Raw genomic sequence first — 66,517 nt, 5'->3', positions numbered from 1 at the left:
AGCATTTTCCGGTAGGGCCACGGCTCTGGCCACAGCTCCCACGCCCGAAGAGCCAGGAGGGAAAGCCGTGCCTCGTTGGAAAGCTCTTTGGCAGCCGCTTGCGTGGCCCCACAGCCCGTGGGGCTGCGGGCTTTGCGGCGGCCGTCAGCCTCGGCGCCACCGGAGCTCACCTGGCGCGGCCGCGCCAGCCTGCGAAGCATTTTCCGGTAGGGCCGCGGCTCTAGCCACAGCTCCCACGCCCGAAGAGCCAGGAGAGAAAGCCGTGCCTCGTTGAAAAGCTATTTGGCAGCCGCTCGCGTGGCCCCACAGCCCGTGGGGCTGCGGGCTTTGCGGCGGCCGTCAGCCTCGGCGCCACCGGCGCCCACCTGGCGCCGCTGTGCCAGCCTGCGAAGCATTTTCCGGTAGGGCCACGGCTCTGGCCACAGCTCCCACGCCCGAAGAGCCAGGAGGGAAAGCCGTGCCTCGTTGCAAAGCTCTTTGGCAGCTGCTCGCGTGGCCCCACAGCCCGTGGGGCTGCGGGCTTTGCGGCGGCCGTCAGCCTCGGGGCCACCGGCGCCCTCGTGGCGCGGCCGCGCCAGCCCGCGAAGCATTTTCCGGTAGGGCCGCGGCTCTGGCCACAGCTTCCACGCCCGAAGAGCCAGGAGGGAAAGCCGTGCCTCGTTGGAAAGCTCTTTGGCAGCCGCTCGCGTGGCCCCACAGCCCGTGGGGCTGCGGGCTTTGCGGCGGCCTTCAGCCTCGGCGCCACCGGAGCCCACCTGGCGCGGCCGCGCCAGCCTGCGAAGCATTTTCAGTAGTGCCGCGGCTCTGGCCACAGCTCCCACGCCCGAAGAGCCAGGAGGGAAAGCCGTGCCTCGTTGGAAAGCTCTTTGGCAGCCGCTCGCGTGGCCCCACAGCCCGTGGGGCTGCGGGCTTTGCGGCGGCCGTCAGCCTCGGCGCCACCGGCGCCCTCGTGGCGCGGCCGCGCCAGCCCGCGAAGCATTTTCCGGTAGGGCCGCTACTCTGGCCACAGCTCCCACGCCCGAAGAGCCAGGAGGGAAAGCCGTGCCTCCTTGGAAAGCTCTTTGGCAGCCTCTTGTGTGGCCCCACAGCCCGTGAGGCTGCGGGCTTTGCGGCGGCCGTCAGCCTCGGCGCCACCGGCGCCCACCTGGCGCAGCCGCGCCAGCCTGCGAAGCATTTTCCGGTAGGGCCGCGGCTCTGGCCACAGCTCTCATGCCCGAAGAGCCAGGAGGGAAAGCCGTGCCTCGTTGGAAAGCTCTTTGGCAGCTGCTCGCGTGGCCCCACAGCCCGTGGGGCTGCGGGCTTTGCGGCGGCCTTCAGCCTCGGCGCCACCGGAGCCCACCTGGCGCGGCTGCGCCAGCCTGCGAAGCATTTTCCGGTAGGGCCGCGGCTCTGGCCACAGCTCCCACGCCCGAAGAGCCAGGAGGGAAAGCCGTGCCTCGTTGGAAAACTCTTTGGCAGCCGCCCGCGTGGCCCCACAGCCCGTGGGGCTGCGGGCTTTGCGGCGGCCGTCAGCCTCGGCGCCACCGGCGCCCTCGTGGCGGGCCGCGCCAGCCCGCGAAGCATTTTCCGGTAGGGCCGCGGCTCTGGCCACAGCTTCCACGCCCGAAGAGCCAGGAGGGAAAGCCGTGCCTCGTTGGAAAGCTCTTTGGCAGCTGCTCGCGTGGCCCCACAGCCCGTGGGGCTGCGGGCTTTGCGGCGGCCGTCAGCCTCGGCGCCACCGGCGCCCACCTGGCGCGGCCGCGCCAGCCCGCGAAGCATTTTCCGGTAGGGCCGCGGCTCTGGCCACAGCTCCCACGCCCGAAGAGCCAGGAGGGAAAGCCGTGCCTCGTTGGAAAGCTCTTTGGCAGCTGCTCGCGTTGCCCCACAGCCCGTGGGGCTGCGGGCTTTGCGGCGGCCGTCAGCCTCGGTGCCACCGGTGCCCACCTGGCGCGGCCGCGCCAGCCTGCGAAGCATTTTCCGGTAGGGCCGCGGCTCTGGCCACAGCTCCCACGCCCGAAGAGCCAGGAGGGAAAGCCGTGCCTCGTTGCAAAGCTCTTTGGCAGCTGCTCGCGTGGCCCCACAGCCCGTGGGGCTGCGGGCTTTGCGGCGGCCATCAGCCTCGGTGCCACCGGTGCCCACCTGGTGCGGCCGCGCCAGCCTGCGAAGCATTTTCCGGTAGGGCCGCTACTCTGGCCACAGCTCCCACGCCCGTAGAGCCAGGAGGGAAAGCCTGCCTCGTTGGAAAGCTCTTTGGCAGCCTCTTGCGTGGCCCCACAGCCCGTAGGGCTGCGGGCTTTGCGGCGGCCGTCAGCCTCGGCGCCACCGGAGCCCACCTGGCGCGGCCGCGCCAGCCTGCGAAGCATTTTCCGGTAGGGCCGCGGCTCTGGCCACAGCTCCCACGCCCAAAGAGCCAGGAGGGAAAGCCGTGCCTCGTTGGAAAGCTCTTTGGCAGCCGCCCGCGTGGCCCCACAGCCCGTGGGGCTGCGGGCTTTGCGGCGGCCGTCAGCCTCGGCGCCACCGGCGCCCTCGTGGCGGGCCGCGCCAGCCCGCGAAGCATTTTCCGGTAGGGCCGCGGCTCTGGCCACAGCTTCCACGCCCGAAGAGCCAGGAGGGAAAGCCGTGCCTCGTTGGAATGCTCTTTGGCAGCTGCTCGCGTTGCCCCACAGCCCGTGGGGCTGCGGGCTTTGCGGCGGCCGTCAGCCTCGGCGCCTCCGGCGCCCACCTGGCGCGGCCGCGCCAGCCTGCGAAGCATTTTCCGGTAGGGCCGCGGCTCTGGCCACAGCTTCCACGCCCGAAGAGCCAGGAGGGAAAGCCGTGCCTCGTTGGAAAGCTCTTTGGCAGCCGCTCGCATGGCCCCACAGATCGTGGGGCTGCGGGCTTTGCAGCGGCCGTCGGCCTCGGCACCACCGGCGCCCACCTGGCGCGGCCGCGCCAGCCTGCGAAGCATTTTCCAGTAGGGCCACGGCTCTGGCCACAGCTCCCACGCCCGAAGAGCCAGGAGGGAAAGCCGTGCCTCGTTGGAAAGCTCTTTGGCAGCTGCTCGCGTGGCCCCACAGCCCGTGGGGCTGCGGGCTTTGCGGCGGCCGTCAGCCTCGGCACCACCGGCGCCCAACTGGTGCGACCGCGCCAGCCTGCGAAGCATTTTGCGGTACGGCCGCTACTCTGGCCACAGCTGCCACGCCCGAAGAGCCAGGAGGGAAAGCCGTGCCTCGTTGAAAAGCTCTTTGGCAGCCACTTGTGTGGCCCCACAGCCCGTGGGGCTGCGGGCTTTGCGGCGGCCGTCAGCCTCGGCGCCACCGGCGCCCACGTGGCGCCGCCGCGCCAGCCCGCGAAGCATTTTCCGGTAGGGCTGCGGCTCTGGCCACAGCTCTCATGCCCGAAGAGCCAGGAGGGAAAGCCGTGCCTCGTTGGAAAGCTCTTTGGCAGCTGCTCGCGTGGCCCCACAGCCCGTGGGGCTGCGGGCTTTGCGACGGCCGTCAGCCTCGGCGCCACCGGCGCCCACCTGGCGCAGCCGCGCCAGCCTGCGAAGCATTTTCCGGTACGGCCGCTACTCTGGCCACAGCTCCCACGCCCGAAGAGCCAGGAGGGAAAGCCGTGCCTCGTTGGAAAGCTCTTTGGTAGCCTCTTGTGTGGCCCCACAGCCCGTGGGGCTGCGGGCTTTGCGGCGGCCGTCAGCCTCGGCGCCACCGGCGCCCACCTGGCGCAGCCGCGGCAGCCTGCGAAGCATTTTCCGGTAGGGCCGCGGCTCTGGCCACAGCTCTCATGCCCGAAGAGCCAGGAGGGAAAGCCATGCCTCGTTGGAAAGCTCTTTGGCAGCCGCTCGCGTGGCCCCACAGCCCGTGGGGCTGCGGGCTTTGCGGCGGCCGTCAGCCTCGGCGCCACCGGTGCCCACCTGGCGCAGCCGCGCCAGCCTGCGAAGCATTTTCCGGTAGGGCCGCGGCTCTGGCCACAGCTCCCACACCCGAAGAGCCAGGAGGGAAAGCCGTGCCTCGTTGCAAAGCTCTTTGGCAGCTGCTCGCGTGGCCCCACAGCCCGTGGGGCTGCGGGCTTTGCGGCGGCCATCAGCCTCGGCGCCACCGGAGCCCACCTGGCGCGGCCGCGCCAGCCTGCGAAGCATTTTCCGGTAGCGCCGCTACTCTGGCCACAGCTCCCACGCCCGAAGAGCCAGGAGGGAAAGCCGTGCCTCGTTGGAAAGCTCTTTGGCAGCCTCTTGCGTGGCCCCACAGCCCGTAGGGCTGCGGGCTTTGCGGCGGCCGTCAGCCTCGGCGCCACCGGCGCCCACCTGGCGCCTCCGCGCCAGCCCGCGAAGCATTTTCCGGTAGGGCTGCGGCTTTGGCCACAGCTCTCATGCCCGAAGAGCCAGGAGGGAAAGCCGTGCCTCGTTGGAAAGCTCTTTGGCAGCTGCTCGCGTGGCCCCACAGCCCGTGGGGCTGCGGGCGTTGCGGCGGCCTTCAGCCTCGGCGCCACCGGCGCCCACCTGGCGCGGCCGCGCCAGCCTGCGAAGCATTTTCCGGTACGGCCGCGGCTCTGGCCACAGCTCCCACGCCCTAAGAGCCAGGAGGGAAAGCCGTGCCTCGTTGCAAAGCTCTTTGGCAGCTGCTCGCGTGGCCCCACAGCCCGTGGGGCTGCGGGCTTTGCGGCGGCCATCAGCCTCGGCGCCACCGGCGCCCACCTGGTGCGGCCGCGCCAGCCTGCGAAGCATTTTCCGGTAGGGCCGCTACTCTGGCACAGCTCCCACGCCCGAAGAGCCAGGAGGGAAAGCCGTGCCTCGATGGAAAGCTCTTTGGCAGCCTCTTGCGTGGCCCCACAGCTTGTAGGGCTGCGGGCTTTGCGGCGGCCGTCAGCCTCGGCGCCACCGGCGCCCACCTGGCGCCTCCGCGCCAGCCCGCGAAGCATTTTCTGGTAGGGCTGCGGCTCTGGCCACAGCTCTCATGCCCGAAGAGCCAGGAGGGAAAGCCGTGCCTCGTTGGAAAGCTCTTTGGCAGCTGCTCGCGTGGCCCTACAGCCTGTGGGGCTGCGGGCTTTGCGACGGCCGTCAGCCTCGGCGCCACCGGCGCCCACCTGGCGCAGCCGCGCCAGCCTGCGAAGAAGTTTCCGGTAGGGCCGCGGCTCTGGCCACAGCTCCCACGCCCGAAGAGCCAGGAGGGAAAGCCGTGCCTCGTTGGAAAGCTATTTGGCAGCCGCTCGCGTGGCCCCACAGCCCGTGGGGCTGCGGGCTTTGCGGCGGCCTTCAGACTCGGCGCCACCGGAGCCCACCTGGCGCGGCCACGCCAGCCTGTGAAGCATTTTCCGGTAGGGCCACGGCTCTGGCCACAGCTCCCACGCCCGAAGAGCCAGGAGGGAAAGCCGTGCCTCGTTGGAAAGCTCTTTGGCAGCCGCTCGCGTGGCCCCACAGCCCGTGGGGCTGCGGGCTTTGCGGCGGCCGTCAGCCTCGGCGCCACCGGCGCCCACCTGGCGCGGCCGCGCCAGCCTGCGAAGCATTTTCCGGTAGGGCCGCGGCTCTGGCCACAGCTCCCACGCCCGAAGAGCCAGGAGGGAAAGCCGTGCCTCGTTGGAAAGCTCTTTGGCAGCTGCTCGCGTGGCCCCACAGCCCGTGGGGCTGCGGGCTTTGCGGCGGCCTTCAGCCTCGGCGCCACCGGAGCCCACCTGGCGCGGTCGCGCCAGCCTGCGAAGCATTTTCCGGTAGGGCCGCGGCTCTGGCCACAGCTCCCACGCCCGAAGAGCCAAGAGGGAAAGCCGTGCCTCGTTGGAAATCTCTTTGGCAGCTGCTCGCGTGGCCCCACAGCCCGTGGGGCTGCGGGCTTTGCGACGGCCGTCAGCCTCGGCGCCACCGGCGCCCACCTGGCGCAGCCGCGCCAGCCTGCGAAGCATTTTCCGGTAGGGCCGTGGCTCTGGCCACAGCTTCCACGCCCGAAGAGCCAGGAGGGAAAGCCGTGCCTCGTTGGAAAGCTCTTTGGCAGCCGCTCGCGTGGCCCCACAGCCCGTGGGGCTGCGGGCTTTGCGGCGGCCGTCAGCCTCGGCGCCACCGGAGCCCACCTGGTGCGGCCGTGCCAGCCTGCAAAGCATTTTCCGGTAGGGCCGCGGCTCTGGCCACAGCTCCCACGCCCGAAGAGCCAGGAGGGAAAGCCGTGCCTCGTTGGAAAGCTCTTTGGCAGCTGCTCGCGTGGCCCCACAGCCCTTGGGGCTGCGGGCTTTGCGGCGGCCGTCAGCCTCGGCGCCACCGGCGCCCTCGTGGCGCGGCCGCGCCAGCCCGCGAAGCATTTTCCGGTAGGGCCGCGGCTCTGGCCACAGCTTCCACGCCCGAAGAGCCAGGAGGGAAAGCCGTGCCTCGTTGGAAAGCTCTTTAGCAGCTGCTCGCGTTGCCCCACAGCCCGTGGGACTGCGGGCTTTGCGGCGGCCGTCAGCCTCGGCGCCACCGGCGCCTACCTGGCGCGGCCGCGCCAGCCTGCAAAGCATTTTCCGGTAGGGCCGCGGCTCTGGCCACGGCTTCCACGCCCGAAGAGCCAGGAGGGAAAGCCGTGCCTCGTTGGAAAGCTCTTTGGCAGCCGCTCGCGTGGCCCCACAGATCGTGGGGCTGCGGGCTTTGCGGCGGCCGTCAGCCTCGGCGCCACCGGCGCCCACCTGGCGCGGCCGCGCCAGCCTGCGAAGCATTTTCCGGTAGGGCCGCGGCTCTGGCCACAGCTCCCACGCCCAAAGAGCCAGGAGGGAAAGCCATGCCTCGTTGCAAAGCTCTTTGGCAGCTGCTCGCGTGGCCCCACAGCCCGTGGGGCTGCGGGCTTTGCGGCGGCCGTCAGCCTCGGCGCCTCCGGCGCCCTCGTGGCGCGACCGCGCCAGCCCGCGAAGCATTTTCCGGTAGGGCCGCGGCTCTGGCCACAGCTTCCACGCCCGAAGAGCCAGGAGGGAAAGCCGTGCCTCGTTGGAAATCTCTTTGGCAGCTGCTCGCATTGCCCCACAGCCCGTGGGGCTGCGGGCTTTGCGGCGGCCGTCAGCCTCGGCGCCACCCGCGCCAACCTGGCTCGGCCGCGCCAGCCTGCGAAGCATTTTCCGGTAGGGCCGCGGCTCTGGCCACAGCTTCCACACCCGAAGAGCCAGGAGGGAAAGCCGTGCCTCGTTGGAAAGCTCTTTGGCAGCCGCTCGCGTGGCCCCACAGATTGTGGGGCTGCGGGCTTTGCGGCGGCCGTCAGCCTCGGCGCCACCGGCGCCCACCTGGCGCGGCCGCGCCAGCCTGCAAAGCATTTTCCGGTAGGGCCGCGGCTCTGGCCACAGCTTCCACGCCCGAAGAGCCAGGAGGGAAAGCCGTGCCTCGTTGGAAAGCTCTTTGGCAGCCGCTCGCGTGGCCCCACAGCCCGTGGGGCTGCGGGCTTTGCGGCGGCCGTCAGCCTCGGCGCCACCGGCGCCCACCTGGCGCGGCCACGCCAGCCTGCGAAGCATTTTCCGGTAGGGCCGCGGCTCTGGCCACAGCTCCCACGCCCGAAGAGCCAGGAGGGAAAGCCGTGCCTCGTTGGAAAGCTCTTTGGCAGCTGCTCGCGTGGCCCCACAGCCTGTGGGGCTGCGGGCTTTGCGGCGGCCGTCAGCCTCGGCGCCACCGGCGCCTACCTGGCGCGGCCGCGCCAGCCTGCGAAGCATTTTCCGGTAGGGCCACGGCTCTGGCCACAGCTCCCACGCCCGAAGAGCCAGGAGGGAAAGCCGTGCCTCGTTGGAAAGCTCTTTGGCAGCTGCTCGCGTGGCCCCACAGCCCGTGGGGCTGCGGGCTTTGCGGCGGCCGTCAGCCTCGGCGCCACCGGCGCCCACCTGGCGCGGCCGCGCCAGCCTGCGAAGCATTTTCCGGTAGGGCCGCGGCTCTGGCCACAGCTCCCACGCCCGAAGAGCCAGGAGGGAAAGCCGTGCCTCGTTGGAAAGCTCTTTGGCAGCCGCTCGCGTGGCACCACAGCCCGTGGGGCTGCGGGCTTTGCGGCGGCCGTCAGACTCGGCGCCACCCGCGCCAACCTGGTGCGGCCGCGCCAGCCTGCGAAGCATTTTCCGGTAGGGCCGCGGCTCTGGCCACAGCTTCCACGCCCGAAGAGCCAGGAGGGAAAGCCGTGCCTCGTTGGAAAGCTCTTTGGCAGCCGCTCGCGAGGCCCCACAGATCGTGGGGCTGCGGGCTTTGCGGCGGCCGTCAGCCTCGGCGCCACCGGCGCCCACCTGGCGCGGCCGCGCCAGCCTGCGAAGCATTTCCGGTAGGGCCGCGGCTCTGGACACAGCTCCCACGCCCAAAGAGCCAGGAGGGAAAGCCGTGCCTCGTTGGAAAGCTCTTTGGCAGCTGCTCGCGTGGCCCCACAGCCCGTGGGGCTGCGGGCTTTGCGGCAGCCGTCAGCCTCGGCGCCACCGGCGCCTACCTGGCGCGGCCGCGCCAGCCTGCGAAGCATTTTCCAGTAGGGCCACGGCTCTGGCCACAGCTCCCACGCCCGAAGAGCCAGGAGGGAAAGCCGTGCCTCGTTGGAAAGCTCTTTGGCAGCCGCTTGCGTGGCCCCACAGCCCGTGGGGCTGCGGGCTGTGCGGCGGCCGTCAGCCTCGGCGCCACCTGCGCCCACCTGGCGCGGCCGCGCCAGCCTGCGAAGCATTTTCCGGTAGGGCCGCGGCTCTGGCCACAGCTCCCACGCCCGAAGAGCCAGGAGGGAAAGCCGTGCCTCGTTGGAAAGCTCTTTGGCAGCTGCTCGCGTGGCCCCACAGCCCGTGGGGCTGCGGGCTTTGCGGCGGACGTCAGCCTCGGCGCCACCGGCGCCCTCGTGGCGCGACCGCGCCAGCCCGCGAAGCATTTTCCGGTAGGGCTGCGGCTCTGGCCACAGCTTCCACGCCCGAAGAGCCAGGAGGGAAAGCCGTGCCTCGTTGGAAAGCTCTTTGGCAGCCGCTTGCGTGGCACCACAGCCCGTGGGGCTGCGGGCTTTGCGGCGGCCGTCAGCCTCGGCGCCACCGGCGCCCACCTGGCGCAGCCGCGCCAGCCTGCGAAGCATTTTCCGGTGGGGCCGCGGCTCTGGCCACAGCTGCCACGCCCGAAGAGCCAGGAGGGAAAGCCGTGCCTCGTTGGAAAGCTCTTTGGCAACTGCTCGCGCGGCCCCACAGCCCGTGGGGCTGCGGGCTTTGAGGCGGCCGTCAGCCTCGGCGCCACCGGAGCCCACCTGGCGCGGCCGCGCCAGCCTGCGAAGCATTTTCCGGTAGGGCCGCGGCTCTGGCCACAGCTCCCACGCCCGAAGAGCCAGGAGGGAAAGCCGTGCCTCGTTGGAAATCTCTTTGGCAGCTGCTCGCATTGCCCCACAGCCCGTGGGGCTGCGGGCTTTGCGGCGGCCGTCAGCCTCGGCGCCACCCGCGCCAACCTGGCTCGGCCGCGCCAGCCTGCGAAGCATTTTCCGGTAGGGCCGCGGCTCTGGCCACAGCTCCCACGCCCGAAGAGCCAGGAGGGAAAGCCGTGCCTCGTTGGAAAGCTCTTTGGCAGCCGCTCGCGTGGCCCCACAGATCGTGGGGCTGCGGGCTTTGCAGCGGCCGTCAGCCTCGGCGCCACCGGCGCCCACCTGGCGCGGCCGCGCCAGCCTGCGAAGCATTTTCTGGTAGGGCCGCGGCTCTGGCCACAGATTCCACGCCCGAAGAGCCAGGAGGGAAAGCCGTGCCTCGTTGGAAAGCTCTTTGGCAGCCGCTTGCGTGGCCCCACAGCCCGTGGGGCTGCGGGCTTTGCGGCGGCCGTCAGCCTCGGCGCCACCGGCGCCCACCTGGCGCGGCCACGCCAGCCTGCGAAGCATTTTCCGGTAGGGCCGCGGCTCTGGCCACAGCTCCCACGCCCGAAGAGCCAGGAGGGAAAGCCGTGCCTCGTTGGAAAGCTCTTTGGCAGCTGCTCGCGTGGCCCCACAGCCCGTGGGGCTGCGGGCTTTGCGGCGGCCGTCAGCCTCGGCGCCACCGGTGCCTACCTTGCGCGGCCGCGCCAGCCTGCGAAGCATTTTCCGGTAGGGCCACGGCTCTGGCCACAGCTCCCACGCCCGAAGAGCCAGGAGGGAAAGCCGTGCCTCGTTGGAAAGCTCTTTGGCAGCTGCTCGCGTGGCCCCACAGCCCGTGGGGCTGCGGGCTTTGTGGCGGCCTTCAGCCTCGGCGCCACCGGCGCCCACCTGGCACGGCCGCGCCAGCCTGCGAAGCATTTTCCGGTAGGGCCGCGGCTCTGGCCACAGCTCCCACGGCCGAAGAGCCAGGAGGGAAAGCCGTGCCTCGTTGGAAAGCTCTTTGGCAGCCGTTTGCGTGGCCCCACAGCCCGTGGGGCTGCGGGCTTTGCGGCGGCCGTCAGCCTCGGCGCCACCGGCGCCTACCTGGCGCGGCCGCGCCAGCCTGCGAAGCATTTTCCGGTAGGGCCACGGCTCTGGCCACAGCTCCCACGCCCGAAGAGCCAGGAGGGAAAGCCGTGCCTCGTTGGAAAGCTCTTTGGCAGCTGCTCGCGTGGCCCCACAGCCCGTGGGGCTGCGGGCTTTGCGGCGGCCGTCAGCCTCGGCGCCACCGGCGCCCACCTGGCGCGGCCGCGCCAGCCTGCGAAGCATTTTCCGGTAGGGCCGCGGCTCTGGCCACAGCTCCCACGGCCGAAGAGCCAGGAGGGAAAGCCGTGCCTCGTTGGAAAGCTCTTTGGCAGCCGCTCGCGTGGCCCCACAGCCCGTGGGGCTGCGGGCTTTGCGGCGGCCGTCAGACTCGGTGCCACCCGCGCCAACCTGGTGCGGCCGCGCCAGCCTGCGAAGCATTTTCCGGTAGGGCCGCGGCTCTGGCCACCGCTTCCACGCCCGAAGAGCCAGGAGGGAAAGCCGTGCCTCGTTGGAAAGCTCTTTGGCAGCCGCTCGCGTGGCCCCACAGATCGTGGGGCTGCGGGCTTTGCGGCGGCCGTCAGCCTCGGCGCCACCGGCGCCCACCTGGCGCGGCCGCGCCAGCCTGCGAAGCATTTTCCGGTAGGGCCGCGGCTCTGGCCACAGCTTCCACGCCCGAAGAGCCAGGAGGGAAAGCCGTGCCTCGTTGGAAAGCTCTTTGGCAGCCGCTCGCGTGGCCCCACAGCCCGTGGGGCTGCGGGCTTTGCGGCAGCCGTCAGCCTCGGCGCCACCGGCGCCCACCTGGCGCGGCCGCGCCAGCCTGCGAAGCATTTCCGGTAGGGCCGCGGCTCTGGACACAGCTCCCACGCCCAAAGAGCCAGGAGGGAAAGCCGTGCCTCGTTGGAAAGCTCTTTGGCAGCTGCTCGCGTGGCCCCACAGCCCGTGGGGCTGCGGGCTTTGCGGCGGCCGTCAGCCTCGGCGCCACCGGCGCTTACCTGGCGCGGCCGCGCCAGCCTGCGAAGCATTTTCCAGTAGGGCCACGGCTCTGGCCACAGCTCCCACGCCCGAAGAGCCAGGAGGGAAAGCCGTGCCTCGTTGGAAAGCTCTTTGGCAGCCGCTTGCGTGGCCCCACAGCCCGTGGGGCTGCGGGCTGTGCGGCGGCCGTCAGCCTCGGCGCCACCTGCGCCCACCTGGCGCCGCCGCGCCAGCCTGCGAAGCATTTTCCGGTAGGGCCGCGGCTCTGGCCACAGCTCCCACGCCCGAAGAGCCAGGAGGGAAAGCCGTGCCTCGTTGGAAAGCTCTTTGGCAGCTGCTCGCGTGGCCCCACAGCCCGTGGGGCTGCGGGCTTTGCGGCGGACGTCAGCCTCGGCGCCACCGGCGCCCTCGTGGCGCGACCGCGCCAGCCCGCGAAGCATTTTCCGGTAGGGCTGCGGCTCTGGCCACAGCTTCCACGCCCGAAGAGCCAGGAGGGAAAGCCGTGCCTCGTTGGAAAGCTCTTTGGCAGCCGCTCGCGTGGCCCCACAGCCCGTGGGGCTGCGGGCTTTGCGGCGGCCGTCAGCCTCGGCGCCACCGGCGCCCACCTGGCGCAGCCGCGCCAGCCTGCGAAGCATTTTCCGGTAGGGCCGCGGCTCTGGCCACAGCTGCCACGCCCGAAGAGCCAGGAGGGAAAGCCGTGCCTCGTTGGAAAGCTCTTTGGCAACTGCTCGCGCGGCCCCACAGCCCGTGGGGCTGCGGGCTTTGAGGCAGCCGTCAGCCTCGGCGCCACCGGAGCCCACCTGGCGCGGCCGCGCCAGCCTGCGAAGCATTTTCCGGTAGGGCCGCGGCTCTGGCCACAGCTCCCACGCCCGAAGAGCCAGGAGGGAAAGCCATGCCTCGTTGGAAAGCTCTTTGGCAGCCGCTCGCGTGGCCCCACAGCCCGTGGGGCTGCGGGCTTTGCGGCGGCCGTCAGCCTCGGTGCCACCGGCGCCCACGTCGTGCCGCCGCGCCAGCCTGCGAAGCATTTTCCGGTAGGGCCGCGGCTCTGGCCACAGCTCCCACGCCCGAAGAGCCAGGAGGGAAAGCCGTGCCTCGTTGGAAAGCTCTTTGGCAGCTGCTCGCGTGGCCCCACAGCCCGTGGGGCTGCGGGCTTTGCGGCGGCCGTCAGCCTCGGCGCCTCCGGCGCCCTCGTGGCGCGACCGCGCCAGCCCGCGAAGCATTTTCCGGTAGGGCCGCGGCTCTGGCCACAGCTTCCACGCCCGAAGAGCCAGGAGGGAAAGCCGTGCCTCGTTGGAAATCTCTTTGGCAGCTGCTCGCATTGCCCCACAGCCCGTGGGGCTGCGGGCTTTGCGGCGGTCGTCAGCCTCGGCGCCACCCGCGCCAACCTGGCTCGGCCGCGCCAGCCTGCGAAGCATTTTCCGGTAGGGCCGCGGCTCTGGCCACAGCTCCCACGCCCGAAGAGCCAGGAGGGAAAGCCGTGCCTCGTTGGAAAGCTCTTTGGCAGCCGCTCGCGTGGCCCCACAGATCGTGGGGCTGCGGGCTTTGCAGCGGCCGTCAGCCTCGGCGCCACCGGCGCCCACCTGGCGCGGCCGCGCCAGCCTGCGAAGCATTTTCCGGTAGGGCCGCGGCTCTGGCCACAGCTCCCACGCCCGAAGAGCCAGGAGGGAAAGCCGTGCCTCGTTGGAAAGCTCTTTGGCAGCTGCTCGCGTGGCCCCACAGCCCGTGGGGCTGCGGGCTTTGCGGCGGCCGTCAGCCTCGGCGCCACCGGTGCCTACCTGGCGCGGCCGCGCCAGCCTGCGAAGCATTTTCCGGTAGGGCCACGGCTCTGGCCACAGCTCCCACGCCCGAAGAGCCAGGAGGGAAAGCCGTGCCTCGTTGGAAAGCTCTTTGGCAGCTGCTCGCGTGGCCCCACAGCCCGTGGGGCTGCGGGCTTTGTGGCGGCCTTCAGCCTCGGCGCCACCGGCGCCCACCTGGCACGGCCGCGCCAGCCTGCGAAGCATTTTCCGGTAGGGCCGCGGCTCTGGCCACAGCTCCCACGGCCGAAGAGCCAGGAGGGAAAGCCGTGCCTCGTTGGAAAGCTCTTTGGCAGCCGTTTGCGTGGCCCCACAGCCCGTGGGGCTGCGGGCTTTGCGGCGGCCGTCAGACTCGGCGCCACCCGCGCCAACCTGGTGCGGCCGCGCCAGCCTGCGAAGCATTTTCCGGTAGGGCCGCGGCTCTGGCCACAGCTTCCACGCCCGAAGAGCCAGGAGGGAAAGCCGTGCCTCGTTGGAAAGCTCTTTGGCAGCCGCTTGCGTGGCCCCACAGCCCGTGGGGCTGCGGGCTTTGCGGCGGCCGTCAGCCTCGGCGCCACCGGCGCCCACCTGGCGCGGCCGCGCCAGCCTGCGAAGCATTTTCCGGTAGGGCCGCGGCTCTGGCCACAGCTCCCACGCCCGAAGAGCCAGGAGGGAAAGCCGTGCCTCGTTGCAAAGCTCTTTGGCAGCTGCTCGCGTGGCCCCACAGCCCGTGGGGCTGCGGGCTTTGCGGCGGACGTCAGCCTCGGCGCCACCGGCGCCCTCGTGGCGCGACCGCGCCAGCCTGCGAAGCATTTTCCGGTAGGGCTGCGGCTCTGGCCACAGCTCCCACGCCCGAAGAGCCAGGAGGGAAATCCGTGCCTCATTGGAAAGCTCTTTGGCAGCTGCTCGCGTGGCCCCACAGCCCGTGCGGCTGCGGGCTTTGCGGCGGCCGTCAGCCTCGGCGCCACCGGCGCCCACCTGGCGCGGCCACGCCAGACTGCGAAGCATTTTCCGGTAGGGCCGTGGCTCTGGCCACAGCTCCCACGCCCGAAGAGCCAGGAGGGAAAGCCGTGCCTCGTTGGAAAGCTCTTTGGCAGCCGCTCGCGTGGCCCCACAGCCCGTGGGGCTGCGGGCTTTGTGGCGGCCTTCAGCCTCGGCGCCACCGGCGCCCACCTGGCGCGGCCGCGCCAGCCTGCGAAGCATTTTCCGGTAGGGCCGCGGCTCTGGCCACAGCTTCCACGCCCGAAGAGCCAGGAGGGAAAGCCGTGCCTCGTTGGAAAGCTCTTTGGCAGCCGCTCGCGTGGCCCCACAGATCGTGGGGCTGCGGGCTTTGCGGCGGCCGTCAGCCTCGGCGCCACCGGCGCCCACCTGGCGCGGCCGCGCCAGCCTGCGAAGCATTTTCCGGTAGGGCCGCGGCTCTAGCCACAGCTTCCACGCCCGAAGAGCCAGGAGGGAAAGCCGTGCCTCGTTGGAAAGCTCTTTGGCAGCCGCTTGCGTGGCCCCACAGCCCGTGGGGCTGCGGGCTTTGCGGCAGCCGTCAGCCTCTGCGCCACCGGCGCCAACCTGGCGCGGCCGCGCCAGCCTGCGAAGCATTTCCGGTAGGGCCGCGGCTCTGGCCACAGCTCCCACGCCCAAAGAGCCAGGAGGGAAAGCCGTGCCTCGTTGGAAAGCTCTTTGGCAGCTGCTCGCGTGGCCCCACAGCCCGTGGGGCTGCGGGCTTTGCGGCGGCCGTCAGCCTCGGCGCCACCCGCGCCAACCTGGCTCGGCCGCGCCAGCCTGCGAAGCATTTTCCGGTAGGGCCGCGGCTCTGGCCACAGCTCCCACGCCCGAAGAGCCAGGAGGGAAAGCCGTGCCTCGTTGGAAAGCTCTTTGGCAGCCGCTCGCGTGGCCCCACAGATCGTGGGGCTGCGGGCTTTGCGGCGGCCGTCAGCCTCGGCGCCACCGGCGCCCACCTGGCGCGGCCGCGCCAGCCTGCAAAGCATTTTCCGGTAGGGCCGCGGCTCTGGCCACAGCTTCCACGCCCGAAGAGCCAGGAGGGAAAGCCGTGCCTCGTTGGAAAGCTCTTTGGCAGCCGCTTGCGTGGCCCCACAGCCCGTGGGGCTGCGGGCTTTGCGGCGGCCGTCAGCCTCGGCGCCACCGGCGCCCACCTGGCGCGGCCACGCCAGCCTGCGAAGCATTTTCCGGTAGGGCCGCGGCTCTGGCCACAGCTCCCACGCCCGAAGAGCCAGGAGGGAAAGCCGTGCCTCGTTGGAAAGCTCTTTGGCAGCTGCTCGCGTGGCCGCACAGCCCGTGGGGCTGCGGGCTTTGCGGCGGCCGTCAGCCTCGGCGCCACCGGCGCCTACCTGGCGCGGCCGCGCCAGCCTGCGAAGCATTTTCCGGTAGGGCCACGGCTCTGGCCACAGCTCCCACGCCCGAACAGCCAGGAGGGAAAGCCGTGCCTCGTTGGAAAGCTCTTTGGCAGCTGCTCGCGTGGCCCCACAGCCCATGGGGCTGCGGGCTTTGCGGCGGCCGTCAGCCTCGGCGCCACCGGCGCCCACCTGGCGCGGCCGCGCCAGCCTGCGAAGCATTTTCCGGTAGGGCCGCGGCTCTGGCCACAGCTCCCACGGCCGAAGAGCCAGGAGGGAAAGCCGTGCCTCGTTGGAAAGCTCTTTGGCAGCCGCGTGCGTGGCCCCACAGCCCGTGGGGCTGCGGGCTTTGCGGCGGCCGTCAGACTCGGCGCCACCCGCACCAACCTGGTGCGGCCGCGCCAGTCTGCGAAGCATTTTCCGGTAGGGCCGCGGCTCTGGCCACAGCTTCCACGCCCGAAGAGCCAGGAGGGAAAGCCGTGCCTCGTTGGAAAGCTCTTTGGCAGCCGCTCGCGTGGCCCCACAGATCGTGGGGCTGCGGGCTTTGCGGCGGCCGTCAGCCTCGGCGCCACCGGCGCCCACCTGGCGCGGCCGCGCCAGCCTGCGAAGCATTTTCCGGTAGGGCCGCGGCTCTGGCCACTGCTTCCACGCCCGAAGAGCCAGGAGGGAAAGCCGTGCCTCGTTGGAAAGCTCTTTGGCAGCCGCTTGCGTGGCCCCACAGCCCGTGGGGCTGCGGGCTTTGCGGCGGCCGTCAGCCTCGGCGCCACCGGCGCTTACCTGGCGCGGCCGCGCCAGCCTGCGAAGCATTTTCCAGTAGGGCCACGGCTCTGGCCACAGCTCCCACGCCCGAAGAGCCAGGAGGGAAAGCCGTGCCTCGTTGGAAAGCTCTTTGGCAGCCGCTTGCGTGGCCCCACAGCCCGTGGGGCTGCGGGCTGTGCGGCGGCCGTCAGCCTCGGCGCCACCTGCGCCCACCTGGCGCCGCCGCGCCAGCCTGCGAAGCATTTTCCGGTAGGGCCGCGGCTCTGGCCACAGCTCCCACGCCCGAAGAGCCAGGAGGGAAAGCCGTGCCTCGTTGGAAAGCTCTTTGGCAGCTGCTCGCGTGGCCCCACAGCCCGTGGGGCTGCGGGCTTTGCGGCGGACGTCAGCCTCGGCGCCACCGGCGCCCTCGTGGCGCGACCGCGCCAGCCCGCGAAGCATTTTCCGGTAGGGCTGCGGCTCTGGCCACAGCTTCCACGCCCGAAGAGCCAGGAGGGAAAGCCGTGCCTCGTTGGAAAGCTCTTTGGCAGCCGCTCGCGTGGCCCCACAGCCCGTGGGGCTGCGGGCTTTGCGGCGGCCGTCAGCCTCGGCGCCACCGGCGCCCACCTGGCGCAGCCGCGCCAGCCTGCGAAGCATTTTCCGGTAGGGCCGCGGCTCTGGCCACAGCTGCCACGCCCGAAGAGCCAGGAGGGAAAGCCGTGCCTCGTTGGAAAGCTCTTTGGCAACTGCTCGCGCGGCCCCACAGCCCGTGGGGCTGCGGGCTTTGAGGCAGCCGTCAGCCTCGGCGCCACCGGAGCCCACCTGGCGCGGCCGCGCCAGCCTGCGAAGCATTTTCCGGTAGGGCCGCGGCTCTGGCCACAGCTCCCACGCCCGAAGAGCCAGGAGGGAAAGCCATGCCTCGTTGGAAAGCTCTTTGGCAGCCGCTCGCGTGGCCCCACAGCCCGTGGGGCTGCGGGCTTTGCGGCGGCCGTCAGCCTCGGTGCCACCGGCGCCCACGTCGTGCCGCCGCGCCAGCCTGCGAAGCATTTTCCGGTAGGGCCGCGGCTCTGGCCACAGCTCCCACGCCCGAAGAGCCAGGAGGGAAAGCCGTGCCTCGTTGGAAAGCTCTTTGGCAGCTGCTCGCGTGGCCCCACAGCCCGTGGGGCTGCGGGCTTTGCGGCGGCCGTCAGCCTCGGCGCCTCCGGCGCCCACCTGGCGCCGCTGTGCCAGCCTGCGAAGCATTTTCCGGTAGGGCCACGGCTCTGGCCACAGCTCCCACGCCCGAATACCAAGGAGGGAAAGCCGTGCCTCGTTGGAAAGCTCTTTGGCAGCCGCTCGCGTGGCCCCACAGCCCGTGGGGCTGCGGGCTGTGCGGCGGCCGTCAGCCTCGGCGCCGCCGGCGCCCACGTGGCGCTGCCACGCCAGCCTGCGAAGCATTTTCTGGTAGGGCCGCGGCTCTGGCCACAGCTCCCACGCCCGAAGAGCCAGGAGGGAAAGCCGTGCCTCGTTGGAAAGCTCTTTGGCAGCTGCTCGCGTGGCCCCACAGCCCGTGGGGCTGCGGGCTTTGCGGCGGCCGTCAGCGTCGGCGCCACCGGCGCCTACCTGGCGCGGCCGTGCCAGCCTGCGAAGCATTTTCCGGTAGGGCCGCGGCTCTGGCCACAGCTCCCACGCCCGAAGAGCCAGGAGGGAAAGCCGTGCCTCGTTGGAAAGCTCTTTGGCAGCCGCTCGCGTGGCCCCACAGCCTGTAGGGCTGCGGGCTTTGCGGCGGCCGTCAGCCTCGGCGCCACCGACGCCCACCTGGCGCCGCCGCGCCAGCCTGCGAAGCATTTTCCGGTAGGGCCGCGGCTCTGGCCACAACTCCCACGCCCGAAGAGCCAGGAGGGAAAGCCGTGTCTCGTTGGAAAGCTCTTTGGCAGCCGCTTGCGTGGCCCCACAGCCCGTGGGGCTGCGGGCTTTGCGGCGGCCGTCAGCCTCGGCGCCACCGGCGCCCACCTGGCGCAGCCGCGCCAGCCTGCGAAGCATTTTCCGGTAGGGCCGCGGCTCTGGCCACAGCTCCCACGCCCGAAGAGCCAGGAGGGAAAGCCGTGCCTCGTTGGAAAGCTCTTTGGCAGCTGCTCGCGTGGCCCCACAGCCCGTGGGGCTGCGGGCTTTGCGGCGGCCGTCAGCCTCGGCGCCACCCGCGCCCACCTGGCGCGGCCGCGCCAGCCTGCGAAGCATTTTCCGGTAGGGCCGCGGCTCTGGCCACAGCTCCCACGCCCGAAGAGCCAGGAGGGAAAGCCGTGCCTCGTTGCAAAGCTCTTTGGCAGCTGCTCGCGTGGCCCCACAGCCCGTGGGGCTGCGGGCTTTGCGGCGGCCGTCAGCCTCGGGGCCACCGGCGCCCTCGTGGCGCGGCCGCGCCAGCCCGCGAAGCATTTTCCGGTAGGGCCGCGGCTCTGGCCACAGCTCCCACGCCCGAAGAGCCAGGAGGGAAAGCCGTGCCTCGTTGCAAAGCTCTTTGGCAGCCGCTCGCGTGGCCCCACAGCCCGTGGGGCTGCGGGCTTTGCGGCGGCCGTAAGCCTCGGCGCCACCGGCGCCCACCTGGCGCAGCCGCGCCAGCCTGCGAAGCATTTTCCGGTAGGGCTGCGGCTCTGGCAACAGCTCTCATGCCCGAAGATCCAGGAGGGAAAGCCGTGCCTCGTTGGAAAACTCTTTGGCAGCTGCTCGCGTGGCCCCACAGCCCGTGGGGCTGCGGGCTTTGCGGCGGCCGTCAGCCTCGGCGGCACCGGCGCCCACCTGGCGCAGCCGCGCCAACCTGCGAAGCATTTTCCAGTAGGGCCGCGGCTCTGGCCACAGCTCCCACGCCAGAAGAGCCAGGAGGGAAAGCCGTGCCTCGTTGGAAAGCTCTTTGGCAGCCGCTCGCGTGGCCCCACAGCCTGTGGGGGTGCGGGCTTTGCGGCGGCCTTCAGCCTCGGCGCCACCGGAGCCCACCTGGCGCGGCCGCGCCAGCCTGCGAAGCATTTTCCGGTAGGGCCGCGGCTCTGGCCACAGCTCCCACGCCCGAAGAGCCAGGAGGGAAAGCCGTGCCTCGTTGGAAAGCTCTTTGGCAGCCGCCCGCGTGGCCCCACAGCCCGTGGGGCTGCGGGCTTTGCGGCGGCCGTCAGCCTCGGCGCCACCGGCGCCCTCGTGGCGGGCCGCGCCAGCCCGCGAAGCATTTTCCGGTAGGGCCGCGGCTCTGGCCACAGCTTCCACGCCCGAAGAGCCAGGAGGGAAAGCCGTGCCTCGTTGGAAAGCTCTTTGGCAGCCGCTCGCGTGGCCCCACAGCCCGTGGGGCTGCGGGCTTTGCGGCGGCCGTCAGCCTCGGCGCCACCGGCGCCCACCTGGCGCCTCCGCGCCAGCCTGCGAAGCATTTTCCGGTAGGGCCGCGGCTCTGGCCACAGCTCCCACGCCCGAAGAGCCAGGAGGGAAAGCCGTGCCTCGTTGGAAAGCTCTTTGGCAGCCGCCCGCGTGGCCCCACAGCCCGTGGGGCTGCGGGCTTTGCGGCGGCCGTCAGCCTCGGCGCCACCGGCGCCCTCGTGGCGGGCCGCGCCAGCCCGCGAAGCATTTTCCGGTAGGGCCGCGGCTCTGGCCACAGCTTCCACGCCCGAAGAGCCAGGAGGGAAAGCCGTGCCTCGTTGGAAAGCTCTTTGGCAGCTGCTCGCGTTGCCCCACAGCCCGTGGGGCTGCGGGCTTTGCGGCGGCCGTCAGCCTCGGCGCCACCGGCGCCCACCTGGCGCGGCCGCGCCAGCCTGCGAAGCATTTTCCGGTACGGCCGCGGCTCTGGCCACAGCTCCCACGCCCGAAGAGCCAGGAGGGAAAGCCATGCCTCGTTGGAAAGCTCTTTGGCAGCCGCTCGCGTGGCCCCACAGCCCGTGGGGCTGCGGGCTTTGCGGCGGCCGTCAGCCTCGGCGCCACCGGAGCCCACCTGGCGCGGCCGCGCCAGCCTGCGAAGCATTTTCCGGTAGGGCCGCGGCTCTGGCCACAGCTCCCACGCCCGAAGAGCCAGGAGGGAAAGCCGTGCCTCGTTGGAAAGCTCTTTGGCAGCCGCTCGCGTGGCCCCACAGCCCGTGGGGCTGCGGGCTTTGCGGCGGCCGTCAGCCTCGGCGCCACCGGCACCCTCGTGGCGCGGCCGCGCCAGCCCGCGAAGCATTTTCCGGTAGGGCCGCGGCTCTGGCCACAGCTTCCACGCCCGAAGAGCCAGGAGGGAAAGCCGTGCCTCGTTGGAAAGCTCTTTGGCAGCTGCTCGCGTGGCCCCACAGCCCGTGGGGCTGCGTGCTTTGCGGCGGCCGTCAGCCTCGGCACCACCGGCGCCCACCTGCTGCGGCCGCGCCAGCCTGCCAAGCATTTTCCCGTAGGGCCGCTACTCTGGCGACAGCTCCCACGCCCGAAGAGCCAGGAGGGAAAGCCGTGCCTCGTTGGAAAGCTCTTTGGCAGACGCTCGCGTGGCCCCACAGCCCGTGGGGCTGCGGGCTTTGCGGCGGCCATCAGCCTCGGCGCCACCGGCGCCCACCTGGCGCAGCCGTGCCAGCCTGCGAATCATTTTCCGGTAGGGCCGCGGCTCTGGCCACAGCTCTCATGCCCGAAGAGCCAGGAGGGAAAGCCGTGCCTCGTTGGAAAGCTCTTTGGCAGCCGCTCGCGTGGCCCCAGAGCCCGTGGGGCTGCGGGCGTTGCGGCGGCCGTCAGCCTCGGCGCCAGCGGCGCCCACCTGGCGCGGCCGCGCCAGCTTGCTAAGCATTTTCCGGTAGGGCCGCGGATCTGGCCACAGCTCCCACGCCCGAAGAGCCAGGAGGGAAAGCCGTGCCTCGTTGGAAAGCTCTTTGGCAGCCGCTCGCGTGGCCCCACAGCCCGTGGGGCTGCGGGCTTTGCGGCAGTCGTCAGCCTCGGCGACACTGGCGCCCACGTGGCGCCGCCGCGCCAGCCTTGGAAGCATTTTCCGGTAGGGCCGCAGCTCTGGCCACAGCTCCCACGCTCGAAGAGCCAGGAGGGAAAGCCGTGCCTCGTTGGAAAGCTCTTTGGCAGCCGCTTGCGTGGCCCCACAGCCCGTGGGGCTGCGGGCTTTGCGGCGGCCGTCAGCCTCGGCGCCACCGGCGCCCACCTGGTGCGGCCGCGCCAGCCTGCGAAGCATTTTCTGGTAGGGCCGTTACTCTGGCCACAGCTGCCACGCCCGAAGAGCCAGGAGGGAAAGCCGTGCCTCGTTGGAAAGCTCTTTGGCAGCCTCTTGCGTGGCCCCACAGCCCGTGGGGCTGCGGGCGTTACGGCGGTCGTCAGCCTCAGCGCCACCGGCGCCCACCTGGCGCGGCCGCGACATCCTGCTAAGCATTTTCCGGTAGGGCCGCTACTCTGGCCACAGCTCCCACGCCCGAAGAGCCAGGAGGGAAAGCCGTGCCTCGTTGGAAAGCTCTTTGGCAGCCTCTTGCGTTGCCCCACAGCCCGTAGAGCTGCAGGCTTTGCGGCGGCCGTCAGCCTCGTCGCCACCGGCGCCCACCTGGCGCCTCCGCGCCAGCCCGCGAAGCATTTTCCGGTAGGGCTGCGGCTGTGGCCACAGCTCTCATGCCCGAAGAGCCAAGAGGGAAAGCCGTGCCTCTTTGGAAAGCTCTTTGGCAGCCGCTCACGTGGCCCCACAGCCCGTGGGGCTGCGGGCTTTGCGGCGGCCATCAGCCTCGGCGCCACCGGCGCCCACCTGGCTTCTCCGCGCCAGCCCGCGAAGCATTTTCCGGTAGGGCCGCGGCTCTGGCCACAACTCCCACGCCCGAAGAGCCAGGAGAGAAAGCCGTGCCTCGTTGGAAAGCTCTTTGGCAGCCGCTCGCGTGGCCCCACAGCCCGTGGGGCTGCGGACTATGCGGCGGCCGTCAGCCTCGCCGCCATAGGCGCTGGCGTGGCGCCTCCGCGCCAGCCCGCAAAGCATTTTCCGGTAGGGCCGCGGCTCTGGCCACAGCTCCCACGCCCGAAGAGCCAGGAGGGAAAGCCGTGCCTCGTTGCAAAGCTCTTTGGCAGCTGCTCGCGTGGCCCCACAGCCCGTGGGGCTGCGGGCTTTGCGGCGGCCATCAGCCTCGGCGCCACCGGAGCCCACCTGGCGCGGCCGCGCCAGCCTGCGAAGCATTTTCCGGTAGCGCCGCTACTCTGGCCACAGCTCCCACGCCCGAAGAGCCAGGAGGGAAAGCCGTGCCTCGTTGGAAAGCTCTTTGGCAGCCTCTTGCGTGGCCCCACAGCCCGTAGGGCTGCGGGCTTTGCGGCGGCCGTCAGCCTCGGCGTCACCGGCGCCCACCTGGCGCCTCCGCGCCAGCCCGCGAAGCATTTTCCGGTAGGGCTGCGGCTTTGGCCACAGCTCTCATGCCCGAAGAGCCAGGAGGGAAAGCCGTGCCTCGTTGGAAAGCTGTTTGGCAGGCGCTCGCGTGGCCCCACAGCCCGTGGGGCTGCGGGCTTTGCGACGGCCGTCAGCCTCGGCGCCACCGGAGCCCACCTGGCGCAGCCGCGCCAGCCTGCGAAGCATTTTCCGGTAGGGCCGCGGCTCTGGCCACAGCTCCCACGTCCGAAGAACCAGGAGGGAAAGCCGTGCCTCGTTGGAAAGCTCTTTGGCAGCCGCTCGCGTGGCCCCACAGCCCGTGGGGCTGCGGGCTTTGCGGCGGCCTTCAGCCTCGGCGCCACGGGAGCTCACCTGGCGCGGCCGCGCCAGCCTGCGAAGCATTTTCCGGTAGGGCCGCGGCTCTGGCCACAGCTCCCACGCCCGAAGAGCCAGGAGGGAAAGCCGTGCCTCGTTGGAAAGCTCTTTGGCAGCCGCTCGCGTGGCCCCACAGCCCGTGGGGCTGCGGGCTTTGCGGCGGCCGTCAGCCTCGGCGCCACCGGCGCCCTCGTGGCGGGCCGCGCCAGCCCGCGAAGCATTTTCCGGTAGGGCCGCGGCTCTGGCCACAGCTTCCACGCCCGAAGAGCCAGGAGGGAAAGCCGTGCCTCGTTGGAAAACTCTTTGGCAGCTGCTCGCGTTGCCCCACAGCCCGTGGGGCTGCGGGCTTTGCGGCGGCCGTCAGCCTCGGCGCCACCGGCGCCCACCTGGCGCGGCCGCGCCAGCCTGCGAAGCATTTTCCGGTACGGCCGCGGCTCTGGCCACAGCTCCCACGCCCGAAGAGCCAGGAGGGAAAGCCGTGCCTCGTTGGAAAGCTCTTTGGCAGCCGCTCGCGTGGCCCCACAGCCCGTGGGGCTGCGGGCTTTGCGGAGGCCGTCAGCCTCGGCGCCACCGGAGCCCACCTGGCGCGGCCGCGCCAGCCCGCGAAGCATTTTCCGGTAGGGCCGCGGCTCTGGCCACAGCTTCCACGCCCGAAGAGCCAGGAGGGAAAGCCGTGCCTCGTTGGAAAGCTCTTTGGCAGCTGCTCGCGTGGCCCCACAGCCCGTGGGGCTGCGGGCTTTGCGGCGGCCGTCAGCCTCGGCACCACCGGCGCCCACCTGCTGCGGCCGCGCCAGCCTGCCAAGCATTTTCCCGTAGGGCCGCTACTCTGGCGACAGCTCCCACGCCCGAAGAGCCAGGAGGGAAAGCCGTGCCTCGTTGGAAAGCTCTTTGGCAGCCTCTTGTGTGGCCCCACAGCCCGTGGGGCTGCGGGCTTTGCGGCGGCCATCAGCCTCGGCGCCACCGGCGCCCACCTGGCGCGGCCGCGCCAGCCTGCGAAGCATTTTCCGGTAGGGCCGCGGATCTGGCCACAGCTCTCACGCCCGAAGAGCCAGGAGGGAAAGCCGTGCCTCGTTGGAAAGCTCTTTGGCAGCCGCTCGCGTGGCCCCACAGCCCGTGGGGCTGCGGGCTTTGCGGCGGCCGTCAGCCTCGGCGCCACCGGCGCCCTCGTGGCACGGCCGCGCCAGCCCGCGAAGCATTTTCCGGTAGGGCCGCGGCTCTGGCCACAGCTTCCACGCCCGAAGAGCCAGGAGGGAAAGCCGTGCCTCGTTGGAAAGCTCTTTGGCAGCCGCTTGCGTGGCCCCACAGCCCGTGGGGCTGCTGGCTTTGCGGCGGCCGTCAGCCTCGGCGCCACCGGCGCCCACCTGGTGCGGCCGCGCCAGCCTGCGAAGCATTTTCCGGTAGGGCCGTTACTCTGGCCACAGCTGCCACGCCCGAAGAGCCAGGAGGGAAAGCCGTGCCTTGTTGGAAAGCTGTTTGGCAGCCTCTTGCGTGGCCCCACAGCCCGTGGGGCTGCGGGCGTTGCGGCGGTCGTCAGCCTCAGCGCCACCGGCGCCCACCTGGCGCGGCCGCGCCATCCTGCGAAGCATTTTCCGGTAGGGCCACGGCTCTGGCCACAGCTCCCACGCCCGAAGAGCCAGGAGGGAAAGCCGTGCCTCGTTGGAAAGCTCTTTGGCAGCCGCTCGCGTGGCCCCACAGCCCGTTCGGCTGCGGGCTTTGCGGCGGCCGTCAGCCTCGGCGCCACCAGCGCCCTCGTGGCGCGGCCGCGCCAGCCCGCGAAGCATTTTCCGGTAGGGCCGCGGCTCTGGCCACAGCTCCCACGCCCGAACAGCCAGGAGGGAAAGCCGTGCCTCGTTGGAAAGCTCTTTGGCAGCTGCTCGCGTTGCCCCACAGCCCGTGGGGCTGCGGGCTTTGCGGCGGCCGTCAGCCTCGGCGCCACCGGCGCCCACCTGGCGCGGCCGCGCCAGCCTGCGAAGCATTTTCCGGTAGGGCCGCGGCTCTGGCCACAGCTCCCACGCCCGAAGAGCCAGGAGGGAAAGCCGTGCCTCGTTGCAAAGCTCTTTGGCAGCTGCTCGCGTGGCCCCACAGCCCGTGGGGCTGCGGGCTTTGCGGCGGCCATCAGCCTCGGCGCCACCGGCGCCCACCTGGTGCGGCCGCGCCAGCCTGCGAAGCATTTTCCGGTAGGGCCGCTACTCTGGCCACAGCTCCCACGCCCGAAGAGCCAGGAGGGAAAGCCGTGCCTCGTTGGAAAGCTCTTTGGCAGCCTCTTGCGTTGCCCCACAGCCCGTAGAGCTGCGGGCTTTGCGGCGGCCGTCAGCCTCGTCGCCACCGGCGCCCACCTGGCGCCTCCGCGCCAGCCCGCGAAGCATTTTCCGGTAGGGCTGCGGCTGTGGCCACAGCTCTCATGCCCGAAGAGCCAAGAGGGAAAGCCGTGCCTCTTTGGAAAGCTCTTTGGCAGCCGCTCGCGTGGCCCCACAGCCCGTGGGGCTGCGGGCTTTGCGGCGGCCATCAGCCTCGGCGCCACCGGCGCCCACCTGGCTTCTCCGCGCCAGCCCGCGAAGCATTTTCCGGTAGGGCCGCGGCTCTGGCCACAACTCCCACGCCCGAAGAGCCAGGAGGGAAAGCCGTGCCTCGTTGGAAAGCTCTTTGGCAGCCGCTCGCGTGGCCCCACAGCCCGTGGGGCTGCGGACTATGCGGCGGCCGTCAGCCTCGCCGCCATAGGCGCTGGCGTGGCGCCTCCGCGCCAGCCCGCAAAGCATTTTCCGGTAGGGCCGCGGCTCTGGCCACAGCTCCCACGCCCGAAGAGCCAGGAGAGAAAGCCGTGCCTCGTTGGAAAGCTCTTTGGAAGCCGCTCGCGTGGCCCCACAGCCCGTGGGGCTGCGGGCTTTGTGGTGGCCGTCAGCCTCGGCGCCACCGGCGCCCACCTGGCGCGGCCGCGCCAGCCTGCGAAGCATTTTCCGGTAGGGCCACGGCTCTGGCCACAACTCCCACGCTCGAAGAGCCAGGAGGGAAAGCCGTGCCTCGTTGGAAAGCTCTTTGGCAGCCGCTCGCGTGGCCCCACAGCCCGTGGGGCTGCGGGCTTTGCGGCGGCCGTCAGCCTCGGCGCCACCGACGCCCACCTGGCGCCGCCGCGCCAGCCTGCGAAGCATTTTCCGGTAGGGCCGCGGCTCTGGCCACAGCTCCCACGCCCGAAGAGCCAGGAGGGAAAGCCGTGCCTCGTTGGAAAGCTCTTTGGCAGCCGCTCGCGTGGCCCCACAGCCCGTGGGGCTGCGGGCTTTGCGGCGGCCGTCAGCCTCGGCGCCACCGGCGCCTTCGTGGCGCGACCGCGCCAGCCCGCGAAGCTTTTTCCAGTAGGGCCGCGGCTCTGGCCACAGCTCCCACGGCCGAAGAGCCAGGAGGGAAAGCCGTGCCTCGTTGGAAAGCTCTTTGGCAGCCGCTCGCGTGGCCCCACAGCCCGTGGGGCTGCGGGCTTTGCGGCGGCCGTCAGCCTCGGCGCCACCAGCGCCCACGTGGCGCCGCCGCGCCAGCCTGCGAAGAATTTTCCGGTAGGTCCGCGGCTCTGGCCACAGCTCCCACGCCCGAAGAGCCAGGAGGGAAAGCCGTGCCTCGTTGGAAAGCTCTTTGGCAGCTGCTCGCGTGGCCCCACAACCCGTGGGGCTGCGGGCTTTGCGGCGGCCGTCAGCCTCGGCGCCACCGACGCCCACCTGGCGCCGCCGCGCCAGCCTGCGAAGCATTTTCCGGTAGGGCTGCGGCTCTGGCCACAGCTCCCACGCCCGAAGAGCCAGGAGGGAAAGCCGGGCCTCGTTGGAAAGCTCTTTGGCAGCTGCTCGCGTGGCCCCACAGCCCGTGGGGCTGCGTGCTTTGCGGCGGTCGTCAGCCTCGGCGACTCCGGCGCCCACCTGGCGCGGCCGCGCCAGCCTGCGAAGCATTTTCCGGTAGGGCCGCGGCTCTGGCCACAGCTCCCACGCCCGAAGAGCCAGGACAGAAAGCCGTGCCTCGTTGCAAAGCTCTTTGGCAGCTGCTCGCGTGGCCCCACAGCCCGTGGGGCTGCGGGCTTTGCGGCGGCCGTCAGCCTCGGCGCCACCGGCGCCCACCTGGCGCCGCCGCGCCAGCCTGCGAAGCATTTTCCGGTAGGGCCACGGCTCTGGCCACAGCTCCCACGCCCGAAGAGCCAGGAGGGAAAGCCGTGCCTCGTTGGAAAGCTCTTTGGCAGCTGCTCGCGTGGCCAAAGCTCTTTGGCAGCCGCTCACGTGGCCACACCGCCCGTTCGGCTGCGGGCTGTGCGGCGGCCGTCAGCCTCGGCGCCACCGGCGCCCACGTGGCGCTGCCGCGCCAGCCTGCGAAGCATTTTCTGGTAGGGCCGTGGCTCTGGCCACAGCTCCCACGCCCGAAGAGCCAGGAGAGAAAGCCGTGCCTCGTTGAAAAGCTATTTGGCAGCCGCTCGCGTGGCCCCACAGCCCGTGGGGCTGCGGGCTTTGCGGCGGCCGTCAGCCTCGGCGCCACCGGCGCCCACCTGGCGCCGCTGTGCCAGCCTGCGAAGCATTTTCCGGTAGGGCCACTGCTCTGGCCACAGCTCCCACGCCCGAAGAGCCAGGAGGGAAAGCCGTGCCTCGTTGGAAAGCTCTTTGGCAGCCGCTCGCGTGGCCCCACAGCCCGTGGGGCTGCGGGCTTTGCGGCGGCATGAAGCCTCGGCGCCACCGGCGCCCACCTGGCGGGGCCGCGCCAGCCTGCGAAGCATTTTCCGGTAGGGCCGCGGCTCTGGCCACAGCTCCCACGCCCGAAGAGCCAGGAGGGAAAGCCATGCCTCGTTGGAAAGCTCTTTGGCAGCCGCTCACGTGGCCCCACAGCCCGTTCGGCTGCGGGCTGTGCGGCGGCCGTCAGCCTCGGCGCCACCGGCGCCCACGTGGCGCTGCCGCGCCAGCCTGCGAAGCATTTTCTGGTAGGGCCGTGGCTCTGGCCACAGCTTCCACGCCCGAAGAGCCAGGAGGGAAAGCCGTGCCTCGTTGGAAAGCTCTTTGGCAGCCGCTTGCGTGGCCCCACAGCCCGTGGGGCTGCGGGCTTTGCGGCGGCCATCAGCCTCGGCGCCACCGACGCCCACCTGGCGCGGCCGCGCCAGCCTGCGAAGCATTTTCTGGTAGGGCCGCGGCTCTGGCCACAGCTCCCACGCCCGAAGAGCCAGGACAGAAAGCCGTGCCTCGTTGGAAAGCTCTTTGGCAGCAGCTCGCGTGGCCCCACAGCCCGTGGGGCTGCGGGCTTTGCGGCGGCCGTCAGCCTCGGCGCCACCGGAGCCCACCTGGCGCGACCGCGCCAGCCTGCGAAGCATTTTCCGGTAGGGCCGCGGCTCTGGCCACAGCTCCCACGCCCGAAGAGCCAGGACAGAAAGCCGTGCCTCGTTGGAAAGCTATTTGGCAGCCGCTCGCGTGGCCCCACAGCCCGTAGGGCTGCGGGCTTTGCGGCGGCCGTCAGCCTCGGCGCCACCGACGCCCACCTGGCGCCGCCGCGCCAGCCTGCGAAGCATTTTCCGGTAGGGCCACGGCTCTGGCCACAGCTCCCACGCCCGAAGAGCCAGGAGGGAAAGCCGTGCCTCGTTGGAAAGCTCTTTGGCAGCCGCTTGCGTGGCCCCACAGCCCGTGGGGCTGCGGGCTTTGCGGCGGCCGTCAGCCTCGGCGCCACCGGAGCTCACCTGGCGCGGCCGCGCCAGCCTGCGAAGCATTTTCCGGTAGGGCCGCGGCTCTAGCCACAGCTCCCACGCCCGAAGAGCCAGGAGAGAAAGCCGTGCCTCGTTGAAAAGCTATTTGGCAGCCGCTCGCGTGGCCCCACAGCCCGTGGGGCTGCGGGCTTTGCGGCGGCCGTCAGCCTCGGCGCCACCGGCGCCCACCTGGCGCCGCTGTGCCAGCCTGCGAAGCATTTTCCGGTAGGGCCACGGCTCTGGCCACAGCTCCCACGCCCGAAGAGCCAGGAGGGAAAGCCGTGCCTCGTTGCAAAGCTCTTTGGCAGCTGCTCGCGTGGCCCCACAGCCCGTGGGGCTGCGGGCTTTGCGGCGGCCGTCAGCCTCGGGGCCACCGGCGCCCTCGTGGCGCGGCCGCGCCAGCCCGCGAAGCATTTTCCGGTAGGGCCGCGGCTCTGGCCACAGCTTCCACGCCCGAAGAGCCAGGAGGGAAAGCCGTGCCTCGTTGGAAAGCTCTTTGGCAGCCGCTCGCGTGGCCCCACAGCCCGTGGGGCTGCGGGCTTTGCGGCGGCCTTCAGCCTCGGCGCCACCGGAGCCCACCTGGCGCGGCCGCGCCAGCCTGCGAAGCATTTTCAGTAGTGCCGCGGCTCTGGCCACAGCTCCCACGCCCGAAGAGCCAGGAGGGAAAGCCGTGCCTCGTTGGAAAGCTCTTTGGCAGCCGCTCGCGTGGCCCCACAGCCCGTGGGGCTGCGGGCTTTGCGGCGGCCGTCAGCCTCGGCGCCACCGGCGCCCTCGTGGCGCGGCCGCGCCAGCCCGCGAAGCATTTTCCGGTAGGGCCGCTACTCTGGCCACAGCTCCCACGCCCGAAGAGCCAGGAGGGAAAGCCGTGCCTCCTTGGAAAGCTCTTTGGCAGCCTCTTGTGTGGCCCCACAGCCCGTGAGGCTGCGGGCTTTGCGGCGGCCGTCAGCCTCGGCGCCACCGGCGCCCACCTGGCGCAGCCGCGCCAGCCTGCGAAGCATTTTCCGGTAGGGCCGCGGCTCTGGCCACAGCTCTCATGCCCGAAGAGCCAGGAGGGAAAGCCGTGCCTCGTTGGAAAGCTCTTTGGCAGCTGCTCGCGTGGCCCCACAGCCCGTGGGGCTGCGGGCTTTGCGGCGGCCTTCAGCCTCGGCGCCACCGGAGCCCACCTGGCGCGGCTGCGCCAGCCTGCGAAGCATTTTCCGGTAGGGCCGCGGCTCTGGCCACAGCTCCCACGCCCGAAGAGCCAGGAGGGAAAGCCGTGCCTCGTTGGAAAACTCTTTGGCAGCCGCCCGCGTGGCCCCACAGCCCGTGGGGCTGCGGGCTTTGCGGCGGCCGTCAGCCTCGGCGCCACCGGCGCCCTCGTGGCGGGCCGCGCCAGCCCGCGAAGCATTTTCCGGTAGGGCCGCGGCTCTGGCCACAGCTTCCACGCCCGAAGAGCCAGGAGGGAAAGCCGTGCCTCGTTGGAAAGCTCTTTGGCAGCTGCTCGCGTGGCCCCACAGCCCGTGGGGCTGCGGGCTTTGCGGCGGCCGTCAGCCTCGGCGCCACCGGCGCCCACCTGGCGCGGCCGCGCCAGCCCGCGAAGCATTTTCCGGTAGGGCCGCGGCTCTGGCCACAGCTCCCACGCCCGAAGAGCCAGGAGGGAAAGCCGTGCCTCGTTGGAAAGCTCTTTGGCAGCTGCTCGCGTTGCCCCACAGCCCGTGGGGCTGCGGGCTTTGCGGCGGCCGTCAGCCTCGGTGCCACCGGTGCCCACCTGGCGCGGCCGCGCCAGCCTGCGAAGCATTTTCCGGTAGGGCCGCGGCTCTGGCCACAGCTCCCACGCCCGAAGAGCCAGGAGGGAAAGCCGTGCCTCGTTGCAAAGCTCTTTGGCAGCTGCTCGCGTGGCCCCACAGCCCGTGGGGCTGCGGGCTTTGCGGCGGCCATCAGCCTCGGTGCCACCGGTGCCCACCTGGTGCGGCCGCGCCAGCCTGCGAAGCATTTTCCGGTAGGGCCGCTACTCTGGCCACAGCTCCCACGCCCGTAGAGCCAGGAGGGAAAGCCTGCCTCGTTGGAAAGCTCTTTGGCAGCCTCTTGCGTGGCCCCACAGCCCGTAGGGCTGCGGGCTTTGCGGCGGCCGTCAGCCTCGGCGCCACCGGAGCCCACCTGGCGCGGCCGCGCCAGCCTGCGAAGCATTTTCCGGTAGGGCCGCGGCTCTGGCCACAGCTCCCACGCCCAAAGAGCCAGGAGGGAAAGCCGTGCCTCGTTGGAAACCTCTTTGGCAGCCGCCCGCGTGGCCCCACAGCCCGTGGGGCTGCGGGCTTTGCGGCGGCCGTCAGCCTCGGCGCCACCGGCGCCCTCGTGGCGGGCCGCGCCAGCCCGCGAAGCATTTTCCGGTAGGGCCGCGGCTCTGGCCACAGCTTCCACGCCCGAAGAGCCAGGAGGGAAAGCCGTGCCTCGTTGGAATGCTCTTTGGCAGCTGCTCGCGTTGCCCCACAGCCCGTGGGGCTGCGGGCTTTGCGGCGGCCGTCAGCCTCGGCGCCTCCGGCGCCCACCTGGCGCGGCCGCGCCAGCCTGCGAAGCATTTTCCGGTAGGGCCGCGGCTCTGGCCACAGCTTCCACGCCCGAAGAGCCAGGAGGGAAAGCCGTGCCTCGTTGGAAAGCTCTTTGGCAGCCGCTCGCATGGCCCCACAGATCGTGGGGCTGCGGGCTTTGCAGCGGCCGTCGGCCTCGGCACCACCGGCGCCCACCTGGCGCGGCCGCGCCAGCCTGCGAAGCATTTTCCAGTAGGGCCACGGCTCTGGCCACAGCTCCCACGCCCGAAGAGCCAGGAGGGAAAGCCGTGCCTCGTTGGAAAGCTCTTTGGCAGCTGCTCGCGTGGCCCCACAGCCCGTGGGGCTGCGGGCTTTGCGGCGGCCGTCAGCCTCGGCACCACCGGCGCCCAACTGGTGCGACCGCGCCAGCCTGCGAAGCATTTTGCGGTACGGCCGCTACTCTGGCCACAGCTGCCACGCCCGAAGAGCCAGGAGGGAAAGCCGTGCCTCGTTGAAAAGCTCTTTGGCAGCCACTTGTGTGGCCCCACAGCCCGTGGGGCTGCGGGCTTTGCGGCGGCCGTCAGCCTCGGCGCCACCGGCGCCCACGTGGCGCCGCCGCGCCAGCCCGCGAAGCATTTTCCGGTAGGGCTGCGGCTCTGGCCACAGCTCTCATGCCCGAAGAGCCAGGAGGGAAAGCCGTGCCTCGTTGGAAAGCTCTTTGGCAGCTGCTCGCGTGGCCCCACAGCCCGTGGGGCTGCGGGCTTTGCGACGGCCGTCAGCCTCGGCGCCACCGGCGCCCACCTGGCGCAGCCGCGCCAGCCTGCGAAGCATTTTCCGGTACGGCCGCTACTCTGGCCACAGCTCCCACGCCCGAAGAGCCAGGAGGGAAAGCCGTGCCTCGTTGGAAAGCTCTTTGGTAGCCTCTTGTGTGGCCCCACAGCCCGTGGGGCTGCGGGCTTTGCGGCGGCCGTCAGCCTCGGCGCCACCGGCGCCCACCTGGCGCAGCCGCGGCAGCCTGCGAAGCATTTTCCGGTAGGGCCGCGGCTCTGGCCACAGCTCTCATGCCCGAAGAGCCAGGAGGGAAAGCCATGCCTCGTTGGAAAGCTCTTTGGCAGCCGCTCGCGTGGCCCCACAGCCCGTGGGGCTGCGGGCTTTGCGGCGGCCGTCAGCCTCGGCGCCACCGGTGCCCACCTGGCGCAGCCGCGCCAGCCTGCGAAGCATTTTCCGGTAGGGCCGCGGCTCTGGCCACAGCTCCCACACCCGAAGAGCCAGGAGGGAAAGCCGTGCCTCGTTGCAAAGCTCTTTGGCAGCTGCTCGCGTGGCCCCACAGCCCGTGGGGCTGCGGGCTTTGCGGCGGCCATCAGCCTCGGCGCCACCGGAGCCCACCTGGCGCGGCCGCGCCAGCCTGCGAAGCATTTTCCGGTAGCGCCGCTACTCTGGCCACAGCTCCCACGCCCGAAGAGCCAGGAGGGAAAGCCGTGCCTCGTTGGAAAGCTCTTTGGCAGCCTCTTGCGTGGCCCCACAGCCCGTAGGGCTGCGGGCTTTGCGGCGGCCGTCAGCCTCGGCGCCACCGGCGCCCACCTGGCGCCTCCGCGCCAGCCCGCGAAGCATTTTCCGGTAGGGCTGCGGCTTTGGCCACAGCTCTCATGCCCGAAGAGCCAGGAGGGAAAGCCGTGCCTCGTTGGAAAGCTCTTTGGCAGCTGCTCGCGTGGCCCCACAGCCCGTGGGGCTGCGGGCGTTGCGGCGGCCTTCAGCCTCGGCGCCACCGGCGCCCACCTGGCGCGGCCGCGCCAGCCTGCGAAGCATTTTCCGGTACGGCCGCGGCTCTGGCCACAGCTCCCACGCCCTAAGAGCCAGGAGGGAAAGCCGTGCCTCGTTGCAAAGCTCTTTGGCAGCTGCTCGCGTGGCCCCACAGCCCGTGGGGCTGCGGGCTTTGCGGCGGCCATCAGCCTCGGCGCCACCGGCGCCCACCTGGTGCGGCCGCGCCAGCCTGCGAAGCATTTTCCGGTAGGGCCGCTACTCTGGCACAGCTCCCACGCCCGAAGAGCCAGGAGGGAAAGCCGTGCCTCGATGGAAAGCTCTTTGGCAGCCTCTTGCGTGGCCCCACAGCTTGTAGGGCTGCGGGCTTTGCGGCGGCCGTCAGCCTCGGCGCCACCGGCGCCCACCTGGCGCCTCCGCGCCAGCCCGCGAAGCATTTTCTGGTAGGGCTGCGGCTCTGGCCACAGCTCTCATGCCCGAAGAGCCAGGAGGGAAAGCCGTGCCTCGTTGGAAAGCTCTTTGGCAGCTGCTCGCGTGGCCCTACAGCCTGTGGGGCTGCGGGCTTTGCGACGGCCGTCAGCCTCGGCGCCACCGGCGCCCACCTGGCGCAGCCGCGCCAGCCTGCGAAGAAGTTTCCGGTAGGGCCGCGGCTCTGGCCACAGCTCCCACGCCCGAAGAGCCAGGAGGGAAAGCCGTGCCTCGTTGGAAAGCTATTTGGCAGCCGCTCGCGTGGCCCCACAGCCCGTGGGGCTGCGGGCTTTGCGGCGGCCTTCAGACTCGGCGCCACCGGAGCCCACCTGGCGCGGCCACGCCAGCCTGTGAAGCATTTTCCGGTAGGGCCACGGCTCTGGCCACAGCTCCCACGCCCGAAGAGCCAGGAGGGAAAGCCGTGCCTCGTTGGAAAGCTCTTTGGCAGCCGCTCGCGTGGCCCCACAGCCCGTGGGGCTGCGGGCTTTGCGGCGGCCGTCAGCCTCGGCGCCACCGGCGCCCACCTGGCGCGGCCGCGCCAGCCTGCGAAGCATTTTCCGGTAGGGCCGCGGCTCTGGCCACAGCTCCCACGCCCGAAGAGCCAGGAGGGAAAGCCGTGCCTCGTTGGAAAGCTCTTTGGCAGCTGCTCGCGTGGCCCCACAGCCCGTGGGGCTGCGGGCTTTGCGGCGGCCTTCAGCCTCGGCGCCACCGGAGCCCACCTGGCGCGGTCGCGCCAGCCTGCGAAGCATTTTCCGGTAGGGCCGCGGCTCTGGCCACAGCTCCCACGCCCGAAGAGCCAAGAGGGAAAGCCGTGCCTCGTTGGAAATCTCTTTGGCAGCTGCTCGCGTGGCCCCACAGCCCGTGGGGCTGCGGGCTTTGCGACGGCCGTCAGCCTCGGCGCCACCGGCGCCCACCTGGCGCAGCCGCGCCAGCCTGCGAAGCATTTTCCGGTAGGGCCGTGGCTCTGGCCACAGCTTCCACGCCCGAAGAGCCAGGAGGGAAAGCCGTGCCTCGTTGGAAAGCTCTTTGGCAGCCGCTCGCGTGGCCCCACAGCCCGTGGGGCTGCGGGCTTTGCGGCGGCCGTCAGCCTCGGCGCCACCGGAGCCCACCTGGTGCGGCCGTGCCAGCCTGCAAAGCATTTTCCGGTAGGGCCGCGGCTCTGGCCACAGCTCCCACGCCCGAAGAGCCAGGAGGGAAAGCCGTGCCTCGTTGGAAAGCTCTTTGGCAGCTGCTCGCGTGGCCCCACAGCCCTTGGGGCTGCGGGCTTTGCGGCGGCCGTCAGCCTCGGCGCCACCGGCGCCCTCGTGGCGCGGCCGCGCCAGCCCGCGAAGCATTTTCCGGTAGGGCCGCGGCTCTGGCCACAGCTTCCACGCCCGAAGAGCCAGGAGGGAAAGCCGTGCCTCGTTGGAAAGCTCTTTAGCAGCTGCTCGCGTTGCCCCACAGCCCGTGGGACTGCGGGCTTTGCGGCGGCCGTCAGCCTCGGCGCCACCGGCGCCTACCTGGCGCGGCCGCGCCAGCCTGCAAAGCATTTTCCGGTAGGGCCGCGGCTCTGGCCACGGCTTCCACGCCCGAAGAGCCAGGAGGGAAAGCCGTGCCTCGTTGGAAAGCTCTTTGGCAGCCGCTCGCGTGGCCCCACAGATCGTGGGGCTGCGGGCTTTGCGGCGGCCGTCAGCCTCGGCGCCACCGGCGCCCACCTGGCGCGGCCGCGCCAGCCTGCGAAGCATTTTCCGGTAGGGCCGCGGCTCTGGCCACAGCTCCCACGCCCAAAGAGCCAGGAGGGAAAGCCATGCCTCGTTGCAAAGCTCTTTGGCAGCTGCTCGCGTGGCCCCACAGCCCGTGGGGCTGCGGGCTTTGCGGCGGCCGTCAGCCTCGGCGCCTCCGGCGCCCTCGTGGCGCGACCGCGCCAGCCCGCGAAGCATTTTCCGGTAGGGCCGCGGCTCTGGCCACAGCTTCCACGCCCGAAGAGCCAGGAGGGAAAGCCGTGCCTCGTTGGAAATCTCTTTGGCAGCTGCTCGCATTGCCCCACAGCCCGTGGGGCTGCGGGCTTTGCGGCGGCCGTCAGCCTCGGCGCCACCCGCGCCAACCTGGCTCGGCCGCGCCAGCCTGCGAAGCATTTTCCGGTAGGGCCGCGGCTCTGGCCACAGCTTCCACACCCGAAGAGCCAGGAGGGAAAGCCGTGCCTCGTTGGAAAGCTCTTTGGCAGCCGCTCGCGTGGCCCCACAGATTGTGGGGCTGCGGGCTTTGCGGCGGCCGTCAGCCTCGGCGCCACCGGCGCCCACCTGGCGCGGCCGCGCCAGCCTGCAAAGCATTTTCCGGTAGGGCCGCGGCTCTGGCCACAGCTTCCACGCCCGAAGAGCCAGGAGGGAAAGCCGTGCCTCGTTGGAAAGCTCTTTGGCAGCCGCTCGCGTGGCCCCACAGCCCGTGGGGCTGCGGGCTTTGCGGCGGCCGTCAGCCTCGGCGCCACCGGCGCCCACCTGGCGCGGCCACGCCAGCCTGCGAAGCATTTTCCGGTAGGGCCGCGGCTCTGGCCACAGCTCCCACGCCCGAAGAGCCAGGAGGGAAAGCCGTGCCTCGTTGGAAAGCTCTTTGGCAGCTGCTCGCGTGGCCCCACAGCCTGTGGGGCTGCGGGCTTTGCGGCGGCCGTCAGCCTCGGCGCCACCGGCGCCTACCTGGCGCGGCCGCGCCAGCCTGCGAAGCATTTTCCGGTAGGGCCACGGCTCTGGCCACAGCTCCCACGCCCGAAGAGCCAGGAGGGAAAGCCGTGCCTCGTTGGAAAGCTCTTTGGCAGCTGCTCGCGTGGCCCCACAGCCCGTGGGGCTGCGGGCTTTGCGGCGTCCGTCAGCCTCGGCGCCACCGGCGCCCACCTGGCGCGGCCGCGCCAGCCTGCGAAGCATTTTCCGGTAGGGCCGCGGCTCTGGCCACAGCTCCCACGCCCGAAGAGCCAGGAGGGAAAGCCGTGCCTCGTTGGAAAGCTCTTTGGCAGCCGCTCGCGTGGCACCACAGCCCGTGGGGCTGCGGGCTTTGCGGCGGCCGTCAGACTCGGCGCCACCCGCGCCAACCTGGTGCGGCCGCGCCAGCCTGCGAAGCATTTTCCGGTAGGGCCGCGGCTCTGGCCACAGCTTCCACGCCCGAAGAGCCAGGAGGGAAAGCCGTGCCTCGTTGGAAAGCTCTTTGGCAGCCGCTCGCGTGGCCCCACAGATCGTGGGGCTGCGGGCTTTGCGGCGGCCGTCAGCCTCGGCGCCACCGGCGCCCACCTGGCGCGGCCGCGCCAGCCTGCGAAGCATTTCCGGTAGGGCCGCGGCTCTGGACACAGCTCCCACGCCCAAAGAGCCAGGAGGGAAAGCCGTGCCTCGTTGGAAAGCTCTTTGGCAGCTGCTCGCGTGGCCCCACAGCCCGTGGGGCTGCGGGCTTTGCGGCAGCCGTCAGCCTCGGCGCCACCGGCGCCTACCTGGCGCGGCCGCGCCAGCCTGCGAAGCATTTTCCAGTAGGGCCACGGCTCTGGCCACAGCTCCCACGCCCGAAGAGCCAGGAGGGAAAGCCGTGCCTCGTTGGAAAGCTCTTTGGCAGCCGCTTGCGTGGCCCCACAGCCCGTGGGGCTGCGGGCTGTGCGGCGGCCGTCAGCCTCGGCGCCACCTGCGCCCACCTGGCGCGGCCGCGCCAGCCTGCGAAGCATTTTCCGGTAGGGCCGCGGCTCTGGCCACAGCTCCCACGCCCGAAGAGCCAGGAGGGAAAGCCGTGCCTCGTTGGAAAGCTCTTTGGCAGCTGCTCGCGTGGCCCCACAGCCCGTGGGGCTGCGGGCTTTGCGGCGGACGTCAGCCTCGGCGCCACCGGCGCCCTCGTGGCGCGACCGCGCCAGCCCGCGAAGCATTTTCCGGTAGGGCTGCGGCTCTGGCCACAGCTTCCACGCCCGAAGAGCCAGGAGGGAAAGCCGTGCCTCGTTGGAAAGCTCTTTGGCAGCCGCTTGCGTGGCACCACAGCCCGTGGGGCTGCGGGCTTTGCGGCGGCCGTCAGCCTCGGCGCCACCGGCGCCCACCTGGCGCAGCCGCGCCAGCCTGCGAAGCATTTTCCGGTGGGGCCGCGGCTCTGGCCACAGCTGCCACGCCCGAAGAGCCAGGAGGGAAAGCCGTGCCTCGTTGGAAAGCTCTTTGGCAACTGCTCGCGCGGCCCCACAGCCCGTGGGGCTGCGGGCTTTGAGGCGGCCGTCAGCCTCGGCGCCACCGGAGCCCACCTGGCGCGGCCGCGCCAGCCTGCGAAGCATTTTCCGGTAGGGCCGCGGCTCTGGCCACAGCTCCCACGCCCGAAGAGCCAGGAGGGAAAGCCGTGCCTCGTTGGAAATCTCTTTGGCAGCTGCTCGCATTGCCCCACAGCCCGTGGGGCTGCGGGCTTTGCGGCGGCCGTCAGCCTCGGCGCCACCCGCGCCAACCTGGCTCGGCCGCGCCAGCCTGCGAAGCATTTTCCGGTAGGGCCGCGGCTCTGGCCACAGCTCCCACGCCCGAAGAGCCAGGAGGGAAAGCCGTGCCTCGTTGGAAAGCTCTTTGGCAGCCGCTCGCGTGGCCCCACAGATCGTGGGGCTGCGGGCTTTGCAGCGGCCGTCAGCCTCGGCGCCACCGGCGCCCACCTGGCGCGGCCGCGCCAGCCTGCGAAGCATTTTCTGGTAGGGCCGCGGCTCTGGCCACAGATTCCACGCCCGAAGAGCCAGGAGGGAAAGCCGTGCCTCGTTGGAAAGCTCTTTGGCAGCCGCTTGCGTGGCCCCACAGCCCGTGGGGCTGCGGGCTTTGCGGCGGCCGTCAGCCTCGGCGCCACCGGCGCCCACCTGGCGCGGCCACGCCAGCCTGCGAAGCATTTTCCGGTAGGGCCGCGGCTCTGGCCACAGCTCCCACGCCCGAAGAGCCAGGAGGGAAAGCCGTGCCTCGTTGGAAAGCTCTTTGGCAGCTGCTCGCGTGGCCCCACAGCCCGTGGGGCTGCGGGCTTTGCGGCGGCCGTCAGCCTCGGCGCCACCGGTGCCTACCTTGCGCGGCCGCGCCAGCCTGCGAAGCATTTTCCGGTAGGGCCACGGCTCTGGCCACAGCTCCCACGCCCGAAGAGCCAGGAGGGAAAGCCGTGCCTCGTTGGAAAGCTCTTTGGCAGCTGCTCGCGTGGCCCCACAGCCCGTGGGGCTGCGGGCTTTGTGGCGGCCTTCAGCCTCGGCGCCACCGGCGCCCACCTGGCACGGCCGCGCCAGCCTGCGAAGCATTTTCCGGTAGGGCCGCGGCTCTGGCCACAGCTCCCACGGCCGAAGAGCCAGGAGGGAAAGCCGTGCCTCGTTGGAAAGCTCTTTGGCAGCCGTTTGCGTGGCCCCACAGCCCGTGGGGCTGCGGGCTTTGCGGCGGCCGTCAGCCTCGGCGCCACCGGCGCCTACCTGGCGCGGCCGCGCCAGCCTGCGAAGCATTTTCCGGTAGGGCCACGGCTCTGGCCACAGCTCCCACGCCCGAAGAGCCAGGAGGGAAAGCCGTGCCTCGTTGGAAAGCTCTTTGGCAGCTGCTCGCGTGGCCCCACAGCCCGTGGGGCTGCGGGCTTTGCGGCGGCCGTCAGCCTCGGCGCCACCGGCGCCCACCTGGCGCGGCCGCGCCAGCCTGCGAAGCATTTTCCGGTAGGGCCGCGGCTCTGGCCACAGCTCCCACGGCCGAAGAGCCAGGAGGGAAAGCCGTGCCTCGTTGGAAAGCTCTTTGGCAGCCGCTCGCGTGGCCCCACAGCCCGTGGGGCTGCGGGCTTTGCGGCGGCCGTCAGACTCGGTGCCACCCGCGCCAACCTGGTGCGGCCGCGCCAGCCTGCGAAGCATTTTCCGGTAGGGCCGCGGCTCTGGCCACCGCTTCCACGCCCGAAGAGCCAGGAGGGAAAGCCGTGCCTCGTTGGAAAGCTCTTTGGCAGCCGCTCGCGTGGCCCCACAGATCGTGGGGCTGCGGGCTTTGCGGCGGCCGTCAGCCTCGGCGCCACCGGCGCCCACCTGGCGCGGCCGCGCCAGCCTGCGAAGCATTTTCCGGTAGGGCCGCGGCTCTGGCCACAGCTTCCACGCCCGAAGAGCCAGGAGGGAAAGCCGTGCCTCGTTGGAAAGCTCTTTGGCAGCCGCTCGCGTGGCCCCACAGCCCGTGGGGCTGCGGGCTTTGCGGCAGCCGTCAGCCTCGGCGCCACCGGCGCCCACCTGGCGCGGCCGCGCCAGCCTGCGAAGCATTTCCGGTAGGGCCGCGGCTCTGGACACAGCTCCCACGCCCAAAGAGCCAGGAGGGAAAGCCGTGCCTCGTTGGAAAGCTCTTTGGCAGCTGCTCGCGTGGCCCCACAGCCCGTGGGGCTGCGGGCTTTGCGGCGGCCGTCAGCCTCGGCGCCACCGGCGCTTACCTGGCGCGGCCGCGCCAGCCTGCGAAGCATTTTCCAGTAGGGCCACGGCTCTGGCCACAGCTCCCACGCCCGAAGAGCCAGGAGGGAAAGCCGTGCCTCGTTGGAAAGCTCTTTGGCAGCCGCTTGCGTGGCCCCACAGCCCGTGGGGCTGCGGGCTGTGCGGCGGCCGTCAGCCTCGGCGCCACCTGCGCCCACCTGGCGCCGCCGCGCCAGCCTGCGAAGCATTTTCCGGTAGGGCCGCGGCTCTGGCCACAGCTCCCACGCCCGAAGAGCCAGGAGGGAAAGCCGTGCCTCGTTGGAAAGCTCTTTGGCAGCTGCTCGCGTGGCCCCACAGCCCGTGGGGCTGCGGGCTTTGCGGCGGACGTCAGCCTCGGCGCCACCGGCGCCCTCGTGGCGCGACCGCGCCAGCCCGCGAAGCATTTTCCGGTAGGGCTGCGGCTCTGGCCACAGCTTCCACGCCCGAAGAGCCAGGAGGGAAAGCCGTGCCTCGTTGGAAAGCTCTTTGGCAGCCGCTCGCGTGGCCCCACAGCCCGTGGGGCTGCGGGCTTTGCGGCGGCCGTCAGCCTCGGCGCCACCGGCGCCCACCTGGCGCAGCCGCGCCAGCCTGCGAAGCATTTTCCGGTAGGGCCGCGGCTCTGGCCACAGCTGCCACGCCCGAAGAGCCAGGAGGGAAAGCCGTGCCTCGTTGGAAAGCTCTTTGGCAACTGCTCACGCGGCCCCACAGCCCGTGGGGCTGCGGGCTTTGAGGCAGCCGTCAGCCTCGGCGCCACCGGAGCCCACCTGGCGCGGCCGCGCCAGCCTGCGAAGCATTTTCCGGTAGGGCCGCGGCTCTGGCCACAGCTCCCACGCCCGAAGAGCCAGGAGGGAAAGCCATGCCTCGTTGGAAAGCTCTTTGGCAGCCGCTCGCGTGGCCCCACAGCCCGTGGGGCTGCGGGCTTTGCGGCGGCCGTCAGCCTCGGTGCCACCGGCGCCCACGTCGTGCCGCCGCGCCAGCCTGCGAAGCATTTTCCGGTAGGGCCGCGGCTCTGGCCACAGCTCCCACGCCCGAAGAGCCAGGAGGGAAAGCCGTGCCTCGTTGGAAAGCTCTTTGGCAGCTGCTCGCGTGGCCCCACAGCCCGTGGGGCTGCGGGCTTTGCGGCGGCCGTCAGCCTCGGCGCCTCCGGCGCCCTCGTGGCGCGACCGCGCCAGCCCGCGAAGCATTTTCCGGTAGGGCCGCGGCTCTGGCCACAGCTTCCACGCCCGAAGAGCCAGGAGGGAAAGCCGTGCCTCGTTGGAAATCTCTTTGGCAGCTGCTCGCATTGCCCCACAGCCCGTGGGGCTGCGGGCTTTGCGGCGGTCGTCAGCCTCGGCGCCACCCGCGCCAACCTGGCTCGGCCGCGCCAGCCTGCGAAGCATTTTCCGGTAGGGCCGCGGCTCTGGCCACAGCTCCCACGCCCGAAGAGCCAGGAGGGAAAGCCGTGCCTCGTTGGAAAGCTCTTTGGCAGCCGCTCGCGTGGCCCCACAGATCGTGGGGCTGCGGGCTTTGCAGCGGCCGTCAGCCTCGGCGCCACCGGCGCCCACCTGGCGCGGCCGCGCCAGCCTGCGAAGCATTTTCCGGTAGGGCCGCGGCTCTGGCCACAGCTCCCACGCCCGAAGAGCCAGGAGGGAAAGCCGTGCCTCGTTGGAAAGCTCTTTGGCAGCTGCTCGCGTGGCCCCACAGCCCGTGGGGCTGCGGGCTTTGCGGCGGCCGTCAGCCTCGGCGCCACCGGTGCCTACCTGGCGCGGCCGCGCCAGCCTGCGAAGCATTTTCCGGTAGGGCCACGGCTCTGGCCACAGCTCCCACGCCCGAAGAGCCAGGAGGGAAAGCCGTGCCTCGTTGGAAAGCTCTTTGGCAGCTGCTCGCGTGGCCCCACAGCCCGTGGGGCTGCGGGCTTTGTGGCGGCCTTCAGCCTCGGCGCCACCGGCGCCCACCTGGCACGGCCGCGCCAGCCTGCGAAGCATTTTCCGGTAGGGCCGCGGCTCTGGCCACAGCTCCCACGGCCGAAGAGCCAGGAGGGAAAGCCGTGCCTCGTTGGAAAGCTCTTTGGCAGCCGTTTGCGTGGCCCCACAGCCCGTGGGGCTGCGGGCTTTGCGGCGGCCGTCAGACTCGGCGCCACCCGCGCCAACCTGGTGCGGCCGCGCCAGCCTGCGAAGCATTTTCCGGTAGGGCCGCGGCTCTGGCCACAGCTTCCACGCCCGAAGAGCCAGGAGGGAAAGCCGTGCCTCGTTGGAAAGCTCTTTGGCAGCCGCTTGCGTGGCCCCACAGCCCGTGGGGCTGCGGGCTTTGCGGCGGCCGTCAGCCTCGGCGCCACCGGCGCCCACCTGGCGCGGCCGCGCCAGCCTGCGAAGCATTTTCCGGTAGGGCCGCGGCTCTGGCCACAGCTCCCACGCCCGAAGAGCCAGGAGGGAAAGCCGTGCCTCGTTGCAAAGCTCTTTGGCAGCTGCTCGCGTGGCCCCACAGCCCGTGGGGCTGCGGGCTTTGCGGCGGACGTCAGCCTCGGCGCCACCGGCGCCCTCGTGGCGCGACCGCGCCAGCCTGCGAAGCATTTTCCGGTAGGGCTGCGGCTCTGGCCACAGCTCCCACGCCCGAAGAGCCAGGAGGGAAATCCGTGCCTCGTTGGAAAGCTCTTTGGCAGCTGCTCGCGTGGCCCCACAGCCCGTGCGGCTGCGGGCTTTGCGGCGGCCGTCAGCCTCGGCGCCACCGGCGCCCACCTGGCGCGGCCACGCCAGACTGCGAAGCATTTTCCGGTAGGGCCGTGGCTCTGGCCACAGCTCCCACGCCCGAAGAGCCAGGAGGGAAAGCCGTGCCTCGTTGGAAAGCTCTTTGGCAGCTGCTCGCGTGGCCCCACAGCCCGTGGGGCTGCGGGCTTTGTGGCGGCCTTCAGCCTCGGCGCCACCGGCGCCCACCTGGCGCGGCCGCGCCAGCCTGCGAAGCATTTTCCGGTAGGGCCGCGGCTCTGGCCACAGCTTCCACGCCCGAAGAGCCAGGAGGGAAAGCCGTGCCTCGTTGGAAAGCTCTTTGGCAGCCGCTCGCGTGGCCCCACAGATCGTGGGGCTGCGGGCTTTGCGGCGGCCGTCAGCCTCGGCGCCACCGGCGCCCACCTGGCGCGGCCGCGCCAGCCTGCGAAGCATTTTCCGGTAGGGCCGCGGCTCTAGCCACAGCTTCCACGCCCGAAGAGCCAGGAGGGAAAGCCGTGCCTCGTTGGAAAGCTCTTAGGCAGCCGCTTGCGTGGCCCCACAGCCCGTGGGGCTGCGGGCTTTGCGGCAGCCGTCAGCCTCTGCGCCACCGGCGCCAACCTGGCGCGGCCGCGCCAGCCTGCGAAGCATTTCCGGTAGGGCCGCGGCTCTGGCCACAGCTCCCACGCCCAAAGAGCCAGGAGGGAAAGCCGTGCCTCGTTGGAAAGCTCTTTGGCAGCTGCTCGCGTGGCCCCACAGCCCGTGGGGCTGCGGGCTTTGCGGCGGCCGTCAGCCTCGGCGCCACCCGCGCCAACCTGGCTCGGCCGCGCCAGCCTGCGAAGCATTTTCCGGTAGGGCCGCGGCTCTGGCCACAGCTCCCACGCCCGAAGAGCCAGGAGGGAAAGCCGTGCCTCGTTGGAAAGCTCTTTGGCAGCCGCTCGCGTGGCCCCACAGATCGTGGGGCTGCGGGCTTTGCGGCGGCCGTCAGCCTCGGCGCCACCGGCGCCCACCTGGCGCGGCCGCGCCAGCCTGCAAAGCATTTTCCGGTAGGGCCGCGGCTCTGGCCACAGCTTCCACGCCCGAAGAGCCAGGAGGGAAAGCCGTGCCTCGTTGGAAAGCTCTTTGGCAGCCGCTTGCGTGGCCCCACAGCCCGTGGGGCTGCGGGCTTTGCGGCGGCCGTCAGCCTCGGCGCCACCGGCGCCCACCTGGCGCGGCCACGCCAGCCTGCGAAGCATTTTCCGGTAGGGCCGCGGCTCTGGCCACAGCTCCCACGCCCGAAGAGCCAGGAGGGAAAGCCGTGCCTCGTTGGAAAGCTCTTTGGCAGCTGCTCGCGTGGCCGCACAGCCCGTGGGGCTGCGGGCTTTGCGGCGGCCGTCAGCCTCGGCGCCACCGGCGCCTACCTGGCGCGGCCGCGCCAGCCTGCGAAGCATTTTCCGGTAGGGCCACGGCTCTGGCCACAGCTCCCACGCCCGAACAGCCAGGAGGGAAAGCCGTGCCTCGTTGGAAAGCTCTTTGGCAGCTGCTCGCGTGGCCCCACAGCCCATGGGGCTGCGGGCTTTGCGGCGGCCGTCAGCCTCGGCGCCACCGGCGCCCACCTGGCGCGGCCGCGCCAGCCTGCGAAGCATTTTCCGGTAGGGCCGCGGCTCTGGCCACAGCTCCCACGGCCGAAGAGCCAGGAGGGAAAGCCGTGCCTCGTTGGAAAGCTCTTTGGCAGCCGCGTGCGTGGCCCCACAGCCCGTGGGGCTGCGGGCTTTGCGGCGGCCGTCAGACTCGGCGCCACCCGCACCAACCTGGTGCGGCCGCGCCAGTCTGCGAAGCATTTTCCGGTAGGGCCGCGGCTCTGGCCACAGCTTCCACGCCCGAAGAGCCAGGAGGGAAAGCCGTGCCTCGTTGGAAAGCTCTTTGGCAGCCGCTCGCGTGGCCCCACAGATCGTGGGGCTGCGGGCTTTGCGGCGGCCGTCAGCCTCGGCGCCACCGGCGCCCACCTGGCGCGGCCGCGCCAGCCTGCGAAGCATTTTCCGGTAGGGCCGCGGCTCTGGCCACTGCTTCCACGCCCGAAGAGCCAGGAGGGAAAGCCGTGCCTCGTTGGAAAGCTCTTTGGCAGCCGCTTGCGTGGCCCCACAGCCCGTGGGGCTGCGGGCTTTGCGGCGGCCGTCAGCCTCGGCGCCACCGGCGCTTACCTGGCGCGGCCGCGCCAGCCTGCGAAGCATTTTCCAGTAGGGCCACGGCTCTGGCCACAGCTCCCACGCCCGAAGAGCCAGGAGGGAAAGCCGTGCCTCGTTGGAAAGCTCTTTGGCAGCCGCTTGCGTGGCCCCACAGCCCGTGGGGCTGCGGGCTGTGCGGCGGCCGTCAGCCTCGGCGCCACCTGCGCCCACCTGGCGCCGCCGCGCCAGCCTGCGAAGCATTTTCCGGTAGGGCCGCGGCTCTGGCCACAGCTCCCACGCCCGAAGAGCCAGGAGGGAAAGCCGTGCCTCGTTGGAAAGCTCTTTGGCAGCTGCTCGCGTGGCCCCACAGCCCGTGGGGCTGCGGGCTTTGCGGCGGACGTCAGCCTCGGCGCCACCGGCGCCCTCGTGGCGCGACCGCGCCAGCCCGCGAAGCATTTTCCGGTAGGGCTGCGGCTCTGGCCACAGCTTCCACGCCCGAAGAGCCAGGAGGGAAAGCCGTGCCTCGTTGGAAAGCTCTTTGGCAGCCGCTCGCGTGGCCCCACAGCCCGTGGGGCTGCGGGCTTTGCGGCGGCCGTCAGCCTCGGCGCCACCGGCGCCCACCTGGCGCAGCCGCGCCAGCCTGCGAAGCATTTTCCGGTAGGGCCGCGGCTCTGGCCACAGCTGCCACGCCCGAAGAGCCAGGAGGGAAAGCCGTGCCTCGTTGGAAAGCTCTTTGGCAACTGCTCGCGCGGCCCCACAGCCCGTGGGGCTGCGGGCTTTGAGGCAGCCGTCAGCCTCGGCGCCACCGGAGCCCACCTGGCGCGGCCGCGCCAGCCTGCGAAGCATTTTCCGGTAGGGCCGCGGCTCTGGCCACAGCTCCCACGCCCGAAGAGCCAGGAGGGAAAGCCATGCCTCGTTGGAAAGCTCTTTGGCAGCCGCTCGCGTGGCCCCACAGCCCGTGGGGCTGCGGGCTTTGCGGCGGCCGTCAGCCTCGGTGCCACCGGCGCCCACGTCGTGCCGCCGCGCCAGCCTGCGAAGCATTTTCCGGTAGGGCCGCGGCTCTGGCCACAGCTCCCACGCCCGAAGAGCCAGGAGGGAAAGCCGTGCCTCGTTGGAAAGCTCTTTGGCAGCTGCTCGCGTGGCCCCACAGCCCGTGGGGCTGCGGGCTTTGCGGCGGCCGTCAGCCTCGGCGCCTCCGGCGCCCTCGTGGCGCGACCGCGCCAGCCCGCGAAGCATTTTCCGGTAGGGCCGCGGCTCTGGCCACAGCTTCCACGCCCGAAGAGCCAGGAGGGAAAGCCGTGCCTCGTTGGAAATCTCTTTGGCAGCTGCTCGCATTGCCCCACAGCCCGTGGGGCTGCGGGCTTTGCGGCGGTCGTCAGCCTCGGCGCCACCCGCGCCAACCTGGCTCGGCCGCGCCAGCCTGCGAAGCATTTTCCGGTAGGGCCGCGGCTCTGGCCACAGCTCCCACGCCCGAAGAGCCAGGAGGGAAAGCCGTGCCTCGTTGGAAAGCTCTTTGGCAGCTGCTCGCGTGGCCCCACAGCCCGTGGGGCTGCGGGCTTTGCGGCGGCCGTCAGCCTCGGCGCCACCGGTGCCTACCTGGCGCGGCCGCGCCAGCCTGCGAAGCATTTTCCGGTAGGGCCACGGCTCTGGCCACAGCTCCCACGCCCGAAGAGCCAGGAGGGAAAGCCGTGCCTCGTTGGAAAGCTCTTTGGCAGCTGCTCGCGTGGCCCCACAGCCCGTGGGGCTGCGGGCTTTGTGGCGGCCTTCAGCCTCGGCGCCACCGGCGCCCACCTGGCACGGCCGCGCCAGCCTGCGAAGCATTTTCCGGTAGGGCCGCGGCTCTGGCCACAGCTCCCACGGCCGAAGAGCCAGGAGGGAAAGCCGTGCCTCGTTGGAAAGCTCTTTGGCAGCCGTTTGCGTGGCCCCACAGCCCGTGGGGCTGCGGGCTTTGCGGCGGCCGTCAGACTCGGCGCCACCCGCGCCAACCTGGTGCGGCCGCGCCAGCCTGCGAAGCATTTTCCGGTAGGGCCGCGGCTCTGGCCACAGCTTCCACGCCCGAAGAGCCAGGAGGGAAAGCCGTGCCTCGTTGGAAAGCTCTTTGGCAGCCGCTTGCGTGGCCCCACAGCCCGTGGGGCTGCGGGCTTTGCGGCGGCCGTCAGCCTCGGCGCCACCGGCGCCCACCTGGCGCGGCCGCGCCAGCCTGCGAAGCATTTTCCGGTAGGGCCGCGGCTCTGGCCACAGCTCCCACGCCCGAAGAGCCAGGAGGGAAAGCCGTGCCTCGTTGCAAAGCTCTTTGGCAGCTGCTCGCGTGGCCCCACAGCCCGTGGGGCTGCGGGCTTTGCGGCGGACGTCAGCCTCGGCGCCACCGGCGCCCTCGTGGCGCGACCGCGCCAGCCTGCGAAGCATTTTCCGGTAGGGCTGCGGCTCTGGCCACAGCTCCCACGCCCGAAGAGCCAGGAGGGAAATCCGTGCCTCGTTGGAAAGCTCTTTGGCAGCTGCTCGCGTGGCCCCACAGCCCGTGCGGCTGCGGGCTTTGCGGCGGCCGTCAGCCTCGGCGCCACCGGCGCCCACCTGGCGCGGCCACGCCAGACTGCGAAGCATTTTCCGGTAGGGCCGTGGCTCTGGCCACAGCTCCCACGCCCGAAGAGCCAGGAGGGAAAGCCGTGCCTCGTTGGAAAGCTCTTTGGCAGCTGCTCGCGTGGCCCCACAGCCCGTGGGGCTGCGGGCTTTGTGGCGGCCTTCAGCCTCGGCGCCACCGGCGCCCACCTGGCGCGGCCGCGCCAGCCTGCGAAGCATTTTCCGGTAGGGCCGCGGCTCTGGCCACAGCTTCCACGCCCGAAGAGCCAGGAGGGAAAGCCGTGCCTCGTTGGAAAGCTCTTTGGCAGCCGCTCGCGTGGCCCCACAGATCGTGGGGCTGCGGGCTTTGCGGCGGCCGTCAGCCTCGGCGCCACCGGCGCCCACCTGGCGCGGCCGCGCCAGCCTGCGAAGCATTTTCCGGTAGGGCCGCGGCTCTAGCCACAGCTTCCACGCCCGAAGAGCCAGGAGGGAAAGCCGTGCCTCGTTGGAAAGCTCTTTGGCAGCCGCTTGCGTGGCCCCACAGCCCGTGGGGCTGCGGGCTTTGCGGCAGCCGTCAGCCTCTGCGCCACCGGCGCCAACCTGGCGCGGCCGCGCCAGCCTGCGAAGCATTTCCGGTAGGGCCGCGGCTCTGGCCACAGCTCCCACGCCCAAAGAGCCAGGAGGGAAAGCCGTGCCTCGTTGGAAAGCTCTTTGGCAGCTGCTCGCGTGGCCCCACAGCCCGTGGGGCTGCGGGCTTTGCGGCGGCCGTCAGCCTCGGCGCCACCCGCGCCAACCTGGCTCGGCCGCGCCAGCCTGCGAAGCATTTTCCGGTAGGGCCGCGGCTCTGGCCACAGCTTCCACGCCCGAAGAGCCAGGAGGGAAAGCCGTGCCTCGTTGGAAAGCTCTTTGGCAGCCGCTCGCGTGGCCCCACAGATCGTGGGGCTGCGGGCTTTGCGGCGGCCGTCAGCCTCGGCGCCACCGGCGCCCACCTGGCGCGGCCGCGCCAGCCTGCGAAGCATTTTCCGGTAGGGCCACGGCTCTGGCCACAGCTCCCACGCCCGAAGAGCCAGGAGGGAAAGCCGTGCCTCGTTGGAAAGCTCTTTGGCAGCTGCTCGCGTGGCCCCACAGCCCGTGGGGCTGCGGGCTTTGTGGCGGCCTTCAGCCTCGGCGCCACCGGCGCCCACCTGGCACGGCCGCGCCAGCCTGCGAAGCATTTTCCGGTAGGGCCGCGGCTCTGGCCACAGCTCCCACGGCCGAAGAGCCAGGAGGGAAAGCCGTGCCTCGTTGGAAAGCTCTTTGGCAGCCGTTTGCGTGGCCCCACAGCCCGTGGGGCTGCGGGCTTTGCGGCGGCCGTCAGACTCGGCGCCACCCGCGCCAACCTGGTGCGGCCGCGCCAGCCTGCGAAGCATTTTCCGGTAGGGCCGCGGCTCTGGCCACAGCTTCCACGCCCGAAGAGCCAGGAGGGAAAGCCGTGCCTCGTTGGAAAGCTCTTTGGCAGCCGCTTGCGTGGCCCCACAGCCCGTGGGGCTGCGGGCTTTGCGGCGGCCGTCAGCCTCGGCGCCACCGGCGCCCACCTGGCGCGGCCGCGCCAGCCTGCGAAGCATTTTCCGGTAGGGCCGCGGCTCTGGCCACAGCTCCCACGCCCGAAGAGCCAGGAGGGAAAGCCGTGCCTCGTTGCAAAGCTCTTTGGCAGCTGCTCGCGTGGCCCCACAGCCCGTGGGGCTGCGGGCTTTGCGGCGGACGTCAGCCTCGGCGCCACCGGCGCCCTCGTGGCGCGACCGCGCCAGCCTGCGAAGCATTTTCCGGTAGGGCTGCGGCTCTGGCCACAGCTCCCACGCCCGAAGAGCCAGGAGGGAAATCCGTGCCTCGTTGGAAAGCTCTTTGGCAGCTGCTCGCGTGGCCCCACAGCCCGTGCGGCTGCGGGCTTTGCGGCGGCCGTCAGCCTCGGCGCCACCGGCGCCCACCTGGCGCGGCCACGCCAGACTGCGAAGCATTTTCCGGTAGGGCCGTGGCTCTGGCCACAGCTCCCACGCCCGAAGAGCCAGGAGGGAAAGCCGTGCCTCGTTGGAAAGCTCTTTGGCAGCTGCTCGCGTGGCCCCACAGCCCGTGGGGCTGCGGGCTTTGTGGCGGCCTTCAGCCTCGGCGCCACCGGCGCCCACCTGGCGCGGCCGCGCCAGCCTGCGAAGCATTTTCCGGTAGGGCCGCGGCTCTGGCCACAGCTTCCACGCCCGAAGAGCCAGGAGGGAAAGCCGTGCCTCGTTGGAAAGCTCTTTGGCAGCCGCTCGCGTGGCCCCACAGATCGTGGGGCTGCGGGCTTTGCGGCGGCCGTCAGCCTCGGCGCCACCGGCGCCCACCTGGCGCGGCCGCGCCAGCCTGCGAAGCATTTTCCGGTAGGGCCGCGGCTCTAGCCACAGCTTCCACGCCCGAAGAGCCAGGAGGGAAAGCCGTGCCTCGTTGGAAAGCTCTTTGGCAGCCGCTTGCGTGGCCCCACAGCCCGTGGGGCTGCGGGCTTTGCGGCAGCCGTCAGCCTCTGCGCCACCGGCGCCAACCTGGCGCGGCCGCGCCAGCCTGCGAAGCATTTCCGGTAGGGCCGCGGCTCTGGCCACAGCTCCCACGCCCAAAGAGCCAGGAGGGAAAGCCGTGCCTCGTTGGAAAGCTCTTTGGCAGCTGCTCGCGTGGCCCCACAGCCCGTGGGGCTGCGGGCTTTGCGGCGGCCGTCAGCCTCGGCGCCACCCGCGCCAACCTGGCTCGGCCGCGCCAGCCTGCGAAGCATTTTCCGGTAGGGCCGCGGCTCTGGCCACAGCTTCCACGCCCGAAGAGCCAGGAGGGAAAGCCGTGCCTCGTTGGAAAGCTCTTTGGCAGCCGCTCGCGTGGCCCCACAGATCGTGGGGCTGCGGGCTTTGCGGCGGCCGTCAGCCTCGGCGCCACCGGCGCCCACCTGGCGCGGCCGCGCCAGCCTGCAAAGCATTTTCCGGTAGGGCCGCGGCTCTGGCCACAGCTTCCACGCCCGAAGAGCCAGGAGGGAAAGCCGTGCCTCGTTGGAAAGCTCTTTGGCAGCCGCTTGCGTGGCCCCACAGCCCGTGGGGCTGCGGGCTTTGCGGCGGCCGTCAGCCTCGGCGCCACCGGCGCCCACCTGGCGCGGCCACGCCAGCCTGCGAAGCATTTTCCGGTAGGGCCGCGGCTCTGGCCACAGCTCCCACGCCCGAAGAGCCAGGAGGGAAAGCCGTGCCTCGTTGGAAAGCTCTTTGGCAGCTGCTCGCGTGGCCGCACAGCCCGTGGGGCTGCGGGCTTTGCGGCGGCCGTCAGCCTCGGCGCCACCGGCGCCTACCTGGCGCGGCCGCGCCAGCCTGCGAAGCATTTTCCGGTAGGGCCACGGCTCTGGCCACAGCTCCCACGCCCGAACAGCCAGGAGGGAAAGCCGTGCCTCGTTGGAAAGCTCTTTGGCAGCTGCTCGCGTGGCCCCACAGCCCATGGGGCTGCGGGCTTTGCGGCGGCCGTCAGCCTCGGCGCCACCGGCGCCCACCTGGCGCGGCCGCGCCAGCCTGCGAAGCATTTTCCGGTAGGGCCGCGGCTCTGGCCACAGCTCCCACGGCCGAAGAGCCAGGAGGGAAAGCCGTGCCTCGTTGGAAAGCTCTTTGGCAGCCGCGTGCGTGGCCCCACAGCCCGTGGGGCTGCGGGCTTTGCGGCGGCCGTCAGACTCGGCGCCACCCGCACCAACCTGGTGCGGCCGCGCCAGTCTGCGAAGCATTTTCCGGTAGGGCCGCGGCTCTGGCCACAGCTTCCACGCCCGAAGAGCCAGGAGGGAAAGCCGTGCCTCGTTGGAAAGCTCTTTGGCAGCCGCTCGCGTGGCCCCACAGATCGTGGGGCTGCGGGCTTTGCGGCGGCCGTCAGCCTCGGCGCCACCGGCGCCCACCTGGCGCGGCCGCGCCAGCCTGCGAAGCATTTTCCGGTAGGGCCGCGGCTCTGGCCACTGCTTCCACGCCCGAAGAGCCAGGAGGGAAAGCCGTGCCTCGTTGGAAAGCTCTTTGGCAGCCGCTTGCGTGGCCCCACAGCCCGTGGGGCTGCGGGCTTTGCGGCGGCCGTCAGCCTCGGCGCCACCGGCGCCCACCTGGCGCGGCCGCGCCAGCCTGCGAAGCATTTCCGGTAGGGCCGCAGCTCTGGCCACAGCTCCCACGCCCAAAGAGCCAGGAGGGAAAGCCGTGCCTCGTTGGAAAGCTCTTTGGCAGCCGCTCGCGTGGCCCCACACCCCGTGGGGCTGCGGGCTTTGCGGCGGCCGTCAGCCTCGGCGCCACCGGCGCCTACCTGGCGCGGCCTCGCCAGCCTGCGAAGCATTTTCCAGTAGGGCCACGGCTCTGGCCACAGCTCCCATGCCCGAAGAGCCAGGAGGGAAAGCCGTGCCTCGTTGGAAAGCTCTTTGGCAGCCGCTTGCGTGGCCCCACAGCCCGTGGGGCTGCGGGCTTTGCGGCGGCCGTCAGCCTCGGCGCCACCGGCGCCCACCTGGCGCGGCCGCGCCAGCCTGCGAAGCATTTTCCGGTAGGGCCGCGGCTCTGGCCACAGCTCCCACGGCCGAAGAGCCAGGAGGGAAAGCCGTGCCTCGTTGGAAAGCTCTTTGGCAGCCTCTCGCGTGGCCCCACAGCCCGTGGGGCTGCGGGCTTTGCGGCGGACGTCAGCCTCGGCGCCACCGGCGCCCTCGTGGCGTGACCGCACCAGCCTGCGAAGCATTTTCCGGTAGGGCTGCGGCTCTGGCCACAGCTTCCACGCCCGAAGAGCCAGGAGGGAAAGCCGTGCCTCGTTGGAAAGCTCTTTGGCAGCCGCTCGCGTGGCCCCACAGCCTGTGGGGCTGCGGGCTTTGCGGTGGCCGTCAGCCTCGGCGCCACCGGCGCCCACCTGGAGCGGACGCGCCAGCCTGCGAAGCATTTTCCGGTAGGGCCGTGGCTCTTGCCACAGCTCCCACGCCCGAAGAGCCAGGAGGGAAAGCCGTGCCTCGTTGGAAAGCTCTTTGGCAGCCGCTCGCTTGGCCCCACAGCCCGTGGGGCTGCGGGCTTTGCGGCGGCCGTCAGCCTCGGCGCCACCGGCGCCCACATGGTGCCGCCGCGCCAGCCTGCAAAGCATTTTCCGGTAGGGCCGCGGCTCTGGCCACAGCTCCCACGCCCGAAGAGCCAGGAGGGAAAGCCGTGCCTCGTTGGAAAGCTCTTTGGCAGCTGCTCGCGTGGCCCCACAGCCCGTGGGGCTGCGGGATTTGCGGCGGCCGTCAGCCTCGGCGCCACCGGCGCCCACCTGGCGCGGCCGCGCCAGCCTGCGAAGCATTTTCCGGTAGGGCCGCGGCTCTGGCCACAGCTCCCACGCCCGAAGAGCCAGGAGGGAAAGCCGTGCCTCGTTGGAAAGCTCTTTGGCAGCCGCTGGCGTGGCCCCACAGCCCGTGGGGCTGCAGGCTTTGAGGCGGCCGTCAGCCTCGGCGCCACCGGCGCCCACCTGGCGCTGCTGTGCCAGCCTGCGAAGCATTTTCCGGTAGGGCCACGGCTCTGGCCACAGCTCCCACGCCCGAAGAGCCAGGAGGGAAAGCCGTGCCTCGTTGGAAAGCTCTTTGGCAGCTGCTCGCGTGGCCCCACAGCCCATGGGGCTGCGGGCTTTGCGGCGGCCGTCAGCCTCGGCGCCACCGGCGCCCACCTGGAGCGGACGCGCCAGCCTGCGAAGCATTTTCCGGTAGGGCCGTGGCTCTGGCCACAGCTCCCACGCCCGAAGAGCCAGGAGGGAAAGCCGTGCCTCGTTGGAGAGCTCTTTGGCAGCTGCTCGCGTGGCCCCACAGCCTGTGGCGCTGCGGGCTTTGCGGCGGCCGTCAGCCTCGGCGCCACCGGCGCCCACATGGCGCTTCCGCGCCAGCCTGCGAAGCATTTTCCGGTAGGGCCGCGGCTCTGGCCACAGCTCCCACGCCCGAAGAGCCAGGAGGGAAAGCCGTGCCTCGTTGGAAAGCTCTTTGGCAGCTGCTCGCGTGGCCCCACAGCCCATGGGGCTGCGGGCTTTGCGGCGGCCGTCAGCCTCGGCGCCACCGGCGCCTACCTGGCGTGGCCGCGCCAGCCTGCGAAGCATTTTCCGGTAGGGCCGCGGCTCTGGCCACAGCTCCCACGCCCGAAGAGCCAGGAGAGAAAGCCGTGCCTCGTTGAAAAGCTATTTGGCAGCCGCTCGCGTGGCCCCACAGCCCGTGGGGCTGCGGGCTTTGCGGCGGCCTTCAGCCTCGGCGCCACCGGCGCGCACGTGGCGCCGCCCCGCCAGCCTGCGAAGCATTTTCCGGTAGGGCCGCGGCTCTGGCCACAGCTCCCACGCCCGAAGAGCCAGGAGGGAAAGCCGTGCCTCCTTGGAAAGCTCTTTGGCAGCTGCTCGCATGGCCCCACAGCCCGTGGGGCTGCGTGCTTTGCGGCGCCCGTCAGCCTCGGCGCCACCGGCGCCCACCTGGCGCGGCCGCGCCAGCCTGCGAAGCATTTTCCGGTAGGGCTGCGGCTCTGGCCACAGCTCCCACACCCGAAGAGCCAGGAGGGAAAGCCGTGCCTCGTTGCAAAGCTCTTTGGCAGCTGCTCGCGTGGCTCCACAGCCCGTGGGGCTGCGGGCTTTGCGGCAGCCGTCAGCCTCAGCGCCACCGGCGCCCACGTGGCGCGACCGCGCCAGCCCGCGAAGCATTTTCCGGCAGGGCCGCGGCTCTGGCGACAGCTTCCACGCCCGAAGAGCCAGGAGGGAAAGCCGTGCCTCGTTGGAAAGCTCTTTGGCAGCCGCTTGCGTGGCCCCACAGCCCGTGGGGCTGCGTGCTTTGCGGCGGCTGTCAGCCTCGGCGCCACCGGCGCCCACCTGGCGCGGCCGCGCCAGCCTGCGAAGCATATTCCGGTAGGGCCGCGGCTCTGGCCACAGCTTCCACGCCCGAAGAGCCAGGAGGGAAAGCCGTGCCTCGTTGGAAAGCTCTTTGGCAGCCGCTCGCGTGGCCCCACAGCCCGTTCGGCTGCGGCCTTTGCGGCGGCCGTCAGCCTCGGCGCCACCGGCGCCCACCTGGCTTCTCCGCGCCAGCCCGCGAAGCATTTTCCGGTAGGGCCGCGGCTCTGGCCACAACTCCCACGCCCGAAGAGCCAGGAGAGAAAGCCGTGCCTCGTTGGAAAGCTCTTTGGCAGCCGCTCGCGTGGCCCCACAGCCCGTGGGGCTGCGGGCTTTGTGGTGGCCGTCAGCCTCGGCGCCACCGGCGCCCACCTGGCGCGGCCGCGCCAGCCTGCGAAGCATTTTCCGGTAGGGCCACGGCTCTGGCCACAGCTCCCACGCTCGAAGAGCCAGGAGGGAAAGCCGTGCCTCGTTGGAAAGCTCTTTGGCAGCCGCTCGCGTGGCCCCACAGCCCGTGGGGCTGCGGGCTTTGCGGCGGCCTTCAGCCTCGGCGCCACCGACGCCCACCTGGCGCGGCCGCGCCAGCCTGCGAAGCATTTTCCGGTAGGGCCGCGGCTCTGGCCACAGCTCCCAAGCCCGAAGAGCCAGGAGAGAAAGCCGTGCCTCGTTGGAAAGCTATTTGGCAGCCGCTCGCGTGGCCCCACAGCCCGTGGGGCTGCGGGCTTTGCGGCGGCCGTCAGCCTCGGCGCCACCGACGCCCACCTGGCGCCGCCGCGCCAGCCTGCGAAGCATTTTCCGGTAGGGCCGCGGCTCTGGCCACAGCTCCCACGCCCAAAGAGCCAGGAGGGAAAGCCGTGCCTCGTTGGAAAGCTCTTTGGCAGCCGCTCGCGTGGCCCCACAGCCCGTGGGGCTGCGGGCTTTGCGGCGGCCGTCAGCCTCGGCGCCACCAGCGCCCACGTGGCGCCGCCGCGCCAGCCTGCGAAGAATTTTCCGGTAGGTCCGCGGCTCTGGCCACAGCTCCCACGCCCGAAGAGCCAGGAGGGAAAGCCGTGCCTCGTTGGAAAGCTCTTTGGCAGCTGCTCGCGTGGCCCCACAACCCGTGGGGCTGCGGGCTTTGCGGCGGCCGTCAGCCTCCGCGCCACCGGCGCCCACCTGGCGCCGCCGCGCCAGCCTGAAAAGCATTTTCCGGTAGGGCCGCGGCTCTGGCCACAGCTCCCACGCTCGAAGAGCCAGGAGGGAAAGCCGTGCCTCGTTGCAAAGCTCTTTGGCAGCCGCTCGCGTGGCCCCACAGCCCGTGGGGCTGCGGGCTTTGCGGCGGCTTTCAGCCTCGGCGCCACCGACGCCCACCTGGCGCCGCCGCGCCAGCCTGCGAAGCATTTTCCGGTAGGGCCGCGGCTCTGGCCACAGCTCCCACACCCGAAGAGCCAGGAGGGAAAGCCGTGCCTCGTTGGAAAGCTCTTTGGCAGCTGCTCGTGTGGCCCCACAGCCCGTGGGGCTGTGGGCTTTGCGGCAGCCGTCAGCCTCGGCGCCACCGGCGCCTTCGTGGCGCGACCGCGCCAGCCCGCGAAGCATTTTCCAGTAGGGCCGCAGCTCTGGCCACAGCTTCCACGCCCAAAGATCCAGGAGGGAAAGCCGTGCCTCGTTGGAAAGCTCTTTGGCAGCTGCTCGCGTGGCCCCACACCCCGTGGGGCTTCGGGCTTTGCGGCGGCCGTCAGCCTCGGCGCCACCGGCGCCCACCTGGCGCGGCCGCGCCAGCCTGCGAAGCATTTTCCGGTAGGGCCACGGCTCTGGCCACAGCTCCCACGCCCGAAGAGCCAGGAGGGAAAGCCGTGCCTCGTTGGAAAGCTCTTTGGCAGCTGCTCGCGTGGCCCCACAGCTCGTGGGGCTGCGGGCTTTGCGGCGGCCGTCAGCCTCGGCGCCACCGGCGCCCACCTGGTGCGGCCGCGCCAGCCTGCGAAGCATTTTCCGGTAGGGCCGCTACTCTGGCCACAGCTCCCACGCCCGAAGAGCCAGGAGGGAAAGCCGTGCCTCGTTGGAAAGTTCTTTGGCAGCCTCTTGCGTTGCCCCACAGCCCGTAGGGCTGCGGGCTTTGCGGCGGACGTCAGCCTCGGCGCCACCGGCGCCCACCTGGCGCCTCCGCGCCAGCCCGCGAAGCATTTTCCGGTAGGGCTGCAGCTGTGGCCACAGCTCTCATGCCCGAAGAGCCAGGAGGGAAAGCCGTGCCTCTTTGGAAAGCTCTTTGGCAGCCGCTCGCGTGGCCCCACAGCCCGTGGGGCTGCGGGCTTTGCGGCGGCCATCAGCCTCGGCGCCACCGGCGCCCACCTGGCTTCTCCGCGCCAGCCCACGAAGCATTTTCCGGTAGGGCCGCGGCTCTGGCCACAGCTCCCACGCCCGAAGAGCCAGGAGAGAAAGCCGTGCCTCGTTGGAAAGCTCTTTGGCAGCCGCTCGCGTGGCGCCACAGCCCGTGGGGCTGCGGACTTTGCGGCGGCCGTCAGCCTCGCCGCCATAGGCGCTGGCGTGGCGCCTCCGCGCCAGCCCGCAAAGCATTTTCCGGTAGGGCCGCGGCTCTGGCCACAGCTCCCACGCCCGAAGAGCCAGGAGAGAAAGCCGTGCCTCGTTGGAAAGCTCTTTGGAAGCCGCTCGCGTGGCCCCACAGCCCGTGGGGCTGCGGGCTTTGTGGTGGCCGTCAGCCTCGGCGCCACCGGCGCCCACCTGGCGCGGCCGCGCCAGCCTGCGAAGCATTTTCCGGTAGGGCCACGGCTCTGGCCACAACTCCCACGCTCGAAGAGCCAGGAGGGAAAGCCGTGCCTCGTTGGAAAGCTCTTTGGCAGCCGCTCGAGTGGCCCCACAGCCCGTGGGGCTGCGGGCTTTGCGGCGGCCGTCAGCCTCGGCGCCACCGACGCCCACCTGGCGCGGTCGCGCCAGCCTGCGAAGCATTTTCCGGTAGGGCCGCGGCTCTGGCCACAGCTCCCAAGCCCGAAGAGCCAGGAGGGAAAGCCGTGCCTCGTTGGAAAGCTATTTGGCAGCCGCTCGCGTGGCCCCACAGCCCGTGGGGCTGCGGGCTTTGCGGCGGCCGTCAGCCTCGGCGCCACCGGCGCCCACCTGGCGCCGCCGCGCCAGCCTGCGAAGCATTTTCCGGTAGGGCCGCGGCTCTGGCCACAGCTCCCACGCCCGAAGAGCCAGGAGGGAAAGCCGTGCCTCGTTGGAAAGCTCTTTGGCAGCCGCTCGCGTGGCCCCACAGCCCGTGGGGCTGCGGGCTTTGCGGCGGCCGTCAGCCTCGGCGCCACCAGCGCCCACGTGGCGCCGCCGCGCCAGCCTGCGAAGAATTTTCCGGTAGTTCCGCGTCTCTGGCCACAGCTCCCACGCCCGAAGAGCCAGGAGGGAAAGCCGTGCCTCGTTGGAAAGCTCTTTGGCAGCTGCTCGCGTGGCCCCACAACCCGTGGGGCTGCGGGCTTTGCGGCGGCCGTCAGCCTCCACGCCACCGGCGCCCACCTGGCGCCGCCGCGCCAGCCTGCAAAGCATTTTCCGGTAGGGCCGCGGCTCTGGCCACAGCTCCCACGCTCGAAGAGCCAGGAGGGAAAGCCGTGCCTCGTTGGAAAGCTCTTTGGCAGCCGCTCGCGTGGCCCCACAGCCCGTGGGGCTGCGGGCTTTGCGGCGGCTTTCAGCCTCGGCGCCACCGACGCCCACCTGGCGCGGCCGCGCCAGCCTGCGAAGCATTTTCCGGTAGGGCTGCGGCTCTGGCCACAGCTCCCACGCCCGAAGAGCCAGGAGGGAAAGCCGGGCCTCGTTGCAAAGCTCTTTGGCAGCTGCTCGCGTGGCCCCACAGCCCGTGGGGCTGCGGGCTTTGCGGCGGACGTCAGCCTCGGCGACTCCGGCGCCCACCTGGCGCGGCCGCACCAGCCTGCGAAGCATTTTCCGGTAGGGCCGCGGCTCTGGCCACAGCTCCCACGCCCGAAGAGCCAGGAGGGAAAGCCGGGCCTCGTTGGAAAGCTCTTTGGCAGCTGCTCGCGTGGCCCCACAGCCCGTGGGGCTGCGGGCTTTGCGGCGGCCGTCAGCCTCGGCGCCACCGGCGCCTTCGTGGCGCGACCGCGCCAGCCCGCAAAGCATTTTCCAGTAGGGCCGCGGCTCTGGCCACAGCTTCCACGCCCGAAGATCCAGGAGGGAAAGCCGTGCCTCGTTGGAAAGCTCTTTGGCAGCTGCTCGCGTGGCCCCACAGCCCGTGGGGCTGCGGGCTTTGCGACGGCCGTCAGCCTCGGCGCCACCGGCGCCCACCTGGCGCGGCCGCGCCAGCCTGCGAAGCATTTTCCGGTAGGGCCACGGCTCTGGCCACAGCTCCCACGCCCGAAGAGCCAGGAGGGAAATCAGTGCCTCGTTGGAAAGCTCTTTGGCAGCTGCTCGCGTGGCCCCACAGCTCGTGGGGCTGCGGGCTTTGCGGCGGCCGTCAGCCTCGGCGCCACCGGCGCCCACCTGGCGCCGCCGCGCCAGCCTGCGAAGCATTTTCGGTAGGGCCGCGGCTCTGGCCACAGCTCTCATGCCCGAAGAGCCAGGAGGGAAAGCCGTGCCTCTTTGGAAAGCTCTTTGGCAGCCGCTCGCGTGGCCCCACAGCCCGTGGGGCTGCGGGCTTTGCGGCGGCCATCAGCCTCGGCGCCACCGGCGCCCACCTGGCTTCTCCGCGCCAGCCCACGAAGCATTTTCCGGTAGGGCCGCGGCTCTGGCCACAGCTCCCACGCCCGAAGAGCCAGGAGAGAAAGCCGTGCCTCGTTGGAAAGCTCTTTGGCAGCCGCTCGCGTGGCGCCACAGCCCGTGGGGCTGCGGACTTTGCGGCGGCCGTCAGCCTCGCCGCCATAGGCGCTGGCGTGGCGCCTCCGCGCCAGCCCGCAAAGCATTTTCCGGTAGGGCCGCGGCTCTGGCCACAGCTCCCACGCCCGAAGAGCCAGGAGAGAAAGCCGTGCCTCGTTGGAAAGCTCTTTGGAAGCCGCTCGCGTGGCCCCACAGCCCGTGGGGCTGCGGGCTTTGTGGTGGCCGTCAGCCTCGGCGCCACCGGCGCCCACCTGGCGCGGCCGCGCCAGCCTGCGAAGCATTTTCCGGTAGGGCCACGGCTCTGGCCACAACTCCCACGCTCGAAGAGCCAGGAGGGAAAGCCGTGCCTCGTTGGAAAGCTCTTTGGCAGCCGCTCGCGTGGCCCCACAGCCCGTGGGGCTGCGGGCTTTGCGGCGGCCGTCAGCCTCGGCGCCACCGACGCCCACCTGGCGCGGTCGCGCCAGCCTGCGAAGCATTTTCCGGTAGGGCCGCGGCTCTGGCCACAGCTCCCAAGCCCGAAGAGCCAGGAGGGAAAGCCGTGCCTCGTTGGAAAGCTATTTGGCAGCCGCTCGCGTGGCCCCACAGCCCGTGGGGCTGCGGGCTTTGCGGCGGCCGTCAGCCTCGGCGCCACCGGCGCCCACCTGGCGCCGCCGCGCCAGCCTGCGAAGCATTTTCCGGTAGGGCCGCGGCTCTGGCCACAGCTCCCACGCCCGAAGAGCCAGGAGGGAAAGCCGTGCCTCGTTGGATAGCTCTTTGGCAGCCGCTCGCGTGGCCCCACAGCCCGTGGGGCTGCGGGCTTTGCGGCGGCCGTCAGCCTCGGCGCCACCAGCGCCCACGTGGCGCCGCCGCGCCAGCCTGCGAAGAATTTTCCGGTAGTTCCGCGTCTCTGGCCACAGCTCCCACGCCCGAAGAGCCAGGAGGGAAAGCCGTGCCTCGTTGGAAAGCTCTTTGGCAGCTGCTCGCGTGGCCCCACAACCCGTGGGGCTGCGGGCTTTGCGGCGGCCGTCAGCCTCCACGCCACCGGCGCCCACCTGGCGCCGCCGCGCCAGCCTGCAAAGCATTTTCCGGTAGGGCCGCGGCTCTGGCCACAGCTCCCACGCTCGAAGAGCCAGGAGGGAAAGCCGTGCCTCGTTGGAAAGCTCTTTGGCAGCCGCTCGCGTGGCCCCACAGCCCGTGGGGCTGCGGGCTTTGCGGCGGCTTTCAGCCTCGGCGCCACCGACGCCCACCTGGCGCGGCCGCGCCAGCCTGCGAAGCATTTTCCGGTAGGGCTGCGGCTCTGGCCACAGCTCCCACGCCCGAAGAGCCAGGAGGGAAAGCCGGGCCTCGTTGCAAAGCTCTTTGGCAGCTGCTCGCGTGGCCCCACAGCCCGTGGGGCTGCGGGCTTTGCGGCGGACGTCAGCCTCGGCGACTCCGGCGCCCACCTGGCGCGGCCGCGCCAGCCTGCGAAGCATTTTCCGGTAGGGCCGCGGCTCTGGCCACAGCTCCCACGCCCGAAGAGCCAGGAGGGAAAGCCGGGCCTCGTTGGAAAGCTCTTTGGCAGCTGCTCGCGTGGCCCCACAGCCCGTGGGGCTGCGGGCTTTGCGGCGGCCGTCAGCCTCGGCGCCACCGGCGCCTTCGTGGCGCGACCGCGCCAGCCCGCAAAGCATTTTCCAGTAGGGCCGCGGCTCTGGCCACAGCTTCCACGCCCGAAGATCCAGGAGGGAAAGCCGTGCCTCGTTGGAAAGCTCTTTGGCAGCTGCTCGCGTGGCCCCACAGCCCGTGGGGCTTCGGGCTTTGCGGCGGCCGTCAGCCTCGGCGCCACCGGCGCCCACCTGGCGCGGCCGCGCCAGCCTGCGAAGCATTTTCCGGTAGGGCCACGGCTCTGGCCACAGCTCCCACGCCCGAAGAGCCAGGAGGGAAAGCAGTGCCTCGTTGGAAAGCTCTTTGGCAGCTGCTCGCGTGGCCCCACAGCTCGTGGGGCTGCGGGCTTTGCGGCGGCCGTCAGCCTCGGCGCCACCGGCGCCCACCTGGCGCCGCCGCGCCAGCCTGCGAAGCATTTTTGGTAGGGCCGCGGCTCTGGCCACAGATTCCACGCCCGAAGAGCCAGGAGGGAAAGCCGTGCCTCGTTGGAAAGCTCTTTGGCAGCTGCTCTCGTGGCCCCAGAGCTCGTGGGGCTGCGGGCTTTCCGGCGGCCGTCAGCCTCGGCGCCACCGGCGCCCACCTGGCGCGGCCGCGCCAGCCTGCGAAGCATTTTCCGGTAGGGCCGCGGCTCTGGCCACAGCTCCCACGCCCGAAGAGCCAGGAGGGAAAGCCGTGCCTCGTTGGAAAGCTCTTTGGCAGCCACTTGTGTGGCCCCACAGCCCGTGGGGCTGCGGGCTTTGCGGCGGACGTCAGCCTCGGCGCCACCGGCGCCCTCGTGGCGCGGCCGCGCCAACCCGCGAAGCATTTTCCGGTAGGGCCGCGGCTCTGGCCACAGCTCCCACGCCCGAAGAGCCAGGAGGGAAAGCCGTGCCTCGTTGGAAAGCTCTTTGGCAGCTGCTCGCGTTGCCCCACAGCCCGTGGGGCTGCGGGCTTTGCGGCGGCCGTCAGCCTCGGCGCCACCGGCGCCCTCGTGGCGCGGCCGCGCCAGCCCGCGAAGCATTTTCCGGTAGGGCCGCGGCTCTGGCCACAGCTCCCACGCCCGAAGAGCCAGGAGGGAAAGCCGTGCCTCGTTGGAAAGCTCTTTGGCAGCTGCTCGCGTTGCCCCACAGCCCGTGGGGCTGCGGGCTTTGCGGCGGCCGTCAGCCTCGGCGCCACCGGCGCCCACCTGGTGCGGCCACGCCAGCCTGCGAAGCATTTTCCGGTAGGGCCGCTACTCTGGCCACAGCTCCCACGCCCGAAGAGCCAGGAGGGAAAGCCTGCCTCGTTGGAAAGCTCTTTGGCAGCCTCTTGCGTGGCCCCACAGCCCGTAGGGCTGCGGGCTTTGCGGCGGCCGTCAGCCTCGGCGCCACCGGCGCCCACCTGGCGCCTCCGCGCCAGCCCGCGAAGCATTTTCCGGTAGGGCTGCGGCTCTGGCAACAGCTCTCATGCCCGAAGAGCCAGGAGGGAAAGCCGTGCCTCGTTGGAAAGCCCTTTGTCAGCCGCTCGCGTGGCCCCACAGCCCGTGGGGCTGCGGGCTTTGCGGCGGCCATCAGCCTCGGCGCCACCGGCGCCCACGTGGCGCCGCTGCGCCAGCCCGCGAAGCATTTTCCGGTAGGGCCGCGGCTCTGGCCACAGCTCCCACGCCCGAAGAGCCAGGAGAGAAAGCCGTGCCTCGTTGGAAAGCTATTTGGCAGCCGCTCGCGTGGCCCCACAGCCCGTGGGGCTGCGGGCTTTGCGGCGGCCGTCACCCTCGGCGCCACCGGCGCCCTCGTGGCGCGACCGCGCCAGCCTGCGAAGCATTTTCCAGTACGGCCGCGGCTCTGGCCACAGCTTCCACGCCCGAAGAGCCAGGAGGGAAAGCCGTGCCTCGTTGGAAAGCTCTTTGGCAGCTGCTCGCGTGGCCCCACATCCCGTGGGGCTGCGGGCTTTGCGGCGGCATGAAGCCTCGGCGCCACCAGCGCCCACCTGGCGGGGCCGCGCCAGCCTGCGAAGCATTTTCCGGTAGGGCCGCGGCTCTGGCCACAGCTCCCACGCCCGAAGAGCCAGGAGGGAAAGCCATGCCTTGTTGGAAAGCTCTTTGGCAGCCGCTCACGTGGCCCCACAGCCCGTAGGGCTGCGGGCTTTGCGGCGGCCGTCAGCCTCGGCGCCACGGACGCCCACCTGGCGCCGCCGCGCCAGCCTGCGAAGCATTTTCTGGTAGGGCCGCGGCTCTGGCCACAGCTCCCACGCCCGAAGAGCCAGGAGGGAAAGCCGTGTCTCGTTGGAAAGCTCTTTGGCAGCCGCTCGCGTGGCCCCACAGCCCGTGGGGCTGCGGGCTTTGCGGCGGCCGTAAGCCTCGGCGCCACCGGCGCCCACCTGGCGCAGCCGCGCCAGCCTGCGAAGCATTTTCCGGTAGGGCCGCGGCTCTGGCCACAGCTCCCACGCCCGAAGAGCCAGGAGGGAAAGCCGTGCCTCGTTGGAAAGCTCTTTGGCAGCTGCTCGCGTGGCCCCACAGCCCGTGGGGCTGCGGGCTTTGCGGCGGACGTCAGCCTCGGCGCCAACGGCGCCCACCTGGCGCAGCCGCGCCAGCCTGCGAAGCATTTTCCGGTAGGGCCGCGGCTCTGGCCACAGCTCCCACGCCCGAAGAGCCAGGAGGGAAAGCCTTGCCTCCTTGGAAAGCTCTTTGGCAGCCGCTCGCGTGGCCCCACAGCCCGTGGGGCTGCGGGCTTTGCGGCGGCCGTCAGCCTCGGCGCCACCGGCGCCCACCTGGCGCGGCCGCGCCAGCCCGCGAAGCATTTTCCGGTAGGGCCACGGCTCTGGCCACAGCTCCCACGCCCGAAGAGCCAGGAGGGAAAGCCGTGCCTCGTTGGAAAGCTCTTTGGCAGCCGCTCGCGTGGCCCCACAGCCCGTGGGGCTGCGGGCTTTGCGGCGGCCGTCAGCCTCGGCGCCACCGGCGCCCTCGTGGCGCGGCCGCGCCAGCCCGCGAAGCATTTTCCGGTAGGGCCGCGGCTCTGGCCACAGCTCCCACGCCCGAAGAGCCAGGAGGGAAAGCCGTGCCTCGTTGGAAAGCTCTTTGGCAGCTGCTCGCGTGGCCCCACAGCCCGTGGGGCTGCGGGCTTTGCGGCGGCCGTCAGCCTCGGCGCCACCGGCGCCCACCTGGCGCGGCCGCGCCAGCCTGCGAAGCATTTTCCGGTAGGGCCGCGGCTCTGGCCACAGCTCCCACGCCCGAAGAGCCAGGAGGGAAAGCCGTGCCTCGTTGCAAAGCTCTTTGGCAGCTGCTCGCGTGGCCCCACAGCCCGTGGGGCTGCGGGCTTTGCGGCGGCCGTCAGCCTCGGCGCCACCGGCGCCCACCTGGCGCCTCCGCGCCAGCCCGCGAAGCATTTTCCGGTAGGGCTGCGGCTCTGGCAACAGCTCTCATGCCCGAAGAGCCAGGAGGGAAAGCCGTGCTTCGTTGGAAAGCTCTTTGGCAGCTGCTTGCGTGGCCCCACAGCCCGTGGGGCTGCGGGCTTTGCGACGGCCGTCAGCCTCGGCGGCACCGGCGCCCACCTGGCGCAGCCGCGCCAGCCTGCGAAGCATTTTCCGGTAGGGCCGCGGCTCTGGCCACAGCTCCCACGCCCGAAGAGCCAGGAGGGAAAGCCGTGCCTCGTTGGAAAGCTCTTTGGCAGCCGCCCGCGTGGCCCCACGGCCCGTGGGGCTGCGGGCTTTGCGGCGGCCGTCAGCCTCGGCGCCACCGGCGCCCTCGTGGCGGGCCGCGCCAGCCCGCGAAGCATTTTCCGGTAGGGCCGCCGCTCTGGCCACAGCTTCCACGCCCGAAGAGCCAGGAGGGAAAGCCGTGCCTCGTTGGAAAGCTCTTTGGCAGCTGCTCGCGTTGCCCCACAGCCCGTGGGGCTGCGGGCTTTGCGGCGGCCGTCAGCCTCGGCGCCACCGGCGCCCACCTGGCACGGCCGCGCCAGCCTGCGAAGCATTTTCCGGTAGGGCCGCGGCTCTGGCCACAGCTTCCACGCCCGAAGAGCCAGGAGGGAAAGCCGTGCCTCGTTGGAAAGCTCTTTGGCAGCCGCTCGCGTGGCCCCACAGATCGTGGGGCTGCGGGCTTTGCGGCGGCCGTCAGCCTCGGCGCCACCGGCGCCCACCTGGCGCGGCCGCGCCAGCCTGCGAAGCATTTTCCGGTAGGGCCGCGGCTCTGGCCACAGCTCCCACGCCCGAAGAGCCAGGAGGGAAAGCCGTGCCTCCTTGGAAAGCTCTTTGGCAGCTGCTCGCGTGGCCCCACAGCCCGTGGGGCTGCGGGCTTTGCGGCGGCCGTCAGCCTCGGCACCACCGGCGCCCACCTGGTGCGGCCGCGCCAGCCTGCGAAGCATTTTCCGGTAGGGCCGCTGCTCTGGCCACAGCTCCCACGCCCGAAGAGCCAGGAGGGAAAGCCGTGCCTCGTTGGAAAGCTCTTTGGCAGCCACTTGTGTGGCCCCACAGCCCGTGGGGCTGCGGGCTTTGCGGCGGCCGTCAGCCTCGGCGCCACCGGCGCCCACGTGGCGCCTCCGCGCCAGCCCGCGAAGCATTTTCCGGTAGGGCTGCGGCTCTGGCCACAGCTCTCATGCCCGAAGAGCCAGGAGGGAAAGCCGTGCCTCGTTGGAAAGCTCTTTGGCAGCTGCTCGCGTGGCCCCACAGCCCGTGGGGCTGCGGGCTTTGCGGCGGCCGTCAGCCTCGGCGCCACCGGCGCCCTCGTGGCGGGCCGCGCCAGCCTGCGAAGCATTTTCCGGTAGGGCCGCGGCTCTGGCCACAGCTTCCACGCCCGAAGAGCCAGGAGGGAAAGCCGTGCCTCGTTGGAAAGCTCTTTGGCAGCCGCTCGCGTGGCCCCACAGATCGTGGGGCTGCGGGCTTTGCGGCGGCCGTCAGCCTCGGCGCCACCGGCGCCCACCTGGCGCGGCCGCGCCAGCCTGCGAAGCATTTTCCGGTATGGCCGTAGCTCTGGCCACAGCTCCCACGCCCGAAGAGCCAGGAGGGAAAGCCATGCCTCGTTGGAAAGCTCTTTGGCAGCTGCTCGCGTGGCCCCACAGCCCGTGGGGCTGCGGGCTTTGCGGCGGCCGTCAGCCTCGGCACCACCGGCGCCCACCTGGTGCGGCCGCGCCAGCCTGCGAAGCATTTTCCGGTAGGGCTGCGGCTCTGGCCACAGCTCCCACGCCCGAAGAGCCAGGAGGGAAAGCCGTGCCTCGTTGGAAAGCTCTTTGGCAGCTGCTCGCGTGGCCCCACAGCCCGTGGGGCTGCGGGCTTTGCGACGGCCGTCAGCCTCGGCGCCACCGGCGCCCACCTGGCGCAGCCGCGCCAGCCTGCGAAGCATTTTCCGGTAGGGCCGCGGCTCTGGCCACAGCTCCCACGTCCGAAGAGCCAGGAGGGAAAGCCGTGCCTCGTTGGAAAGCTCTTTGGCAGCCGCTCGCGTGGCCCCACAGCCCGTGGGGTTGCGGGCTTTGCGGCGGCCTTCAGCCTCGGCGCCACCGGAGCTCACCTGGCGCGGCCGCGCCAGCCTGCGAAGCATTTTCCGGTAGGGCCGCGGCTCTGGCCACAGCTCCCACGCCCGAAGAGCCAGGAGGGAAAGCCGTGCCTCGTTGGAAAGCTCTTTGGCAGCCGCTCGCGTGGCCCCACAGCCCGTGGGGCTGCGGGCTTTGCGGCGGCCGTCAGCCTCGGCGCCACCGGCGCCCTCGTGGCGGGCCGCGCCAGCCTGCGAAGCATTTTCCGGTACGGCCGCTACTCTGGCCACAGCTCCCACGCCCGAAGAGCCAGGAGGGAAAGCCGTGCCTCGTTGGAAAGCTCTTTGGTAGCCTCTTGTGTGGCCCCACAGCCCGTGGGGCTGCGGGCTTTGCGACGGCCGTCAGCCTCGGCGGCACCGGCGCCCACCTGGCGCAGCCGCGCCAGCCTGCGAAGCATTTTCCGGTAGGGCCGCGGCTCTGGCCACAGCTCCCACGCCCGAAGAGCCAGGAGGGAAAGCCGTGCCTCGTTGGAAAGCTCTTTGGCAGCCGCCCGCGTGGCCCCACGGCCCGTGGGGCTGCGGGCTTTGCGGCGGCCGTCAGCCTCGGCGCCACCGGCGCCCTCGTGGCGGGCCGCGCCAGCCCGCGAAGCATTTTCCGGTAGGGCCGCCGCTCTGGCCACAGCTTCCACGCCCGAAGAGCCAGGAGGGAAAGCCGTGCCTCGTTGGAAAGCTCTTTGGCAGCTGCTCGCGTTGCCCCACAGCCCGTGGGGCTGCGGGCTTTGCGGCGGCCGTCAGCCTCGGCGCCACCGGCGCCCACCTGGCACGGCCGCGCCAGCCTGCGAAGCATTTTCCGGTAGGGCCGCG

This window comes from Chroicocephalus ridibundus, unplaced genomic scaffold, assembly GCF_963924245.1.
Source record: "Chroicocephalus ridibundus unplaced genomic scaffold, bChrRid1.1 SCAFFOLD_54, whole genome shotgun sequence".
In the NCBI taxonomy this organism is placed as follows: domain Eukaryota; kingdom Metazoa; phylum Chordata; class Aves; order Charadriiformes; family Laridae; genus Chroicocephalus; species Chroicocephalus ridibundus.
This window is presented reverse-complemented; position numbering follows the sequence as displayed.